A 60,948-nucleotide genomic window follows, 5' to 3' on the forward strand; every position below is an offset into this window, starting at 1 on the left:
TTTGCGACCAAGGTCGATTGCCCGAGCCCACTGGCGGTAAACCCACTGTGTATTTTTTGTATTTTATTTAAATTTCTATTTTTGCAGAAATCCACGCATTATTTTCTTTCTCTTGGTTCCTCGTCTGACATGCTCATCCGTGCCCAATGCCTCATGCAGATTGCCATGAAGAGGCTAGAGAAGGAATTTTATCAGATTCTTGTTAGAAAGTTATGCCTTTAGCTCCAATCAGATTGATGTATCTTTTGACATTTATTGTAAATGAATAAAGTGCATAATTGATTCATGTCATTATGGTGTATTTCTGTGTAATACCCTTAAACTGGACACATATGAGACTCGTGTTAGTTTAGAATCTTCACAGTCATTGGATAGATCTGGGGAGATTTATCTTGCCAAGGTTGACATTAATGTGCCGCTAAGTTGGTTGGGGTGGCTTGTCTCAACTACTAGGGTGAGACCTGAGGTACATGCAGTGTAGGTTTTCTTGAAACCCTGAACCAGACCAAAATTCCAGTATTGCCCTGGACCTTGGAGATAGATGGGCAAAACTGGAATGTTACACCTGACCCCTAGACTCGATTATGATACTACACTAGGTGCCGGACTGGGTTGTTTTTGATGTGCCAATCAGTGAGATCCTTAGAGGGAGTCAAAACTTGGGTATGTTGGGACAGTCCAAGAATTCATCTGAGTGGGTGATCATAGTGACAGGATCAGCCCCTTTGTCGGACAAAGTGAATGATCGGGGAAGCACTCTCTCTGATGGAAACCTAAACTGCCAGGAGTTGATTTCAACCGTTGAAATTTGTTTTTACAAAATATATTTATATAAAGATATACATATATATTATGATTTCAAAATGTTTGCAAAAAGTTTTAATTCATGGGATCCATGTGAGTAGAGAGTGTAGAACTATTCCTTGCAGCCAAGGGAGATGTCCTCTCTTGTCGGGTAGTGTTTGATCATTATGGGCTGAGAGGTTAAGTGTAAAACCATTGAGGGTAATACCTGATGGGCTAATCTTGTATCTTCCCACATTCCTTGAATTTTCATAAGGTGGCTAGACCCAAGCATCATTTAGTGTAAATGTTGGGCCCATTAAGAGCCCATGGTGATGGACTCAGGGGTTCACTGTCTTCTACAATGAATTCGGACAGGCCTTGTAGCAGAGGTTGGGTTGAACCCATGTGGCTAATGTGTAGATTAATGTTTGGGTCCCATGCCATACAAGGATAACCAACTAGGCAGCAGATTAAGAGGTTAAGTGAGCACATAGACTTAATGGGACTAAAGCCCAATTTGAACTGGCTTAATAAGATTAATTAAATGGGAGTGGCTCTGGGTTTTGGATCAGTTGATAGGAGAAGGGATTATCCCTATCCACTCAAAGAGTCTAAATCCAAATAAAAATTTGGATCAGGAAACTCCTAATTTGATTAGGAAGGCTGATCTTCATCTATAGATAAGATAAGGGATTATCCTTATCTATTAAAGAGAGTACAGATCCAAATATGAGATTTGGATTTGGAAACTCCTAATAGGATTATGAGAACCTCTCTTTAAGGCTATAAATAGAAGAGCAGGGTGAACCTCCATATCATCTAACAGTATGCTGAATTATGGAGAGAGGCAACACAGTTTGGCTGTTTTGCCGCCTTATTCGATCTTATTCTTTCTTGTTCTTGCCACCTTACCTAGTTCGATCTCCACCAGTGGGAGTGATCAAGAACGGTTCTTGATATTGCCTTTTGTTGGAAAAGGCAATCTGAAGTCGTGCTCACCAGCCCTTCATCATATTCTTGTTGAAGAATTCGGTTCTTGTTGAAGAACCATTCTGTTGATTCTACTTCACCTCACACCATGTCATTTTCGATGGAAGCAGTCTTTGGTCTTCTCCTTGGGTGTGAACACCTTCATTGGGGGTTTACTATTACTCCGTATCAGGTATATCCCTCTACTCCTTTTTGGTTCAAGATCTGGTCTATTTTGGTTTCAAGATTGATCATTGAAAATGCAGTTTTCTAAAATAGGGAATGCGATTCCCACATGGGAGAGAGAGAAATTTTTGAAATTTCGCCCAACCTTCCTGCAGGGTTCGGCCATCCATATGATGGATCCCTCATCCCTTCAATTCTCTTCGCCAATTGTGATCATCTCGATCCCAAATCCATCTCCGGTCGTTCCTCCCTCGTCTCCGCCTCCGCAAGATCGATCCAACACGTCCGACTACGATGACACTTATGAAGACGACGTCCATGTTGTCGCTCACTCTATCTCCGAGGTCGAGCAAGCTTCCATGCTCGCAATGTCAGATCTCAAGTCCATCGCTGATTGCTTGATTTCCTCAGGCTACGGTAAAGAGTGTGTGAAGATCTATAAGATCATCAGAAAATCAATCATCGACGAAGGTCTCTACCGTCTCGGAATCGAGAAGCTCACCTCCTCTCGCATCCAAAAGATGGATTGGGATGTCTTAGACCTTAAGATCAAAACTTGGCTCAACACCGCCAAGGTCGCAATCATGACTCTTTTTAAAGGGGAGAGAGTTCTTTGCTATTTTTTATTATATATAAATATTTTTTATTTATTTATAACATCATGGGTCAAACCATTTAACCCAAACGATTGAACCGCCAAACCAGAAAACAGTGCCCTCATGGATTCGTTCTCCGGATCAGTTTTAAAAACTTTGGTTGCTGCGACTGAAATAAAGAAGAGAGGAATTGAGCTATGAATCGTTGGTATTCTCCATACAAAAACGTGACACTACCTTTATATCAATCTTCCAAACGTACTAGACTGTAATTAAGTATAAAAGCCGGTTCGCTTTTTACACTCACAAAGCTGACCGTTGTTAAAGTCAGTATAAATCTTTATTTACACCGCTTCCAAATGCAGCCTGGCGCAAATAAAACTAAGAGGCCAAGACAAGTTATTAATATTTACAGAACAATCACAAAGTTCTATACACGCCAGTCTTGTGCACCTTGATTGGCCTCCTGATAAGAATGTTGATAGACAATTCCATGATCCAGCAAAGAATTCACTCACAATCACAGACACTCATCAATGAGCAATGATGTTCTTCAGCCTCCAAGCATAAACAGTTAACGCCAAGCTTCAAATCACCTTAGAAGATAATTGGATTTTCTCTAAAGTTGAGAGCAATATTTTGAGTTTCCTGTGCAGCCTAGTCTTTAGCGAGATTATAGAAGAGAAGCTGATACTAGATCTGTTTATGGGCCGGGTAGCCCAAAGGCCCGGCCCATTATTTTTTGGGCTTGGACAAAACTTCAGGCCCATGGGATTGGGTTTGGGCTTTAAATACTAGAAACAGTCATTTTTTGGGCCGGGGTTGGGCTTTCTCAAATAAGCCCGGCCAGATACTATTATATATAATAAAAAAGCATTTATGTTATATACAATATATTATATATATGTATATATAATATTTGTTTCTTAAATTATTAATAAATATTAATTCACTATTAAGAAATACAAATTAGTTTATTAATTTATTACTAAATTAATATAATATTAGTTTATAAAAATACACTAAAAATAAGACATTTTGTGTATAGCTCAGGCTTTGGGCTCGAATTTAAGATTACACATTTTCTATTGATAAAGATGCAAAACCCGACCCGGCCCCTGAACAGATCTACTACTATACAACCATCCATCAAGATCAAATTGCAAGATAGCCACATCAAAATTAATGTTAATAGAACCTATATGAAGGCATCTCCAAAAGATAGGCAACCAAGATTTACCCTCAATAGGATCCAAATCAAAATTAATGTTAATATTCATTTCTGTTTTTTCAAAGATACCACAAAATAATTGTACAAATTTCCTTTCTAAGAGAATCATCATCCACCCAATTCAAAATCGATAATCTTTTCCAGCAATCCCTAATGGAAGAATCGTCCTCACTGGGCCCAAAATGTCAGGCCCAACAGCAAGCCAAACTTGTTTTGCAAAATCACAATTGATCCTCTTCAAGTCTTCATAACCAAACATTCTACAAGTGTCGTCAATGTCCAAACCCCTATTAATAAGCAATTTCTTAGTAGGCAATTCATAACTAAGCACCGAAAAGAGAAAAATGTTGTAATTTTGGAGGAACCCAATTTTTCCAAACACTATTTAACAACCTATCAGGTAAGGGATTACCCAAATTAACCTAGCATTCCTCATTATATGCAATCTTAATAGAAAAACTACCATTTGGGGTGAGCCTCCATACCATGGTTTTTAAAACCTAACTGGTGACTGAACCGGCCAGGGGTCTGGTTATTGGTTCGAATGGTTCGATCGTTCAACTTGAACGGCCAGTCTGTTCTGACAAAAAAATATAAAAATTTGAAAAAATTAAAAAACGGTTAAAACCGTTCAAACGGTTCGAACAGTTAATCAGCTGGTCAGTGATTTACTGACCAAAATCAACAATTTTGGGGAAAAACAGAACCAATCAGATGACCAGTTCCTGATTTTCCGGTCCAACCGTCCAGTTCTAAAAACCATGCTCCATACCATCTTATCCTCAACAAAGATTAAAGAAAGTAAAATAGGTTCAATTTTATGCCAAGACAAAATAGCAACGAAGGATCAAATCTGATTTTCCTTCCACATATTGCTTTCTTCAATGACATTACAAACAAGAATTTTATTATCAATCAGATCTTGATCAATAATGTCATCAATGAGTGGAAATTTTCTTGCCCAGCTATCAATCCAGAATTTTACACTTTTCCCATTACCAATGTTGCATCCAATACCGCTCTTAATTGTTCATGAGAAGAAAGAATACCTACCCAAGCCCAGGAGATACTCTTAATTGCTTTAGCTTTCCAAAAGGCAATTTCGCTTAAGTATTTGCAAGTGACAACTTTGACCCACAAATTATCATCATCAATAAGAACCTTCAACCTAGCTTTGCAAGACAACCCTTATTAATTCATCAAAGATTTTTAACGTCAAAGAAGAGCAAACACTCTTCCAATTTAAAAGATGAAGTTCTTTCATTTGGATTGCAACAAATAAAATCCCTTTGAACCTTATCAATCTCATTGATCTCATTATTTGGAATTTTGAAATATCTTATAATGAAATTAGGCATTATACAATTGGTGGAATTAATTTACCTTCTAAAGAAATAAAGTTCTTCCACCTCGAGAGTTTGCTAACAATCCGCTCCTTTAGACATTCAAAAACATCCTGTTGTCAATTATTGACACACCAAGATAAGTATTTTTCTTCAGCTCTAAAGGAATTTTAAAGATCTTAGACATAAATTTTAGAAGTCTGAAGAATATTCTGAGAGATTGAGCATGGACATTGAGATATTTGGGCACTGGTCCGATGTTTTAGCAAGTTTATCGATGAATTTTTCAATTTTAAGGAAAGCATTAATAGAGGTTTTTGCAAAAAAAAAAAAAAAAATTAAGCAATCATCTACAAATCGTTGGATCAAAGTGATAGGGCCACCTGTACAAACTTTACACCCAGTCAATCTCTCGTCGCAATTAACCTCCTTTCCAAACTTCTTTGTCAGTGCCTCAACACACAAAACAAAAATTTATGGAGAAAGAGAATCACCTTGTCTTACACCTCTATATGTACAAAATTCCATCAAAAGATGGAATGAAATAATCTTAATACATTCCATAACCCAAATCTATGCATGACTTTCTCAATAAATTCCCATTCTGAACTATTATATGTCTTTCCATGTCAATCTTACAAGTCATGATGTTGGATTTACCTCTTTTCTTTTTTCATGAGCAATAAGAATATTGCCAGTGATTTGTTTATTTAGAACAAAGGCGCTTTAAAAAGAAGAAAGGATATTATGTAGAAGAGGTTTAATGCAATTAATAAGATTGTTTTAAATGATTTTGCAAATAATATTGTAGAGACTAATAAGTGAAAGTTCTATTCAACACTATTTATAAGCCTAATTCTTTTTTTGTATTTTCCTCTCCACAAGGGAGTGTTTCCACTTTGGTTGTCTAATGTGGCACATAGTAGTGACACAATTGTGCATAGTTCATGTGCAAAACACAAACTTTCTCCATTTCCAAGACTATAATTCAGGTAAGAATATTAAGGAAACTTTGGGGTGAAGCTAAGATTTTTAGGGTGGACTGAATCCTACCCGTGGATTGATGCCAAATTCATGGACAGGATGCGGTTTATAGGGGGGGGAGGGGGGCTATTAATACACTAGCAGGGGCTGCCATTTCAGATTACTTATCCCCTTTAATAAGTACACTGTACTTGGTTTTGGATAGATTGTCTGACCTATCTTTCCCATGTGTGCAATCCTATAAAAAGTTTTGGGGTGGGGCAATCAATAAAATGGCCAAATTTTGATACTTTAAACACCACAGTAAGGGCTTAAGAAAAAAACAAGACACCACAGTACAGTAGGAAGACCCACCCAACAAAAGGTAGAAGTAACTTAACATAAATTAACTACAGCATGACATTAGAGCTAGCAATGGGGCAACTCTTCACTGCATCTCATTTGTGCCATGGGTGCGAAGTCCAAGATAAATCTCCCTGATTAACTGTAATTCTTTGACTGCTTCTCGTGCATCCATTCGTTCCCTTGGTGATGGCATGGAGCATGACACCCCAACTTTAACTACTGAAATGAGGCACTGTTCTGTTGCATTTGTTACTTCTGTTTCCTCTTCCCCGTCTTTCCCTTGAGAGAAAAGTAATGATGGATCGAGTATTTCCCACACTTTATCAGGCGAAGCCATCTTTGCTATGTTATGAAGATCTAAGCCATCTTTAAACATTTCATTGGTGGGTCTCTTCCCTGTGAACATCTCCAGAAGGAGAATACCATAGCTGTACATGTCTGCATGGGTTGACACAGCAGCACCCACACCATACTCTGTAATTCAAACAAATTTCGTTAAGCTTTCATGGAGAAAATCCATGATTAAGAAAAGTAGCTTTGAAACTATAACCATGCATGTATGTTATGATCATTTCAAGTCAATGAGAACTTAATTTTTACCTGGAGCAGCATATCCAATAGATCCTTTTATTCCAACAGAGCTACTTTGACTCAGAGATGATCTTTTACTCATTTCCAAAAGGAATCTAGATAGACCAAAGTCACCTACATGTGCGGTCAAATTGTCATCTAGAAGAATGTTGCTTGGCTTTAGATCACAATGAATGACTGCCACTTGACAATGGTGATGAAGATAATCCAGTGCAGATGCAACATCAATGGCAATATTTAATCTTTGAAGAATGTTCAAATGCCTCCTTGGTTCAACTTGGTCATGGTTTATTTCTTCTTGATGCAACCATTTGTCTAAGTTCCCATTGGACATGAATTCGTAAACTACAGCTTTGAAATCATTGCCTTTAAAATCAGCGCTTGAGCAGGATGTTATGATCTTCACAAGATTTCGATGTCGAATGTTTCTCCATGCTTCACACTCTGCTAAGAAACTTTTGGAAGCTCCTCGTTGTTGAAGGTTTATTACCTTGACTGCAACAATTGTTTGACATTGTTCCAGAGTTCCTTTGTACACAGAGCCAAAGCTACCCACACCAATCAAATTACTGGAATTGAATCCTCCAGTTGCTTTCAGAAGTTCTTCATAGGAGATCATTAAATGATGATTCCCTACTGAAGATTCAGAAGAATGCTCCTTTTTTTGCCTTTTTTTCAGGAAAAGGATAAGAAGAATTGAGATCGAAATGAGGCATAGTGTTACACCAACTATTGTAATGCAAAGCACTAGCTTGAAAGAATGATGAGTTGTTCCTTTTCTCTCTGATGTCTGGATGGAACATGCTGGTAATTTTAAGGAAGAAACTCCTCCACAAAGCTTATTATTTCCAACAATTGAAATTGCGCTTGCATTTCCAAATACTCCATTTGTTGGTACCTCACCCTCAAGATTGTTGAAAGAAAGATTTAAATTCAGTAAGAAGCGAAGTTCCTGCAAATATTTTGGAATTGGACCAGATAGGTTGTTGCGTGAAAGATCCAAGTATTCAAGACCTCTTAATGAATTCAAGGACGTAGGAATGGATCCAGAAAAGTGGTTACCCTGCATTAACATGTTCTCTAAGCTTGTGCAACTACTCAGAGTATTGGGAATTTCACCAGACAACCTGTTCTCAGAAACATCTAGCACTCCAAGAGATGTTAATTTGCCAATTTCTGAAGGTAGAGAACCTACCAAACGATTTTGAGATAGATCTAGCGTAATTAAACTGGAGGAAAGATCAAAAAGTTCTCGAGGAATGGACCCAGTAAGAGTATTTTGAGAAAGCCCCAAGCTTAGCAGATAATGGCATTTTCCCAGCAATGGAGGTATGCTACCACTGAAGTTGTTCATTTCTAAACCAAGTATAGACAGCCGTGTTAAGTTTCCCAATGATGATGGCAACTGTCCAGAAAACATGTTCCCACCAAGTGAAAGGGTGCTTAACTGTTGGAGCTTTCCAATGGAAGAAGGAAGTTCACCTGTGAAAATGTTTTGCTCTAATCCAAGCGTAACTAAGTTTACGTAGTTTTCAATCCCTGATGGGAAGCTTCCAGAAATCTGATTTGATCCTAGAGTTAATTCACTGAATTGGGTTGAGAGGTTTCCTAGAGAACTGGGCAAGAACCCCCCAAATTGATTCATTTCCAGGCCAATTCCCTCTAAAATACTACAGTTGGTCATGGTGTTGATAAAACTTAAGTCATCCATTTCTCCACTTCCCAGATAATTCAAACCCAAAGTTAACACTCTAAGCCGGTGTAAGCCTCGAAAATCAATAGACACCCTCCCAATAAAACTGTTATTTCTCAATTGCAACCATTCGAGTTTAGAAGCATTGGATAATGAAACTGGAATGGTCCCAGTAAACTGGTTTTCTCCAAGAGTAATTTCATGGATATTAGGAAGAGTAAGGCCTATGTTATGTGGAAGATTACCCTTCAATCGGTTACCTTCAACATAAAAATTAATGAGGGAAGAAAGATTAAACAAAGAGGGAGGAACCATGCCACTGAGTCTGTTTTCACCCAGCAAAAGCATTTGTAATCTCTGTAAACGGCCTATGGTACCTGGGATACCTCCCTCCAAACTATTATATTGAGCAGTGAGGTTGACAAGGGATGAAAGATTGCCCAAAGAAGGTGGGATCTCTCCCATGAGATTGTTGTTTTGAACTCTAAGAACTTCAAGCTTCAGTAAAGTGCCAAGTTCAGTTGGTATCTTACCTGTAAGATTGTTCCAACTTAAACTGAGAATTTTGAGGTTGGAGCAACGAGACAAATTGCCTGGGATTTGTCCCTCTAGTGAATTACTGCTGAGCACCAAAACTTGTATCCTAAACAAACGACCGATTTGTTGAGGGATTTCGCCGTGGAAGCTATTGTTTCGAAGCCAAATTTGCCTGATGAAACTGAGGTTTCCTATTTCTGGTGCAATTGACCCCACCAAGCCACTTGATTGTAAATCCAAGGTTACAACCCTTGGTGAATGCTGGGGATTGATGCATGAAACACCTTCCCAGAAGCAGAAATGGAGAGAATCATTCCATGAGGCCATGACCCCAAAAGGATCTTGAGTTATCTTAGCCTTGAAGGCTTGCAGTGCCAGATGATCTGTTTCACTTCCACCCAATGGGGTGTTGGTGGTGACAGCAGCAGTGTTGATGATGAAAGACCCAGAAAGCAGTGAGCTGATCCATGCAGACCATAGAAGAAGAGCATTCAATTGGAATGATAAACATACCATGGAATGCATATCTAAGAGGCAAATCATTGCATCTGGTCGATTGGGAATTTGGGGTACTGTAATATTATAGCTCTACAAGAAAGTAGCTAGCAAAGGGATTTATAGAGAACTTTAATTTGAGGTAGATGCTGATGGGAAAGAATATTTCAAATTGAACCTTCTTTTTTTTTTTAATTTTATTTATGGCCAAATTCATGGCCGCGCCCATGTAGCAGACGAGAACAGTTCAAATTGAAGTTCCTTCTCTAGCTAGGCCATGAAATCAAAGTTATTACATCATCAAAACTTGGTGATGTTTGCTTTTACAGTAAATTTTGTCAAAAGGACAAAGTCCCAAACAAATTCTACAACTACACAAGCATATCATAAATAAATTTCACAAACCCAGACTCTTTGTCGACCCAACAGTGATTGATAAGACAATACTGTTGTTGACACGGTTTAATTTATTTGATGCGATCAGACTGTTGACTGACTGCCGAGTCGCCACTAGTAGAAAATTATTAATTTGCCAAATCAATCAATGGAACAAGCTTGACCAAAGACCCTTTCATATGTTATTTACCATATATATATATATATATATATATTATATATAACTTGGGAAAATCTAAGTTGTATTTTCGATATCATATCCTTTCCATATTATAGTAGAACCCATAAAACTTTATGTCCATATCTCAATTTGACTTATATTGATGAGTTCACTATCTTTTACGATTTAAGTGCGGTTATATTCCTGAAGGGCGGCAGATGGTGAAATCCAGTCCCGTTGGCCTTGGCTTTTTCTTCTTGCCCTTGACTTTGACGAAAATCTAGTCCACTAGAAACTAATTCAGTGTTCCTTTCATGTTGATTGGACCCAGTAATATAGCATTGATCTCACGTCTTTTTTATGATTTTATCTTTGACCTTGATTGTTTTTCTTTTTATTTTGATAATTGACCTTGACTTCATTGATAGAATTGGGATCTGCTCCCACACCGATGTCACAGCGTCCGAACAACGAACTGGTTAGGGGTTCGGTTCTTGGATCGAATGATCTGATCATTTAAATTGAATAGACGGTTCGTTCTAACAAAAAATAAAAGATTAAAAAAAATAAAATCATCTAAATCATTGAATGGTTTGAATGCCGGCCCGGGTCAGCGGTTTGCTGACCAAATCAATGATTTTGGGGAAATAAAGGTTTTGGGCTAAAATAGAATTGGTCACCTGACCAGTTCTCGGTTTTTCCAGTTTAACCATCCGGTCCGGTCTGATTTTGAAAACCATGCAGCCATATCCTACTGTGTATAAAGGAATATCTCCATGAGTAAGGAAATGTTCCCAATGTATGGCTAGAACATATTGTGAGGTTGGTTGGTACAAAGAGTTAGGGTATCAATTGGACTAGATTTTTGGTACAATCCAATCCAGTTCAATGTGAATCCATTACAAATGGACCATATCCAATCCAATCTAATTAATAATTATTTTGGATCAATCCAATTCAATGTCTAAACCGTTCAATCTGTTCAAATTTATTTTAGTTTAGATTGGTTTTAACCCAAACCTGATCCATTGAGTCTGGACTGGTCCGGTTCAATATATCTTATTGGTCCATCCAATCCATCAAAATTGATTTTGGTTTGGATGGATTCAATCTAAAACCGGTCCATTGACACTCTTACAAGGAGCGCTCTGTGAGGAGCAGATCTAGACGGAAAGGTCGAAGCTGAACTAGTCGGGCTATCCCATTCCACACGCACATCTAATATATATATATATATATATTATATATACATATTCAGGCCAAAGCTCCCTATAGTAAGACATGGGCTTATTTACATTCAAACACCTGTCATTCCAAAGATTTAAACAAAGATGGACACGTGTCAAATTTTAATTAGTGGTAGTTCAAGAAAAGAGCCTACTAACATGGAGAGTGGAGCCTACCACCATGCAAAGTTGTGAGAAGTGGGAAACTCCCGCTTTCAATCATTTTCCTAAAAAAAAGGAAACTATGTTATTAATTAATGTTAACTACTAAACTAATTTATTAATTCCAGCTATTAACTACTTTTAATTAATTAATTACAACTATTAATTACTAATAACAATTATTGTTAATTACTAATTAATTACTGTTAACTACCTAAAATCAATTAATCCCAACTATTATTTACTAATAATAATACTAATTACTATTAAAAAATGTTAATAGAAAAATTTATTTACTTAAAATTATTTGCTGAAATTATCTATTTTAATTCAGATAGATAATTAATTAATAATTTTAACTTATTATAATTATTATTTACTGAGTAATTTTAAAACATTTTTATTAACAACCTTATTTTTGAATAATTGGTTTTTTAGGTTCAATATATTTTTTTTTTGCAAAAATACAAATAATATTGCATTCGCAATGCTAACCATTCTTTTCTCTTATTCAGTTTTTCTAAAGATAAAAAAAATAAATTAATGATATTTACCTATTTTTATCAAATTATGTATTTATCAAGTTGTTGTCAATGATGATGACGATGATGATGAGTCAACTTTTTGAAAGAGAGGAATACTAATAATAATTAATGACTTCTAATTAATTAATTTCAGCTATTAATTACTAATAATAATAACTCACTGATAATAATTAATTAATAATAATTTCTTATAATAATAATTGCTAATACTGAATTACTGATAATATTTCTCATTATTAATTCGAAATGATTATTAATAACGATTTTCATAATGGTAATTAATAATTTGAAAATAATCATTTTATATTTATATTAACTCATATTAATTATTTTAAAAATAAATATTTAATGTTAATTATTTATATTAGAATTATTATCAGAAATTATAATTCATGCATTTATATGAAATAAATAATTATATGATTATCATCAGTAATAATAATTAATATAATTATATATTTATATTATTATTATCAATAATTATAATTATTTATTACTAATAATAATGATTTATAATAAAATTTAATTACTGATAATTAATTCCTTAATTATAACAATGATAATTATTACTTTGGAATATTAATTAATAAGTATTTTAATAATGTTAATTATTAATCAGGATAAAATCATTTTATATTTATATTAATTCATATTAATTATTTTATAAATATATAATTAGTGCTACTTATTTACAGCATTACTATTATAAGTAATTATAACTAATACTATTATTATTCTCCACTAAATATTTCATTTGGTTAAAGTTAAATTATAAACTTTCAATTATCCATTATTGTTAAACTAAAAGAAATATAAAAGCTATTGTTATTTCAGGAATTAACTAAAAATCATAATTATAACAAATTAATTATTTCATAATAATAATAATAATAATAATAATAATAATAATAATAATAATAATAATAATAATAATAATTTAATATTAATGATTTCAAAATCAATACACACATAATAAGAATATATTATTAGTAGATAATAGTAATAATAATATACTTATTATTATTACTGATTTCATAATTATTAATCTATCTATCTATCTTTCTATCTATCTATCTATCTATCTATCTATCTATCTATCTATCTATATATATATATATTAAAACAAAGAGGTCAAGAAATTTTCTCCTTTTTTGAATTTTTTGTTTTTTTTTATTCCATGTCATTTTTGAAACAATCAATGAGAGCTTCTCTCCTAAATTATCTCTAATTCCTATTTATCTTCTCCCCTACTTTTTATCTATATCTATCTAAAGAAAGTTTGGATTAAAAAATTTAATAATTATTTAAATATTTTAATAAAATTATATAATAACTTTAAAATAATCTTTAAAAACACAAAAAATAGTTTTATATTTTTGAAATATATATCATGAAATTATGTACTAACGATTTAAATTATGTATTTTTGGATTATCAATTTAAATGATTTTCAAATATTTTCAAATATTTAATAGCTTTAAATAAATAAAATTCAAATAACAAAAAATTAAATATTTTATCGATTATTTAAATATTTAAATAACTAAATATTTATCATAACTATATTTTAAATAGTCAGAATAACAAAATTACCGAATAAATACTTTTATATTTTTACAAAATATAACACGAAATTATGTACTAACAATTTAAATTATGTTTCTCCAAATCATCAATTTAAATGTTTTTCAAATATTTAATAATATGTAATATCTTTAAAAAAATAAAATTCAAATAACAAAAAATTTTAAATATTTTATAGAAGATTTAAATATTTAAATAACTAGATTTTAAATAGTTAAAAAAACAAAATTATGTAACAAATTTCAAATTTTCATTTAAGTAAAAAAATAATTATAACATAATATTGAAATTAATAATAATTTAATATATTACTAAATAAAAAATGAAATTATGTAATAATAGTATGAATTATGATTTTATGGATAATTAAATTCCATAAATAACTAGTATTTTAAAATATAAATATTTTACAAATTATTTATGTATTTAAATAAATAACTGGGTATTTTAAATAACAAAATATTTAACATAACTAGATTTTGAATAGTGAAAATAAAGAAATCATGTAATAAATTTAAAAAATATCTAAAAAGTAGAAAAATAATTATAGCATAATATTCAAATTAATAATAACTTAGTATTTTTACATAATATTGTAAATAAATAATTTCACTTATATCAAGTAATAATTTGAGAAAATAACTTTCAAAAAAATTAATGTTTATTAATAGTTGTTTTAAACTCTTAACCTATATTTATTATATAATTATATATACTAAAATTTATATTTATTGTATTTCAGTAATTATTTATTGTTTTTGTTATAAATGTATTTTCAATGATTATGTATAAATTTATTTTGTTTTGTTATTTAATAGAAAACTTTCAATAATTATTGGAAATTAAACTACTATTAATGAAATTTTTAAATTTAATTTATTGTACTTATTGTATTTATTGTATTTTTGTTATAACTTATTGATTAATACTTATTAGAGATTAAACTATTATTTGAGATTATACTATTTATTGACTAAGTTAATATATTTTTAGTAGTTATTGTATTTTTGTCATTATCAATATATTTTCAATAATTATGTATTTTTTCTTTAAATTTTTAATAATTATTGGAGATTAAACTATTGTTATTTATAAGAGATGAGACTATTAATTTAGTTGAAATTATGAGGGTTCATGAGTTGGTTCGGTTCGGTCGCAAGCTATTTGGCCAACCAAACTGACCTGGTCAAGTTGGGGAGTTGGTCAGCTGAAACCGATTAACCTTTTGTGAAAACTGACCTACTCAAGTTGTATCGGTTTGGGTCAATTTTTTGGTTTGGTAAATCTGTTCAAAAGATTTAAACTTAAAAATTAAATTAAATTTTAAAAACTATAGTGCAATTATTAAAAATAAATTTAAAAATTAGATTTATGATGTAAAACATTTTAGACTAAAAAATATAGGAAATTACCCACCTTTTTATATTAAAAATTATATTTAAAATATAAAATATTAATATATATCTATGGTTAGGTCGTTCAATTTTGGTTGGTTTACAAATGGCCAAAGTGAAATTGATCCAATTTGAACCAAAGTCAACCTAAAATACTAGAAAACCGACCAACTCGGGTCAAGTTTATTGGGTTGGTCGGTTTCACCAGTTTGATGAATAAACCTAACTGAAATTAATTATTTTTATTTTTGTATTATAAAAAATTATTAAAAATAGTATATAAAATATGAATAATTATTAATTATTTAAAATTTTGAAAATATCAAACAAATGTATACTCTTATGTGATTCTATTAGGGTCATTTACTAGAGCACATCTTATAGTTTTACATATTTACTTAAACCTACCTTATAGTTTTCATTATATTATAACATCCCATATATTTTACAACTTATTTACTTAATCAACCTTTCATTAAGGAGTGTTTGTTTTGCTATTAGGCCTATATTTTTTATTCCAAAAATACCTGTAACACTTTTTTTTATACAGAAAACAAAATTAACCAAATATAACCAATAGAGTGGTTGCCCGTGTCTTATAAAGGGCAAAAATGGTATTTTTATTTTTATTTTCTTTTGATTAAATTTATTTAAATGAACATTAGGGTCAACATTGTCATTTTCCACCGTCCTCTAATGGAAGATTGATTAAATCCATTGGAAATTAAAAGTGGTGTTTTAGTAAAATTTTAGTAAATCCATGAAACTATAAGGGGTATTTTAGTAAATGACCTTTTCTATTATTTAGCTTTCGCTTAATAAATCCCGTGCGCTGCACGGGTCACCACTAGTATATTATTAATCTATAATACTCAATAAAGACATGGAATAAAAAAAAATATTCAAATTGCTACTAAATGAATGAACTAAAAATCTATGAGTATTCTAATTGACTTGAATTTGACACATCAACATGCCCAAAATTATAATTTCAACCTACATTTCCTATTTCTATCTCCTAATTCCCATAATTCAAACAAAGCATTATGTTATGTACATGTTTCCCTACATTTTTCCTAAAGATAAGTTCTAGCCAATCTACATGCACTGTGGGGAGCTTAAACTTAAAATCCGTAACCATGATCGATCAAAAGAAGCGTTGCCACCTAACTTGGAGGTGACTTCCATACTTATGATGGTTCCATTATTCTCCTTTCTTTCATGTTTCCTTTGTTGGATGGGCTTTCGAGTTCTAATTAAATTATCAGTTGATTGTAGCCATACATGATGATTTGATTGTAGTCATATATTTTTCATCTCTTACTTCAGAGGATGGATGCATTTGAAAATATTGTTTGGCATGGATTGTTTTTCTTAGCAACTCTTTGAATGATTTTCTTCCATCTTTGCCTCTTTGAAAGGATATCATTTAAATGATTTTTATCCATTTATATGTCCCTAAATATTAAGCATTATTGGTGATATTGTTGTAAACATCCATCTAATTTTACTATTTTATAAATAGATTAATGATTTCAAAGTTATTGATACTTTTTAGGGGTGGGTTTCTCAATAGGGCATTGATTTTTTATTGTTAAATAGTAAATTTCAAATTAAATGATAATGTAGTTGCCCCTTAGTATGGGGTCATTGTCTAGATAAAACATGGTAAGTCTCTTAAATCGAATAAATAGACTACCCTAAATGTCTATTATAAATAATTAAAAAATGAAAAATTCAAATTAAATCAAATAATTACTTGTTGAAAATTACTGAATTAAGTAAATAATAATAACAATCAATTATTTATAGAAATAATTAATAATAATAATAATAATAATAATAATAATAATAATAATAATAATAATAATAATAATAATAATAATCACCATCAAGTACTTAATTAAGTAAATAATAAAAAATGAAATAATAATCATCAAATATCATTAATGTTTATTCAAAGCATGCCCCATAATAATTACCGAATACAGTAATTAAAATAAGAATCAATATTTATTAACAATCACTAAAATAGTTAAGCCAAATCATTAATGTTTATTCTTAAATTCAAAAGTCGATTGGAAGAAAATATTTTAAGTAAATATTTAAATATTACCGATTTAGTTAATATTATTACTATATAACAAAAAATTTAAATTAAATATTAAAATAAATTAACAACAACAACAACAACAACAACAACAACAACAACAACAACAACAACAACAACAATAACAACAACAACAACAACAACAACAATAATAATAATAATAATAATAATGGTTAAATTAAAGTAATAAATGGTTCAAGTTAAATTTAGTGACCCGTATAATTTTACAGGTTTGACATATAAGGGTCAATTTATGTGGACCTGTAGACTGTATAAGTGTCTTAAAAAATGACAGTTTATAAACAATAATAAAAATGGTAATAAAAATCATTAATGTTTATTCATATAATAACTTCCCCACACTTAGTATGGGGTCATTCACTAGTTAGGCAATATATTAGTTCTATCCTGTGATTCCATATCTTTTAACTTATTCTTATTATCTAATCAGACATCTTTTACATAAAAAAATATTGTTGTCCAACATATAATTAGAACTAAGTTCAAACATTATTATTGGGCTGGGATTATTTAAAAAGTCCAAGTCCAACCCAAAAAATTAATTGGGCCTGATATATATATATATAAAGGAAGGTCTTTAGGCTAAGCATCTCAGAAGTTGGTTGTTCAGATTTTTGGGTTTGACTATGATATCTGAAAAACAACTGACCAATAAACTGGAATCATAAACATGGTAGCGAATCAAGTGTGACTTATCAAAATTCATGGGTGGATTTTGATTGGTCAAAACTCTCCCTATAATATATTTTCGGTATCATAAGTTTTACCCCCATTTTCAAAGAGAAAAGCTACTCTTTATATACATAAATTGCTTTTAACCACGTTTAAAATTTTGAACTCAGACATGTGGCACTCCAAGATAGGTGTCATACATTCAATAGTAGTTCTTTTGAAATACATGAGAACTAGGAAGCTCCCATTCTCATCCACTCATAAAAAAAAAATGCAGGAGATGTAGAAGTGGTTACTACAACCACTTCACTCTGCGGTCTTCAATTTCAATAGTTAGTTGTATTTGAATTTCAAATATAAATATAATTATTAAACAAATAGTGAAGCTCAAATAAAATCTTCTAAAATAAAAACTCAAATAAAATAATATTAGTATAAAAAACAAAAAAAGAGTACAAACCAAAATAATACATATGTGTGACTGCCCCATAATGGGGTCACATACTAGATAAAATATGGTAAGTCTCTTAAATCAAATAAAAATCTATCAAAACAATAAATGAAAAACCTAACCTAAATTTTTAATATAAATGATTTAAAAAATTGAAAATTTAAAATAGTTCATATTAGTGGCCCTATATTGAGTACGGGAGTCATGCCTAGTGTGTGTGTGTGTGTGTGTGTATATATATATGAAGGTTTTTAGGCTATAACTCTTACCATTCAGACACGTGCCTTCTTCAAATTTAGACACACGACATTTTCTGAGAAGTTGCTGTTAAAGCCCATAATCCACTACCACGATTCAAACAATTGTGGCCTTCTCATTTTCTAGAATGCTAGACATGTTGTTCATAGAAATTCCTATTAAAGCTCACAACCCACTACTAGGCTATAGCTCGACACATGGCCTTCTCATTTTTATGGAAAGCTAGGCATGTGGCATTTTTTGAGAAGTCGTTGCTAAAGCCCACAACCCACTATCACCATTTTCAATCCATTCCTAAAAAAATGTAGAAAATGCAAAAGTGGTTATCCACAACCACTTCTAACTACATTCTATCAATCTCAGTTGATCATTAACCCTTGCGTATCATAACAAAAGAAAACTATCCATATTCTAATAATTATGAAAAGCTATTTTCTGAAATAAATATTTCTTGAAATTTTAATAATTATTTAAAATATTAATAAATATAAATTTTACAGTATTGATTCTATAATGTAAATTTAACATTCCCTGTAGTTAGTACAGGTCATTCACTAGTTTACAGGTTACAGCCAAAGCTCGATCCTACAAGCCTCAAAATGGGCTTAAATCGAGCCAGTCTGTGTAAGCCCATCAGGCTACCCGGCCCATGAACAAGTGTAGATGAAACTCAGATCTAGTGTAGTTAGATTCCTAAAATGTTGTTAATGTCATACTCAGAAGTGAGAACTGTTGTTTAGCTTCTATTCCATGGACCACGATCATGTTTTAGAATTTTAGATAATAGTAAACGTATGTGTAGGAATATGAACTAAGTTGGTTTTGTCTATATTGGTAGTTCCAGAAGACTGCTCATAGGGTTGCTAGTTATGCGTATGCCACGAACTAGAACTTTGTGTCTAAAATTAGATTGTTGCAAGCTCCTCTTGTGTGTGGCTATTGGATGTTCGGAATAATAAGGGTATTGTGGTTTAATAGTAGGCAGTTTATCTATAAAAAAAAATTGAAGTTGTAACCTGTTCTATTTAATATCACAAGATAAACCCTGGCTTGATGGTTTAGTGTGTGGCAAAAGATGTAGCAAGTGTGGCAAAAGATAGTGCGTCTGAATGACTTGGGCTTGAATTGGCATAGGTGCATTTTTTATAGTAATATTATTTTATTTAATTATTAGACACATGTTCATTTTGGTGTATATCGGTCGATACGATACGATACATGCCAATATGCACATATCGATGCGGTACGAATGACTTACGGAATACATTTTTATTCCTAGTATATTTTGTACCGTTGTCAACCGATACCAATATGATATGCCCAATCAAGGGTAGAGCCAGGAAATTGTTATAAGGGGGGTCAAAACATAAATGAAATATGGAGGGGCCAATCATTTAGATGGAGAGTGGGGGGAGGGGAAAATTTACATGGAAAGTTGTATTATAGTAGGGATTTTTTGAACCATAGGGAGGCCATGGCTCCCCTGAGTCCGCTCTAACTCCGCCCCTATGCCTTGTATTGGACATATTGTATCGATATTTAAATCCTTACAAAACCTAAGTATAATGTCGGATGAATAAGATGATACTTAAATCCTTGCAAAACCTAAGTATAATGTCAGGTGAATAAGACGACTTAAATATGAGTCGATTTTAACCAGTTTGGAAAGAACCCATATTATATATGGTATTTGACCCACTAGGTGCTTGACCTATTTAAATTGATAAAGGGGTCTGATACATGGTACCATGCAAGTTCCGACTAACTCAACAAACTGCATAAGTGTAAAATTTGTATAAAAATCTATTTAGTGGTAACTTTCATTGTTAATTTAGCAAGAAATTCATAATTTGCAAAACAATGATAAGATTATGTTCATAATCCATAAAATGAAAGTAAAACAAATTATTCACTGAATTTTATTTTTAATTAATAATTTATTAGTTAAATAGATATATAAAATTAATGCACTAAAATAATAGTTATATAATTTATTTATGAATTATTACAAGTATATTAAACTGAACTTATATAATAACAACTAACAAAAGCCATTTAAATTCATAATTTAGACATAAAAATAACCATGGAAAGCTTGTAGTTATGCGGGTTTGATCCCACGCCTCCCCCTTTTCAAGGGATGCCAAGTGAGTTTAGTATTTAAAAAAGAAAAAACAAAATCCAAGTCAAAAAGGGTTATATTATCTCATAAAATACTATGAAGTAGTTTAGGATTTAAAAAACTGTTTAAATAAATATTCCATGAAATTAACCAACAGAATGCTAACAAAGGCAAAGTGCTGAAATCTAAAGTTATGGTTCAGATGGTTTTTTAAAAAAAAATTATGGTTCAGTTGATCATCTAGCAACCTAGGTAGTTGAACCTTTGATCTACTTGACCCAACCAATAGGTCATAGATTATAAATTACAAACCATTTGTGTTGTAGGCCGACCCAGATGGTTGAACCACTAACCTATGACCTAGACGAAAAATGATCGTCTCCAAGACAATTGTTTTGGGCGGAAGTATAATTAAGAATATAGAATTCAATTAATATATTTACATTAATTTTAAATTTTAAAAATGATGAATTTGAAGATTTTAAAGTTTTCAAATCAGAAAATTACACTTTTTATTGGAATCACATTGGCTGGGCTTGTTCTCCGGCATTTTGGTACTATGCAGATATATGTATATTATAAAATGTTGAGTAGGCGCATATTAGGTTGGGTTAGGATCAGGCTACCTAAGGCCTCAACCCAAAGAACCTAAGTTTGGTTTTAGCCTGAGTGTTTTGGCCCAAGCCCAGCTAAAAGTCTAAAAACTCAAACCCAATTGGTGCATAAGCTCTGGTTGGGCCAGATTAAACTTGGGTTGGGTCCACTCAAATTACACCCCTAATTCCTTTTGACTCAAATTCTTTTTAATAAAGCTCATGCATCACTTAGGTCCCCGCTAATAAACAATATGAGCGTAGAAGACCCGGTAAGATAGTCTTTGTTATGACAGCAAATAAGAGAGAAAAAGTTGAGGAAAGTTAAAAGAATTTTGTCTGATTTCCTGTCAAACCAAATACACTCTAAATTCATCGAAATGATTCAGTAAGCAATTAAATTATTGAGGAGTTTTCAATTGACCAAGGGAAAAACAGATCGAAACTAATACAAACTTGATTTTTCTTATTAGTTTTTCAGTTTTACTTTTTTTTTTAATTTATTTGATTCATAATTATTGAAATGCTTCTTTCATATATTTTGAACTATAAAAATACATATTTCTTTGCATTAAACCGTTAAATAATCACTGATCGATACTTGAGGCTTATGCATTTTTACGCCTCAAGATATGACCTAGCACCTTGAGACTTGAGGCTTATACCTCATTTTAACAAAGATAGGCTTTAAGCCTCACATTAAAGTTGTAAGGCTTAAGCCTTGAGACAAAATTTGTGTGCCATGAGCCTTTTAAAACAGTATCTCCAACTTTCTTCCTTTACTCTATCAAAAGAAATTTACTATGAAAATAACACTTTTCTATCACGCTTGGCTGAACTGATGGTTATCTTGGGAAAACTCCTGATTATTACCCTTTACTTTGGGCCTAGTGTCACTTTGGTTCCCCAGACTTTAAAATGTGACAATTCAGTACCCAATCTTTCAAAACATGTCAATTCAGTACCTACCATTAACTAGTTGTTAACCAGCCGTTAAATGACATTTTTGTCTTCGAGTGTCATCTAATTTTCTCTATCAACCATCACATCGTTGACAAAAAATTAACAATCCCAAGTTCTTGCTTCTTCTATTCAAGAAAGTTGGGGGCACGTCTCCGTGGGCAATTTGGACCCCAATTTTCTTGAATAAAAGAGACAAGATTTAAGACTATTAATTTTTTGTCAATGTTTGGATGGTTGATAAAGAAAATTAGATGACACTCAAAGGGCATTTGTGTCATTTTCAAAGGCATTTAACGGCTGGTTAACAGTTGGTCAACAGTAGGTTTTGGATTGACACATTTTGAAAGTTCGGATACCAAATTGTTGCAATTTAAAGTTCGGGTACCAAAGTGGCACTAGGCCCAAAGTACAGGGTACTAATAGGGAATTTCTCCAATCTTTTTCAGTGTTACATTCCCCATCCTCAACCCCGATTTTCAAATCATCCTCCATCCCCATCCCCGATCTCCGTCGGGGAAAGAAATGCTCCTCCATCCCCGACCCCATTGAGGATGAGTTCCCCGTCAAAGACCCAGATCCCCGATTGCTTTTGAGGTCTCCACTAGAGAAAGGAAAGATCCTCCACCTCAGATCTGCGATTGAGATTCACATTGATTAGGTGATGGCCACGAGTTGCAAAGTTTCATATTGATTCATATTGATTAGGTGATGGCCACGACTGAGATTCACATTGATTCACACCTGAGAGAGAGAGAGAGAGCACCGGCAATAACTATTGATACTGAAGATGATAGGATAGACGATGAACGAAAAAAGAAAAACTAAAGAAGGGTAGGGTTTTGAGTTTCAGGCGCCACCCTTTGTTCTTTCTTCTTTGTTTGTTGAATGTCTAGGACCTAGGTAGTAGAAGAGAGACAAAAGACTCGAGAGTTGAGAGTTTTAAGTTTCTGTCTTTTACTCTTTTTTAGTTTTTGTTATTTGTGTAATTATAATATATATATATATATATATATATTAATCAGGGTCGGGGCGGGATGGGGCGTCCTTGAACCCGATCAAGGATTCAGTTTTAGCCTCATCCCTAACCTCGACCCCACCAAAGCACTCCCCATACCCGATCCCACCGTGTCGGGGAGCCCGATTACCCGTCGGGGATAGGGAAAATTGCCATCCCTGTAGATAATAATGAAATCAAAAGAAATAACAAAAAAAATGGTGGAAGACTTACCACCCACGAGAGAGAGGAACCAAAGAAGGGAATAGCATTGGCAAGTCAAGCAAATGGAAAAGAAACCCTACACCTATTAGGGTTTAACGCAATATTTTTGTATACTATGATGCACAATATCATTCATTATGAATGATACATCATCTTTGGAGGCAATGAAGGAGCGATGTGGGAATACGTTGTACGTGTTTGGTATAGTTTTTGTTTATTCAAACGTTTGTACTTAATTTGTTTATAAAACCGAGAAAAATAATAATGAAATCGCTTATTGGCAACTAGGTGCCATTAGGCACCACATCAGCATAACTATGAATAAATGCCCTAACTGTTGGGGGAAGCGTTAAGATGAAGCTTCCCCCAACAATAGGGCATGCATATAAATCAAGACCAGCTTTTGCAAGTCTCTATGCATAAGATCAATATGATTGGCGTAATGCCGAAGTGGTGCCTATGTGGCAGCGTTTATTGAAAAAATGCTCGTTGTTCCAAGCATAACTACCATCTATTTAGGGTGTTTGGTTCCATGTGTGTTTATTCAATAAATGCTGTTAGCTAGGCACCACTTCACCAGTTCTTCATTCTTCCGTATGCACCGAGAATGGCAAAAGTGGACTTCGGTTTTTGTGCATGCCTAATGTTTGAATAAGTTATTTTTTAAAGCTTCTACAAACGGTTAGACGCTTTCACTGTTATGCTGATGTGGAACCTAGTGACGCCTAATTGTCATTAACAGTTATAATTATTACCTTTCTTGATTTTACGAACAAATAAAATCCACGGAACCAAACACATATTGTTTAACTAGTTTTATTTCGCTCCATACTGAAATTACATACTTCCACTTTTTTTCACCATGGATGTTGAAGCCACCTCATTTAATGTTCAAATTGTATGGCTTTGGCACGTTTTAGGTAAAAATAACAATAATACCAAACGCAACCATCAACCCAAGATGACAATTTACAAGCATTCCCCAAAGCTTTGGCACATAAAAAATACCCAAGTCTGAAAGCATAAATTGAAAAAAAAATAAAAATTTAAGCAATAAAAGAGAAAACTCTTTTATTTCTTTTATTATTAATACTCTTTTATTTCATGGAACGCCTTTTATTCTCTCCTAACATGGAGAGAACTACTGTAACGAGTTCACTTGACTGAAACGACAATACATTCATATAAACCACAAACTAAACGAGTTCACGAGTTCACTTGACTGTAACTTTCCAGTTTTGCCCATCAATCTCCAAGGTCCAGGGCAATACTGGAAATCTGGTCTGGTTCAGGGTTTCAAGTAAACCTACACTGCATGTGCTTTGGGTCTCACCCTGGCAGCTGAGACAGGCCACCCCAACATTTGGTAGCACACCAGTGTCAGCCTTGGCAGGATAAATCTCCCCAGACTTATCCAACGACTGTGAACATTCTAAACTATCACGAGTCTCATAAGTGTCCATTTTAAGGGTATTACACAGAAACACACCACAAGAACATGAATCAAATATGTACTTTATTCATTTACAATAAATTCATAATGTACATCATTCTGATTGAAGCTAAGGGCATACAACTGTCTAACATGGAGTCGTAGTGCTTAGCCGTCTAGTGCTGTTGCACAGCCATCCTGGGGCATGCCCGGTCATGTGCTTCTTTTACTAGGTTGAGCTTTGCGTGAAGGTCTTCGTTATTCTGCTTGTTGTCGTAGATCGCAGTTCGAAGAGTTGGGGAGCCTATCTCTATGGGGATCATGGTCTCAACCCTGTATGCTATCTCTCTGGTAGCTATTCGTGGTGTGTTTTTAGCTCGTCTCTCTAGTCTATGATCTCCATGCTTAGAGTCTCCGCGGCATGAGGCCTTCCTCGATAGGCCATCAGGTAACATTTCCACGCAGATCTCTAGTCTCCACGTGCCACACCTACTCCGTATGGGGTGGGGAACTTAATCACCAAGTGGTATGTGGAAACCGAGGCCCACAGTGCACTTAGGGTCGGCCGACTAAGTATGGCGTTGTAGGATGAGAGAACTCGAACGACGATGAAGTCCACCATCGTCGTGGTGGTGATGCCACCATCTCTGATCAGAAGAGGCAGGGTGATCTTCCCTTTGGGCATAAGGGACTCTCCGGAGAAGCCCACTAAGGGAGTGTTAACTGGGGTGAAACGATCCTTGCCGATGTCGAGCTGTTCGAAGGTTTCCTAGAAGAGAATATCGGCTGAGCTTACTGTATCTACCAAGATGGGCCGAACTTCAAAGTTAGCCACTTCGGTAGTTACCATGAGGGCGTCGTCGTGCAAGGTTTGGACCCCCCTGAGGTGGTCTTCGGTGAAGGTGATCGGGTCATCCTAGTGCCTTCTCCCCTATTCCCTGTCATCGAGCTCGAGCAGTCGTGCATACGCCTTGCATTCTGAGCTACTCCCCCCGGAGGCCATTCCTCCTGAGATCACTATGATGGCTCTGGCCTGGGGAGCTCGGGCTAGAAGTCTATGTATCCGGTGTGGTTCTTCCTTTGGCTTGTGCTCATTGATGTTGATGAATCCCCTTGGTATCCGTGCCTGATCATGCCCTCGAGGTGGTGGTGCATATCTGCTGATCCAAACCCAGATTCGCCCCTATTTAATTAATCTAATTAACCCTATTTGAAATTGGGTTTTTAGGCCCATTAAGTTTATGTGCTCACATAACCTCTTAACATGTTGCCTAGTTGGCTCTCTTTGTATGGCGTAGCACCCAAACATTGATCTACACCTCAGCCACATGAGCTTAGCCCAGCTTTGTTACAAGGCCTGGTCGAATTCACTGTAGGAGACAATGAACCCCTGTGTCCATCACTATGGACTGTTTATGGGCTCAACATTTACACTAAATGGTCCTTGGGTCCTGCCACCTTATGAAAACCCAAGGACTATGGGCAGATGCAAGATTAGCCCATCAGGTATTACCCTCAATGGTCTTACACTTAACCTCTCAACCCATAATGATCAAACACTGCCCGACAAGAGAGGACCTCTCCCTCGGTTGCAAGGAATAGTGTTGCACTCTCTACTCACATGGATCCCGGGAATTAAAACCTTTTGCAAACATTTTGAAACCATAATATACATACATATATATATATATATATGTATGTATATATTTATATAAATATATTTTGCAAAAACAAATTTCAACGGTTGAAATCAATTGCTAGCAGTTTAGGTTTCCATCAGAGAGAGTGCATCCCCCGATCGTTCACTTTGTCCAACAAAGGGGCTGATCTTGTCACTGTGATCACCCTCTCAGATGAATTCTCGGACTGTCCCAACATACCTAGGTTTTGACCCCTCTAAGTATCTGACTGATTGGCATATCAAAGACAGCCCAATCTGACACCTAGTGTAGTACCATAATTGAGTTTAGGGGTTAGGCGTAACATTCCAGTTTTTCTAATCTATATCCAAGGTCCAAGGTAGTACTGGAATTTTGGTCTGGTTCAGGGCTTCAAAAGACCCACGCTGCATGCACCTCAAGTCTCACCCTGGCAGCTGAGACAAGCCACCCCAACCAACTTGGCGGCACATCAGTGTCAGGCTTGGCAGAATAAATCTCCCCAAATCTATCTAACGACTGTAAAGATTCTAAACTAACACGAGTCTCATAAGTGTCCAGTTTAAGGGTATTACACAGAAACACACCACAATGACATGAATTACTTATGTACTTTATTCATTTACAATAAATGTTGAAAGATACATCAATCTGATTGGAGCTAAGGGCATAACAGTCTAACTGCTCCCACTTACACTTAGGTCCAATCGGGTACAAGCCAAAGTCCCATACTTTCCACGTGTTTCTCAAACACTTTCTGTGTCAGTGGCTTAGTTAATGGGTCTGCTACATTTTCCACTGATGCTACCTTCTGAATTAGGGCATCCCCTTTTCTAATTATCTCTTGTAGTACATGGTACTTCCTCTTAATGTGCTTCGACTTCGAGTGGGATCGTGGCTCCTTAGCTGGAGCAATGGCTCTAGTGTTGTCACACAACAATGGAGTGACTCCAGTGTTGTCAAACGGCTTCCATGGTAGCTTCACTTGCGGCAATGTACTTGGCCTCGGTTGTGGGATTTGCGATGGACCCCTATTTGTTGTTTTTCCAACAAACCACACACAATCCTATCATGAAGATATAACCAGATGTAGAGTTTCTATCATTTGGATCTGACTGGAAATCGGCATCAGTATACCCTTGGATCTGTAGTGAACTACAATCGAATACTAAACAAAAATCTTTTGTCCTCCAAAGGTATTTAAGTATGTTTTTCATAGCGGTCCAATACTCCTGCCCTGGGTTAGATTGATATCTGCTCACCACACTCACTGCCTGAGAAATGTCAGGACGAGTGCACAACATGGCATACATGATACTCCCTACGGTTGAGGCATAGGGAAACTCTTGCATGCCCTCAATCTCTTTGGGAGTCTTGTGAGACATACCCTTAGTGAGAGTGACCCCGTGTCTGAAAGGAACATTTCCTTTCTTAGAGTTCTCCATGCTGTATCTCTTGACTATCTTGTCAATATAAGCAGACTGGGATAATCCTATTATCCTCTTCGATCTATCTCTATAGAGTCGAAGACCCAATATGTAGGAGGTTTCTCCAAGATCTTTCATGGAGAATTGCTGTGAAAGCCACACTTTCACTATAGTTAACATTCCTACATCATTCCCAATGAGTAGAATGCCATCTACATACAGAACCAAGAACATAACCTTATCCCCATTGGTCTTCCCGTAAACACAGGGCTCATCCAGATTTTGCTCAAAGTCAAACTGTTTGACGGTAGAGTCAAACCAGATGTTCCAATTCCCAGAAGATTGCTTATGTCCATATATGGGTTGGTTGAGTTTGCATACCATGTGTTCCTGACCTGCAGCTATGAAACCTTGCGCTTGCTGCATATAGATATCTTCAGTAAGATCTCCATTCAGGAACGCGGTTTTGACATCCATTTGTCAAATCTCATAATCATGATATGCTGCTATAGCTATCAGAATCCTAATGGATTTAAGCATGACCACAAGCAAAAATGTTTCCTCATAATCGACTCCCTCTTTCTTAATGTATCCTTTCGCCACAAGATGACCCTTGTAGGTCTCAACTTTACTGTTGGGGCCCTTCTTCCTCTTATAGATCCATTTGCAACCAATTGTATTTACCCCATGGGGCGGATCTACTAGAGTCCAAACTCCATTGGTCTCCATTGAATCCATCTTAACTCTCATGGCATCTACCCACTTCAAGGAATCTATGTCCAACATAGCTTATGAATAAGTCACGAGATCCTCCTCACTGGTTGTGGCTTCCACCAAGTAACTTTCTTGGTCATAGCCGTAATGAAATGGAGGCATGGAAACCCGAGTAGATCTTATAGGTTGGTTATTTTTTCTAGAGCTGGTGGGACATCTCCCACTACCCCTGGGCTCTCCTCATCAAGAGCAACTTCTTGATGATGATTATCTAGGATGTAATCTTCTTCTAGGAAGTGGGCATTTCAACTGCAAAACACCTTTTCCTCTTTTGGATCATAGAATAAGTAACCTACAGAGCCTTTGGGGTAACTTACAAATAGGTAACGGCTGGTCTTAGATTCCAATTTGTCAGCACTAGTTCTTTTAACATGTGTCGGACAACCCCAAATTTTCAAGTGTCTCACACTTGGTTTCTTACCGGTCCATTACTCATATGGAGTTTTTGGAAAGGATTTAGTTGGAACCCGGTTCAACACATAAATTGTAGTCTCTAATGCGAAACCCCAAAAGGATGTGGGTAACTCTGAGTGGATGAGAAGTGATAGAGTCTGATTTCTCCTCTTTAACACATTGTTTAATTGCGGTGTAGCAGGAGGAGCCAGTTGTGATACAATCCCATTTTCCTTTAAGTAGTCCCTAAATTCGTCGGAGAGATACTCGCCACCTCGATCTGATCGAAGGGTCTCAATTTCTCTGCCAAACTGTTTCTCGACTTCTTGTCTGAATTCTTTGAACTTTTCAAAAGATTCAGACTTATGTCTCATTAGGTACACATAACCATACTGTGAGTAATCATCAGTAAATGTTATGAAAGAAACGTGCTGGTTACGTGTCCTAACATTCAGGGGGCCACATACATCAGTATGTATCAGGTTAAGTGTGCCTGTATATCTTTCAGGCTTACCGGTAAATGGTCGCTTCATCAACTTACCCTGAAGAAAAAGTTCACAGGTTAGAAGATCTTCTACAGTTAGAAAATCCAAATGACCATCCTTTACCAACCTTGTGATACGATCTATATTAATGTGGCCAAGTTGGTAATGCCACAAGTCCTCTTCTTGGGGATTATATCTGACGTCTGTATCACGAGTCCTCTTCTTGGGGATTATATCTGACGTAGTTTCAGTAATGTTTGTTTCCAAAGAAGGATGGAGAGCATACAGATCGTTCTCAAGTTCTCCGTATGTGAGGAATTTGTTATTCTGTTTAATAGTAATCACATTATTGAATAAGATAGAATAACCATCCATGCACAATTTTGAGACAGAAATCAAATTTCTTCTTAAATTAGGTATGAAAAGACAATCTTTAAGTACAATTGTTCCTTCTCTGAAAACTAGTTCTATAGTTCCTATGACTGTAGCTGCAACTGTTATAGAAGTCCCCAAGTAGATCGTCACTTCTCTATCACTTAGTCTTTTGCTTATTTTAAACCCCTATAGTGAGTTACACGCATGAGTTGAAGCCCCAGAGTCAATACACCAAGAAGTAGAAGTGACCAATAAATTGGTCTCTATGATAAAAGATTTGAAATTGCCTTGCTTCTTAGTCTCCAAATATTGAGGACAATTCCTCTTCTAGTGGCCGGTCTGTTTGTCAAGTAGAACGGTTCTGTTCTTCATACATTGTCTTCAAACCATCCAATATATCCTTGGACACTTTGATCTTATCGAATTGTCGCTTTATCAGATTGTCCAAAGAGGCTATAATATAACACCGGGCACGAAAGTTTTTCTCTTCCCATTCTTGATACTCTCTTCTTCGGGCATCATAAGCTTTGTCACCCGGACAATCCAGAGCAGGGTTCTTAGCAATTTTGTCCAATTTCTCGGACGTCAGAACTAGCATAAGGTTTCGGAACCAGACAGCATAATTAGGGTCCTTGAGTTTGTTATCATCCAACAGTTTGGTGAAGTTTCCGTTTTCCATTTCTGGTAAAGGCAAGGAAAATTTGTAAGTCTACAACCTAATTGATTCATGTCATCACATAGAAAGGGTTTTTAATCTATGTTCCATTTTCATTTTGGGAATCTCCGAGATTCCCTCCAATCTCAGTGACGATGACAGTTGTCTTTGGAAATATGGAAAACCACAAGGGGTGCATGGAGCCAATTGTTTCAACTGCAAAACCCCACCACTTTCTGTGAAGGATCTTATCCACTCATCTTATGAGCTTTCCCTTTGGCCTTTACTAGACAAGGTTCATAGCCATTTTAGGTTAAACCTTTCTATCCAGTAAGTGCTCACCCATCATGTTCGTGAACGCCAAGATACCGTGAGAGAGTCTTCCATTTTAGGATAGGCCCCTCCCACATCGGTCTATGACGCCCCTATCATCCTATGAAGCAATCCAACCAAATGCATTAGCAGACAGATAGCCCAATTTTATGGTGCATCTCCACCCACCAATACAATCAACCTTCATACTAATGATGGAAGGCCTTTAGAGAGTTTCAGCATATGAATCTCCCTATCACATGCACTTATATTTTTAGGAGGGAACGAATAATTATGCCCTAGTTTAATTTAGGTCAAACCAAAGTGGCTCCCACTAACTTTCATAAAGCCAATTTTAGATCGGCCCTAAACGACTAGGGTTCCGCACGGTTTCTCTTGGGGAGGAAACTAGTGTGGGGCCCACCACGCAGGGAGATCATCCAATGATCTTAAGGACACCCTGAATTAACATGGGCGAAAGAGCCACTATCGAATTAACATGGGCCAAGTGCTTATGGCCCATGAACGTAGCACATCACACATCCATACATCACATGCATGAAATCCAAAATTGATCCAATCAATTAAATAACTGTAAAACCCATATATAAAGCCCAAGGGAGATCATCCAATGAACTGCAAAGAGCAGTTCAGCCCATATAGCATTTATGTTGAAGCCTCCGACAGGTTTACGAGCTCGGTCACTTCAGGGGTCGGTGAACCGAAGGTGCACTCGACAATAAAGTCTACCAGAACATGCGCTTTTATCACTAGTCACGGCTCATAACGGTTATCGTATTTGCTGAGCTCTATTGCCCACTTTGTAGTCTCCCCGAGACTCGGGCTTTTATAGAATCTACCTCAGAGGTCAATCAGTCAGGACTACGATGGTATGGGCCTGGAAGTAGGACCTTGTTTTCAGGCTGCTAGCACCTGTGCGATGGCGAGCTTCTCTATGTTTGGATACCTTGTCTCAGCAAGCACCCTGAAGTTCTTTAGCATTGGAGCTTGGAGAATTTTCGACGCCAGCAAGATTCCCGAGTCAGGTGCGGTTGTTCAAATAGGGCATCCACCCTGCTTGTTGCCTTACTGTCCTCCTTCTGAATTATGCTCCCTGCTGGAGCGAGCTGGCTTTTCTTCCCAACGTGGTGTGCACGTCTCTTGCGCCTCTTCTTAGATCCCTCAGACGAGCTGGTGGCGCCTGTCCCAATGGGAGTCGTAGCTTGGCTTTCCATAGGGAATTGGTTGTTGTGGGCCGCATCGTTGACACAATGCTGGTTGTCGCCGTGCCCAAATGCTCTGTTGGAGACCTAGATCTACTTGGCGTTCTGTCGAGGTACCTGCTAAAGGGGGACCTATAGATTATGTCGAGGTTCATGCTGATGAGGCACCTGTTGAAGAGGTACTTGTTGTTGCTGCTATTGTTGTTGCCCCCACCCACCCCCCACCACTGTAGAGGCAAATTTGCTTTCCTAGGACTTAAGTTGGTCACTTATCCCTTGTACACACCGTACCAGATCATAGAACTGGCGTGCATCAACCGTTGCTAGAGCCACTATGGGCTTGACCGTAGGGAGAGGCGCATTCACATTCTCTAGTTGGGCATAAGGGGATGTCGATTTGGCCAATGGTAATAGTGGGCATCTGGCCATTCTTGTTGTTATTGGTTTGCTAACATCTTGAAGAGGCCATTTCTTAACTTTTAAAGACAGTAATAGAGAACTTAGCTTTTGTAGCATGATCCCACAGGGTGTGCCAATTGATGATGCGTGATCTGGCAGCTTCCTTGCTAGCTGATGACTCAGAAGCTAATTTGGATGGTTCCCTTGTCTAGGCTGAGCTGCGTGGGGCCGAGATGGAGATGTCCAAGCTATATAACAAAGAGCTATGTAATTTTCTGAGAGACCTGTATGAGAACAATATCAACCAAGCTGGATATGGCTGAGTTGATTTGTTCTACAAGAGAGATAGAGTTAGAGTGCCTGGGTGTGTTTACCCGGGGAGGGCACTCTGATGCTTAAGCCAGAGAGTGTTTTGAAAGTATTTTAGAAAGTGAGAGAGCTTGAGAGCTTGTAATCATGCATACCTTCTCTCAGGAAATAAGTGCCTTTTATAAGCCTTAGTGCTAAGGGTTTCCTTGAAAATGGGCTAGAGCACTTTGAGGAGCCATTTCCATCTTTTCTAGCACATTAATGTGTCAATTGTGAGATCCTCATGGGGGTTACGGTCTGTCCAAGTAAAGTTGAGGCGCGCAACATGATGACCCGTTCTAACGGTCGTGCTATCAATGCCTTTGGTAGCGAACTGCTGGGGACGATTAGCAAGTTCTTCCTTGTAGGTCACCTTAGGTCCTCTCAGCTCGGCCGGCTCTGAGAACAAGTCGTCGCAATCTTACGGGTCTTCTAGCTCAGCCTTGCCGATGTGGAACTGTAGGGGGTGGTTAGCAAGCTCTCCTTAGCAGGTCGCCTTAAGTCCCTACAAATCAATCGACTCCTAGGACAGCTCGCCGTAATCCTACGGGGTCAGCTAGTTCGGTCTCGCCAAGGTAGAGATCGGCATGGGTGAGATGCTCCAAGCTAATTTTACTGAGCTAGCTCACTGACTTGGCATCGAGGTGTCATCCAAAAGCCACGTATCGCTATACGATTGGGAGGACCAAATTACCCCTCATCACATTCCAGTCTCCATGGAGGAGTGACTCTACCATTGAGACAGTTTATGACAATCTTTAAATCTCCTTTATGAATTTATCCTTGAAACAACAATTCTGGTTACCTAAACTAGACCACCACTGCTTTAAAGTTACATCATAGGATTCCAAATTTGTTTCGATGATTCACACTTAACAAATAGGTGATCAATATTCTCCCCTTCCCAACAATGAACACATGCGGAGTCTATTCTATAATCCCTTGCAATAAGTTTATTTTTAGGGTGAAGTTTGTCATTTAAGAGAAGTGTTACAACCACTATTTATCAATGCTAACTGATGATGCGCAATTTGGCAGCTCCCTGCTAGCTGATGACTCAAATCCCAAGATGGAGAATTCCTTGCTGGAAGGTGACTCGGATGCCGAGTTTAGTAAGGTCGAGCCAGGAGATAGCTTGGATGTCGAGCTATATGACAGAGAGCTGTGTAATTTTCTAGGAGACCTGCAATGAATCAATATTAGAGTTCCCGAATTTCTTTACCCAGGGTGGGCACTCTGATGCTTAAGTCAGCGAATTGGAGATTTTTAAGAGAGCTAAAAGTAAGAGAGCAAGAGTGCTACAAGAACTAAATTGCGCATGTACCTTATTTGGCATGGGCTTCATGCACGGTGTTTGAGATTTTCGGGAGTCGTGGCTGGCCGGGCCGAAGTCTTCAGAGGTACTGGCGCATGTAGAGTAGGTTTTGTGCCTCTGAAACATTCGGTGCAGGAGCTGAATTCCAAAAGACCTAGGAGTGACGGGATTCACACACGAAGGAGGTCGGCGAGCATGTCTCATAGGTCACCACCTGGACCTTAGTCGAGTCGACAAGTCCTCATGAGAGGTCGTTCCTTGCACCGAGGTCACTTGGACAAGTAAAAACGAGGTGCCACAGATTGGCCCAAGACAAGGTGTTCCAAGCCGCCTTATCGAGGTGCCCAAGTTGTAAATGAAGTCGCCAGCTAGGACTCCAGTAGTCGGTAGAGGTAGGTCACCGGGTCGGTGGAAGTAGGTTGCCAAGTCGGATTTCAACTAAGGCAAATCATTGCCTACGTGGTGCCAGGGTGTCGTCCAACTATTCTGTTTGTGGTTCCAAGGATCATAGCATTAACTAAACTTTTTATCTTCCTTTTTTCTTTGAAAATTATTTCTACACGGAAGTTGCTTTTCTTCCTCACTTTCGCAAACAAGTGTGGTTTTTGATTATCGGATGCCATGTAAGTTGAGGCGACCTGCTAAGTAAAGTTGAGGCATGCAACACGGTGAGCCGTTCTAATGGTCGCGCTATGAATGCCTTTGGTAGCAAACTGTTGAGGACGGTTAGCAACCTCTTCCTCATAGGTTGCCTTAGGTCCTCTCAGCTCCGGCGGCTCCTAGAACAGGTCGTCATAATCTTACGGGTCTACCAGCTCAGCCTTACCGAGGTGAAACTATTGGGGTGGTTAGGGAGCTCTCCTTAGTAGGTCACCTTAAGTTCGTATAGCTCGACCTACTCCTAGGACAGCTCATCGTAATCCTATGGGGTCAGCTAGTTCGGTCTCACCAAGGTAGAGGTCAGCCTGAGTGAGATGCTCCAAGATAATTTTATTGAGCTAGCTCACCGACTTGGCATCGAGGTGTCATCCAAAAGCCACGTGTCACTATATGATTGGGAGGACCAAATTACCCCTCATCACATTCCAATCTCCATGGAGGAGTGACTCTACCATTGAGATAGTCTATGACAATCTTTGAATCTCCTTCGATGTTGATCTGTTGCTTCCTGTAGTTGCTCGCTATGTTTATAGCTTCCCATGCCGCCCACGCTTCAGCAAGGTTAATCATCATTGATCCAATCCTAAGGGCCTTGGTTTCAATAACTTTACCCCGATGGTTCCTAGCAATGCATCCAATGGCACGATTTCCATTATTAGAACATGTAGCATCAAAGTTTATTTTAATGTAGTTGGCTGAGTTAGGTTTAGGTTTGAGCCATTCAACTTGCTTCCAAGACTGACTCATTAATTGAAGTGGTTTCTTTAATTTCATTCCACTAACTTAAAGCTCTATTGATGATAATTTGGGGATTACTAGACTTACCACCAAAACATTTTTCAGTCCTGTTCTTCCATATGACCCAGTAAAAACAAGCTATTTTCTCTTTTATGAATTTATCCTTGAAACAACAATTCTGGTTATCTAAACTATACCACCGCTGCTTTAAAGTTACATCATAGGATCTCGGCACTGGTAACACTTCAACCATCCTATTCCAAATTTGTTTCGATGATTCACACTTAACAAATAGGTGATCAATATTCTCCCCTTCCCCACAATGAACACATGTGGAGTCTACTCTACAATCCCTTGCAATAAGTTTATTTTTAGTGGGAAGTTTGTCATTTAAGAGAAGTGTTACAACCACTATTTATCAATGCTAACTGATGATGCGCGATCTGGCAGCTCCCTGCTAGCTGATGACTCAGAAGCTGAGCAAGAGAATTCCTTGCTGGAAGGTGACTCGGATGCCGAGCTTAGTAAATCCGAGCTAGGAGATAGCTCGGATGTCGAGCTATATAACGGAAAGTTGTGTACTTTTTTGGGAGACCTGTAGTGAAACAATATTAGAGTTCTCGAGTTTCTTTACCAAGGGTGGGCACTCCGATGCTTAAGTCAGCGAATTGGAGATTTTTGAGAGAGCTAAAAGTAAGAGAGCTAGAGAGCTACAAGAACTAAATTGCGCATGTACCTTGTTTGGCATGGGCTTCACGCACGGTGTCCGAGATCTCCGGGAGGTCATGGTTGGCCAGGCCGAAGTCTTTGGAGGTAGTGATGCACATAGACCAAGCTTTGTGCCACTAAAACATTCGGTGCAGGAGCTGACTTCCGAAAGACCCGAGAGTGACGGGATTCACACATGGAGGAGGTCGGCGAGCACCTCTCGCAGGTCACCACCTGCACCTCAGTCGAGTCAACAAGTTCTCAAGGGAGGTCGCTCCTCGTGTCGAGGTCACTTGGACTAGTAACGACAAGGTACCACAGGTCGGCCCTAGACAAGGTGTTCCTAGCCACCTTATCAAGGTGTCCAAGTTGTAAATGAGGTTGCCATCTAAGACTCCAGTTAGTCGGCGGAGGTAGGTCACCGGATCGGCGGAGGTAGGTTGCCAGTCAGATTTCAGCTAAGTTAAATCATCACATACATGGTGTCGGGGTGTCATCCAGCTATTCTGTTTGTGGTTCCAAGGATCATAGCATTAACCAAACTTTTTATCTTCCTATTTTCTTCGAAAATTATTTCTACATGAAAGTTGCTTTTCTTCCTCACTTTCTCAAACAAGTGCTGTTTCTAATTCTCAAACGCCCCATGTTTCAACTCTTCATAAGGGATATTTGTAGTAGCAGGAGCATGTTGTTTCTGAATCCCTTGTAGTGTAGTAATGGGTTGAATGCTAGAAAGCAAACAAGGATCATATGGAGCATGAAGAACTGATGGGCCCATGGTTTGCCTCTGTTGTGTTTGCTTGCACTAAAACAACGTGGGAAGATTTGTTCCATAGTATTGTTCTTTAGGAGGAAATAGAGCAGCCATGTTCATACCAATTTGTTGATACATAATCGGCTGATTTGGCATTTTTTAGGAGACACCATGAAGGGTTGGAAATAATTTAGGAGCAAAATTAGAGATAGAAGAGGGCAAAAATCCGGAAGGTTGTTGGGAAAATTGAAGGTGGGATGCAGATGAAGTACGATGGTTTTCCTTGCATTGAACCATGGTAACATAGAGAGACCTCCCTTCAAACAATTTTCCATTAAGTGTATCCAATGCCTTCTTTGCTTCATTAGGAGTGGAGAAGCTTGCAAAGCCAAACCCTTTGCTCCTCTTGATGTCGTGCAATCTAGACGCTCCCTTGTGTACTGTGATTTAGACTCCGACTGGGTGTCAACGGGCTGGTCGAGTTGAACCAAAGGACAACTGAGATGACACCGAGATGTGCAAGCTAAAATGTGTTGCAAACAATAGAGAGAGATGAGAGTGCCCAAGTATCTTTTATCCGGGGAGGCACTCCGATGCTTAAGTCAGTAAGTGTATGAAGGTTTCTCTAAGAGTGTGAGGGAGCTTGAGAGTATCAATAAGTGTACCTTTCTGGGTGGATCTGGACGCCTTATATAGATGCCTGGACTCAGGGGGATCAAGGTAACAGTATTGAGCTCTTTGAGGAGTTGTTTCCCTATTTTTAGGCGCATTAAGATGTCAGTTGAGAGATATTCGCGGGGGTTGGGGTTCGTCTAAGTGAAGTCAAGGCGAACAACTCGGGGAGTTGTTATAACAGTCATGTTATTGGCGCCTTTGGTGGCGAATAGTAGGGGACGATTAGTGAGCTCTTCTTCGCAGGTCACCTTGGATCCTCTCAGCTCAGCCAACCTCTAGGGCAAGTTGCCGTAATCTTTCGGTCTTACCAGCTCGGCCACACCGAGGTGGAGGTTGGCCTTGGCGAGGTGCTCCAAGCTAACTTACTGAGCTGGACTGCTACTTCAGCGTCGAGGTGTCATCGGGTGCCATGTGTTGCTAAGTGATTGGGAGGACCAAATTACCCCTCATCAATTGCCCCCACTCTCGAGTCAGCATTAGTCTGGTGAAGAGAGTAGGTCTTATTAGGGTGTTTGGTCCGGTCACTTTGCGGGTCGCCTAACCCGCTCAAGCTCGGCCCGGGGCTTCTTGAACCGTGCCCTTCAAAATTCTAAATCTAAAAAAGGAGGGAAACTGACGTGCGTGCGGGAGAACATTGAGGGGAAGCTGTAACCCAATTGTTAACACGGCTGCGACATTGATTTCCTAGTCTTTGCGCCCTACCAATTGTGGCCTGCATCTACACCATTGATTTCCTCTCTTGGCGAGTTATAAATATGGGGTCCCCCACTAAGGGGAAGCTGTAACCCAATTGTCAACGCGGCTGCAACATTGATTTCCTAGTCTTTGCGCCCTACCAATTGTGGCCTGCATCTGCACCATTGATTTCCTCTCTTGGCGAGTTATAAATATGGGGTCCCTCACTGAGGTTCCCACACACACTATTGCTTCTTTGGAGTTTTCTAGAAGGAACCTATACAAGAGGTCTGCAAGATGAGCTAGTCCGCGAGCCGAGCTCCATTTTCTCTTAGTTCAAGTTTTGTCACTGTCATCTCTGGTCTTCCATTCTTCCGGTGACTATTCCAGTTTTCACCATGTTAGGTAGTCCGTTGGAGGGTAGATCATCTGATCAGGGATCGGATGGTGAAGCGAGATCCTTGATAAGCCTATATTTGTACATATTTTCATACCTCTAACTTGATGACTTTGGGTAAGAATGTTTTTGGAATTAGCATGGTATTGCATTAATTATGATGAAATTGCCTTGCAAGATGATTTGGAGCTTAATTGCGCAATTTTAAGGAGTTCGATTTAATTGATCAAAATAATCATAAAGGAAGAACCATGCAGAAATGATGCTCCATGATATAGCCATGAAGGAGAGAATCCATTGAAATCGGATTTGATATGTATGCACAAAAATTGGGAAATTTCCTGGTTTGATATAGTTCTCGTATTTTGGGTAACTTTCTGCCTACAACTCTGATTGAGGTGATTCAAATGGATAATTAAAGCTAAGAGATAGGGCTACAACTCTTGTGTATATCACTCAACCTAATTCCACTTCCAACCAAGTGAAATTCAAGATTCAAGTTTCGGGTCTAGCAGTTGGCAGTGCAGAAGAGATAGGAATTCAACTGAGATAAAGACTAAGAGACCTAATTTGTGTTGAATTAGGAGTCTGCATTGAGAAGCAATTGAGGGAAGGCTGCACTATAAAAAGGACCATAGATTCAAGGGAAAGGGGCACATGCTTAAAGAGAATTCAGTAGAGAAGAGAAGAGGAAGCAGTCTCAGCACATCAGAAGAGAAGAGGAAGCAATTTTAGCACACCAGAGAAGGAGAGGAAGAATCCGAATTCAAGAGGGAGGAAGGCTTAGTTGCTGCACTTGTCTTCGACCTCCAAAGGCTAAAATTTTCTTGTTATTCTATTCATTCTTTGATGTATTCTTGTTGTGTTTCCCCTTTAATTTTCTTGAATATGTTGAATTTAATGATGTCTAACTAAATTCTCTTAGCTAGGGTTTAGATGGATTTTGATCTTAAGATTATATAGTTATTTGTTTAATTTAATTCAAGATCTTTATTATTTGCATGAGGAATTTTTATTGCTATGCTTAATGCTTTAAAAGAATTGGCCAATCTTTTAATGATTTGATGATTCATGCATGACTGACCAAAGGATTGTTATGAATTAGATCCCTAGGCAATAAAAATTGCATGATAGACTATGATATCGAAAGATGATTAGCTCATGTGTGGGAATCAATGAAGCTTAGTGAGTCAAATCCCCTTCTACAATTAGAGGTTTCCAAAGAAATTAATGTTTATTTTTCCTTTCGACAACCACTTATAAATTTGATAGTAGAATTGGATTAATAAAGGATTAATATGACTTGAGAAAGCTTATTAATTAATTTAGGGAAATCCACCATCACATGCAAGTAACTTTAATATACCTTAGGGTAATTTTGGTCTTGAGTTGGATTAAATAGGTAATTATGTAGCCTTGATTCAATGAAATCTAAACCCTAGCTGCATTCATCCATCAATTCAGTTTTTATTATGTTCTTGGATTTGCATTAATTCTTTCAGTTTTTTTCTTTCTTCAATTGATTCACGAGTTCAACTTAGGTTAGTTTAAAATTGATTTGGTACTGATCTAGTCTCTGTGGGAGCGAAACTTTTCTCATCATTATACACACATTTGACTAAGGTACACTTGCCTGAATTAACTATGCATAAATCACACAACACTCCTCAAGGGAGGGCTCATATAGAGTATACTATGAAGGTGCCTTGGTGAGGAAGAGGCATGAAGTCGGGGAAGTGGTAAACTCTTCCGGCCCAACCGAGCTATCTGGGGAGTAGATAGTCGAGTTGTGCCATAGAGATGAGATCCCCAGTGAGTTCAATTGGATTGAGGCACGGGTCGATTACTACCCCTGGGATCATGGCCAAGATGCTATGTATATATAAGGAAACGTTGGTTGCTGGTCTCAGTTTTCCCCTTCATCCCTTCATAATCGTTGTCTTGCGGCATTACCACATATCCTTAGGTCAGCTCATGCCGAACATGGTCTGGACTAGGGTGGGGTTAATCAGTGATGATGCGCTTTTTGTCAGCTCCTAGCTAGCAGGTGACTCAGATGCCTATCTGAATGGTTCCTACCTAGAAGGTGGCTCTGACGCCTAGCTGAATGGTGACGAGTTGGGAGGTGGCTCTAACACCTAGCTGAATGGTGATGAGTTGGGAGGTGGCTCTAATGCCTAGCTGAATGGTGACAAGCTGGGAGGAGGCTCTGACACCTAGCTAAATGGTGACAAGCTAGGAGGTGTCTCTGACGCCTAGCTGAATGGTGATGAGCTACAAGGAAACAGTGTAAGAGTGCCCGAGTTGCTTTACCCGGGGTGGGCACTCCGATGCTAAAGTTAGCAAATCAAAGATTTTTTAAGAGAGCTAAATATGAGAGACCTAGAGAGCTGTGAGAACTAAATTGCGCATGTACCTTCTAAGGTTGGAGGTAAGGCCTTTATATAGGCATTGTTTGGCACGGACATCACACACAACGTTTGTGATCTCTGGGAAGACGTGCCTAATTGGTACAAAGTCCTCAGAGGTAGTCATGCACATAGATCGGTCTTTGCGCCTTATTCAGTTTCCTTCGGAACATTCGGTGTGAGCTGACTTCCGAGAGACCCGAGAGTAACGAGATACGTGTAGAATAGGTTGGCGAGCATGTCTTGCAAGTCACCACCTGGACCTCAATCAGGTCGGCAAGCCTTCGAAGGAGGTCGCTCCTCATGTCGATGTCACTTTGGTTGGTACTGATGAGGTACCACAGGTTGGCCATGGATGAGGTGCTACTAGCCTCCTTGAGTTATGGACGAGGTCGCCAGGTAGACTTCCACCAGGTCGGCGGCAGAGGAAGGTCGCCAGGTCGGCAGTGGAGGCAGGTCGCCAGTTGGGACTCCATAATTTTGGCTAAGGCAAGTTGTCACTTAGGTGATGCTGGGATGTCATCTAGTTATTCTGAGATGCCATGTGTCATGATGTCAATGGAGGGCCAAATCTGCCCTCATCAATTAGCTTATTCCACCATCATAATTTCCCATTGAGCCTTGAGGCTTTTGCTACCTTGGTGCATATGAAGAGGGTCTCTAGCCCCTTCTGCTTCTACCTTCCCTTTCACAATGGGAGGAAGGTGTTAGTTGATTTTCCAAACAAGGTCAAGGGATGGAAGAAAAGGTTCTTCTTTCTAGCTAGGGGCGGTGGCTAGGGTTTGGACACCGTCTGGTATAGTAACTGTCAAAAAATTGCCAAGAGTAGAGATGGTGAGTTGTGTGCTGCTCTTCAGGAGTTTATCTATGAGGAGGTCCAAGTTGAGAGAGTTTTAGCTGAGGACATGCTCGCGCAGGCTGGATTGAGTCGTATAGGTAGGTTAGTTTTTGGAACATGCATCTACATCTTGTGTTTCTTCTATTATCAGCTCGGTTAACTATTCTACTCTTTCCGTAGGTATGGCGAGCTTGACTTCCATGATGTCAGTCGACAAGGAGAAGAGGTCTTCCCGGAAGAAGCGGGAAGGATAGCTCCTGATGTCGCACAGTCTAGACACTCCCTCATGTACTATGATTTAGACTCTGATTGGATGTCAACCGGGCTGACCAAGCTGAACCAAAGGATAGCCGAGATGACGCTGAGATGTGCGAGCTAAAATGTGCTGCAAACAACAGAGAGAGATGAGAGTGTCTGGGTATCTTTTACTCGGGGAGGGCACTCCGATGCTTAAGTCAGTAAGTGTATGAGGGTTTCTCTAAGAGTGTGAGGAAGCTTGAGAGTATCAGTGCATGTACCTTTCTGGGTGGATCTGGACGCCTTATATAGATCCCTAGACTCAGGGGGCTCAAAGTAACAGTCTTGAGCTCTTTGAGGAGTTGTTTCCCTATTTTTAGGCACATTAAGATGTTAGTTGAGAGATATTCGTGGGGGTTATGGTTCATTCAAGTGAAGTCAAGGCGAACTACTCGGGGAGCCTATCGCTTGAGAGAACCTGTCATAGAGATCATTTGGTGGCGAACAGCGGGGACAGTTAGCGAGCTCTTCTTCGTAGGTTGCCCTGGATCCTCTCAGCTCAACCGGCTTCTAGGGCAGGTTGTCGTAATCTTACGATCCTACCAACTCGGCCACGCCGAGGTGGAGATCGGCCTTGGCGAGGTGCTCCAAGCTTACTTACCGAGTTGGACTGTTGATTCAGCACCGAGGTGTCATTAGGAGCCACATGTTGCTAAGTGATTGAGAGGAATCAAACCCGGAAATCTAAAATCAACAAAAAATAAATGAATTTCACACATATCCACCATCAACGATTACCACACAGCAAAGCTAATTTGACATGACCAACAAAAACGTTAAACTGGAATAATAGTCCCCTCTATAAACTACTAAAATAAGTTGATAATCCGGTTTATCCAGTCTTCAACAGTCATCAATTGCTAGCGATGACCCAAAATTCTCAGTTTAACATGAGTAATCACCAGAGCACATTAGGGAATTTCTCCAAACAACTGGCAGGTTGGATTTAGGTTTGAAATAACTTTAACCGGACGCCACTAGGACACGATGCAAAATCCTCTACACAATTGCCAAATCCAGGAATAGTGCGAGTTAACAATTCTCCACATCAGTAAACATAAATTAATTTGGTACAAAGTTAATCATGAGTTAATTACCTCCTGAAGGAAATCCTTGTCCAGCTTATTAGACATTCGTATGGACGAGAAGATAATGAAGGCCACAAGAGAGTGGAAACATGAACACAAAGATGAGAATGTTCGTGCATGGCTGATGAGTGAAGAATAGAGAATGAGAGAGAGATCTCTGAGTGAGAGAGAGAGAGAGAGAGTCTCGTACTAGATGTTCAACGGAGGCGCAGCGGCACCGATAAGAGTGAAAAACAGTGGTTGAAACGGAGCAGACGGAGAATGGAGGAGAGTAATGTCAGGGTGAGAGGAGTTTTATTTCGATGATAGAAGCCGATGGTTTTACATCAATAATTTTGATGTATATGTAAAGAGAAATCAAAATGAAGTTTTATACCAATTTATGGTGTACAATTACAGTCCTTCCAAATGAATGTAAAATCAAATCGGGGTATAAAATTTATCCAATTTAATTTAATTTCCACCTCAAACAAACGCGGCCTATAATCTTTTTCTTATTTCAATCACGAAAAAAATTATTGTTTTTTTGTTGTTTTCTTGGATAACCGGCGAAAAGTATTGGGTTTCTAGCATATGAAAGCAACTTTTGGGGTTTAATATCAATATAATATATTTAAAAAATTTTCAAAAATAAGTTAACTTTTTAAAAATAATATCAATAAAGGATAAAAATACTGTTCATCTTCTTTTTCTTGCCATTTGTTCACCAAAGCCGTCGTCCGCCGCTATCCACCATCGCCCGCCACCACCGCCTTTGCCTCTGGCAACGTTGCTAGAGGTGGTCGGAGGCAAAGGTGGCGACAATGGTGCTGGTGGTTTCTCTGCCCAATGCCGCCACTTTCGCCCACCTCCTTCTCCGCCTCCAGCAACGTTGCCAGAGATGGGTGGAGATAGAGGTGGCGGCAGCGGCGAGTAGAAGAATGACCACCAACACCGTTGTCGCCACTGTTGCCTCTGGCCACCTCCAGCAACGTTGCCGGAGGCGGAGGCAGAGGCAAGCGGCAGTAGACGGCAGTGGTGGGTGGTGGTGGGCGGTGGCAGACAGCAGCTCTAGTGAACAAATGGCAAGAAGAAGATGAATAGTATTTTTGTCCTTTATTGATATTATTTTTTAAAAGTAAACCTGTTTTTGAAATTTTTTTAAATATATTACTTTTATTGATATTAATCCTCAAAATTGCCCTTATATACTATTAACCCAAAAGTATTTTATCGCCATGATGACTGTTAGGCAATAAATATTTAGGCCGTGATCAAAAGAAGAAAAAGAAAATCCAACTTTTCTCGAGTCTTCAACTAGAGCACGGCACGTCAATGGAGAAAGAGGAGACGGCACGTCCATGTTGATATAAATTGTCAAATAAGCAATGGAAATGTTAATGTAGTAATGGTGATGAACGAATCAACGGAAGTCACTTTTCCATTTGAGTCTTTCTTCTACAAATTTCCACATAGTATGTCTCTCTATATATTGACTATTGACCATTGACTAAGTAACTCCAACTATAAGTTCTGCACTTACCTGATTGTGTTGCTCCACCCAAAACCACACATCTTCTCATCAGTTTCTTTTACTTCATTCTCCTTACGTCCATGGCCACTCTCAAAACCACAGCCCTTACTTTTCTCGTGGCCGCAATTCTAGCCGGACTTTTGCCGGAATCCACTGTGGGTCAGAACTGTGGCTGTGCCCCAGACAAGTGCTGCAGCAAGCATGGGTACTGTGGCTTAGGCGACGATTACTGTGGCTCTGGATGCCAAGAGGGTCCATGTACTCCGGTAACTAGCAACGGTGTTTCGGTTGGTGATCTTGTGACACCTGATTTCTTTAACGGGATAATCGGTCAGGCAGCCGCTAACTGCGAGGGAAAAAATTTCTATACCCGGGATGCATTCCTCAACGCCCTTGCTCCGTATCCCGGCTTCGGCCAGACGGGGACGCCCGACGACTCCAAGCGTGAAATTGCAGCCTTCTTTGCTCATGCCACCCATGAGACTGGATGTGAGTTTTCTCTTCTCACTGTCTGTTCTTTTTCTGTTCAACTGAGTAACTCAGGGAGTTTTGCATGTTAATTAGTAGTAAATTGAAGTTTTCAGTAACCTAAGTTTAATCTTTTGGGTCGTCTGCAGATTTCTGTTTCATAAACGAGAAAGAAGAAACCAGAAAGGACTACTGCGACCCGAGCTACACGCAGTACCCGTGCGCTCCAGGGAAACAGTACTTCGGCCGCGGACCACTTCAGCTATCTTGGAATTACAACTACGGAGGTGCCGGAAAGAGCATCAAATTCGATGGTTTGGGTTCTCCGGAGACGGTGGCGACTGACGTGGTGGTGTCTTTCAAGGCAGCACTTTGGTTTTGGATGGAAAATGTGCATTCAATCATTACTTCCGGCCAAGGATTTGGGGCGACGATCAAGAAAATCAATAGCGGTGAATGTAGTGGAGGAGCTTCGGATAAAGTTCAGTCTCGCATTGGGTTTTACACAGGTTACTGTAATCAATTTGGTGTGTCACCGGGTGACAATCTCTCTTGCTAGAATTACAGTAATTCTTCTTCCCAGGTTTGCTTTGAGGTTTATATGAATGTATTTATTGTCGATCATTTCAGGTTGGAAAACTCGTTACATTTTCGAGATGATAAAAAAAACGTTCCCTGATATAAGAGAGAATAATTGCCAAAATAGAAAATAAAAAGTAAAAGAGTATTTTCTCTTATTGCTTTATTCTTCGTTTTTCTTTTTCCTGCAGTTTGTATTTGCACACTTGGAAGTGCCAAGGTATAGAATAAAAATAATCTTCGGAGCCACAAGCTTTGAAAAGATTTTTGTGAATTACCATCTTGTAGTCTTGTACCGAAAGCTGAACCATAAGTCATCTTTGTACCATTGCAGCTCTGAGTTAGCAATGGTACACATCAAGAGAATTCCATCTCAATATAGTAATAATATAATGCCTTTGGATGAACCTTACCAATAATGTGTTGGTAAATAGATCTACAGATACTTGGGTGCCATTTGGTAATTTCTAAGAGTCTAGATGGTCAAAATATGTAAGTAGATTCTTTAAGTTGTAGACTGGTTGGTAGGTATCTTAGTCTATTATGGTCCACAAAATCAATGTTTTAAAAATGATATGGAATTAGAACCACTTTGGCCACCATATTTTGAGACAGTCTAGTTTGAATGGATGGTTTGTTTCAAATTTAAAAAATAAAAAAAAAAAGGTAAAAAACTGTTGTTCAAGTCGAACGGATCAATGGTTTGATCACCTCGATCAATAGAATGCGAAAGGGGCACATTGACCTGTATCAAAACTTACCTTCTTTTTTTTTATTATTATTTTTTTCAATCTGGTTCAAGAAGGTGAATTTAAGGCCCATCTAGCCCCTGAAATTGGTGGGACCGAAACATTGTGTATGAGAGCGTATTGGAAGGGTCCCGAGATACGATATGCATCAGCCAATATGCCCCAAAGATTGGGGAATTTAAATCCTTGCCCTTATCCAATCTGATATAGTCAGACTCAATTCATTTATAATGTACTAATGAGGACCCACGTTACGTGATGTACAAGTTTTGTTAAGCGAGATTAAAAGAATCAAAAAGAAGCCTACCAGAGGGTGTGTCATTGTACTACCTCAACTATTAAAAGTTGAATAAATGTTCAGTTCACCTCAGAATTGGGAAATTACATCCCAGGCCTAGTCTACATATAGCATCCCCCGTGTATTTGGCATCGTTCCTTCACCCAGATTCACTTCAACTGTACGATGGGGCTGTACGTCGGGCCGGGTTAGGTTAAGTTGAGGCCAACCCTAGTCTTATCCTAAGTTCTAAACCCTAATGCTAACCCTAATTTAACCTGACCAACCCAACTCTAACTAAATTCCTTCAACCCTAATCTAACCCAACTCAATCCGAAGTCAATTTCGGATTAGGGTTGGACCCAACCCAACCTTCTTCTCATCCCTTAAAACCTCATAGAATTTATCGATTTTAGATCTTAATTCAACTTTCACTACATATATTAATCTTATATTTTATTAATATTTGTTTATTGACATTTTTTTTTGTTCTTTTAGTACAAAATTCAGAAAAACAAGTGTTAGAAATGACTATAGTTTATTATGAATTATGACTTTTCTTGGGCAGCAAACAACATAGAGAAGATGAAGAATAAAATTTTCAAAAAAACATAAAATAATGTTATTAAGGTTTTAGTCTTTCTGATTAGGATTAAGTGAAGTGATTATTTTAAAAGAAATACATGATAATATGTGGTGGGGGCTATACAAATATCATTCATCTAAACAAATCAATGTATATTATATATTACATATTACATGTACTATAGAGTTGGGTTCGAATTGGCTCGGGTTGGCTAAGGGGTCAACCCTAACCCAATCCGAAGTAAAGTCGGGTTCATAAATTTCAACCCTAACCCTAACTCGAACATCAACCCGACCCAACCCAACCCAACTTTTATGGGTTGGGTTAAGATTGGATTCAGGCCAACCCGACCCAAGTTGCAGACTTAGTACAAATGCAAATATGTACAATATAAATACAAGTAAAATTATACAAAATACAAAATTTTGCACTCTACATATTTAAATTTGTACTCTTTGGACTCAGTTTGGAAGGAGTACAAATGCAAATATATAAAGTGTAAAACGTTATATTTTGTGTTATTTTATATGTATTTATACTGTACATATTTGTATTTATACTCTTTTCAAATTGAGCCCAAGTTGCAAATACCTCACAAGTGTATCAGAAAAAGTTCCTCCATTGGCTTTCATGTGCACATCATATGACTTATTAAATTTTTCAAAATGCCTATGTTACCATTATAGACGTATTTGCCCTTAGTTTTCTAATTTGACATTTTAGGAGAAATGGGCTTGTTTTCTACTCTTTGCCGGTGAATATGCCGGGCTCCAAAAGTCCAATACCGAATTTGTCCTTTTTATCTGATTATCTTAGACTTGAATGATTTGTCTACAAGATCCGATTTACAATTTGCATCCAATAAGATGCAAATTTAACCCCATCCAATTTGATTAAATTTGAGTTTGACCATTATATATATTTAATTTAATATATCAAATTTATATGGTTACATATAAACATAAAAATATATAATTTAAATTCATATAGTTACACATAAACATAAAAATTTATAATTATATATCATATTATATGTATGTATATAATAAATTCAATATTTCATATTTATATTAATTTATTATATATTTTTATTTAAAAGTGATTAATTTTTATTTTTTATATATTTTAAAAATATAAAGAGGAAGAGGATTAAATTCGACTCTGATCTAAGTCCTATAATATTTGATCAATATGAATATATGATATATATATATATATGAAATTTAAAATTCAATTAGATTGCCAATTAGATTCATATTTAAGACTTAAGTAGTTAGATTTGATTAATATATATTGCTTAATCCGACCCAAATCCAACCCGATCATGGCACTAGTGATGAAAGGCTTATATGTTGGTCTAATTCAGTCATTTTCTTTTGTAGTTAAAGTTTTTAGTTATATGTTAGGCTAATTTAGGTTGTAAAAGTAACGCACTCTAATAGTAAGGGGGTTTTCGTAATTTACCCATTGAAATTTTCGAAATTTACCCAAACAAAATTAGGGGGCCAAGAATGAAGAAACCCTTTTATTTCTTTTTTTTTTAATTCATTTTTCTTAATACAACAAAAACCAGCCAGCAGATAGTCAGATACAACTCTGTCAATTGTATCCTTTTATTTCATGAAGAGAATTACAGTGATTCTAGCAAGAAAGGTTGTCACCCGTTGACACACCAAATTGATTACAGTAGTCTGTGTAATACCCAACGCGAGCCTGAACAGCATCTGGGTTTCCGCCATCACATTCCATTCCATTGATGGCTCGGATCGTTGCGCCGAACCCTTGTCCGGAAGTCATAATCGAATGGACATTGTTCATCCAAAACCAGAAGGCTGTCTTGAAAGACACCACGACGTCATTGGCCACCGTCTCCGGATAATTCAGCCCGTCGAATCCGATATCGTTTCCGGCAGCCCCGTAGTTGTAATTCCACGATAGTTGAATCGGCCCACGGCCGTAATACCCTTTTCCTGGAACGCATGGGTACTGTGTATTCGTCTCGTCGCAGTAATCCTTCGACGCACCATCAATCTCTTCTATGTAGCAGAAGTCTGTACACACAGAAAAGTCTCCACGTTACTGAAGCATTCTATATAGTCTGCTAGTTAGTCACACGCAATAAAATTCACAATCCAGTTCATTTCTGATTAGTTATTAATCAATCTCCGAGCTGTTCGATAAATTTACCGAGTGAGTTGAATAGAGAACTTACGTCCAGTCTCATGCGTGACATGGGCAAAGAAGGCTGCGATTTCACGCTTCGAGACATCGGAGGTCCCATCTTGGCCAAAGCTAGGATAGGAATTAAGAGCGTTAAGGAAAGCATCCCTGGTGTAAAAACTCTTGCCAGCGCAACCGGAGTCTGCCTGATTAATTATCCCGTCAAAGAAGCTCTGTGTCACGACGTCAGCCACTGAAACACCGCCACTACCACTGTCGCAAGGACCCGCTTGGCATCCAGCACCACAGTAATCGGACCCTGTACCACAATATCCCCATTGGCTACAGCAGAGGTTTGGGTCACAACCACAGTTCTGACCCACTACAGCTTCCGGCGGAAGCCCGGCCAGAATTCCGGCCACAAGGACAATGAAGGCTATCCTTCTGTGAGTAGCCATAGATGAAAAAGAATTAACGAAAGAAGAAAATTGGTGTGGAGAGTCTGGTGCAAAGGGGAAGTATTTATAGAGATAGTTCCCTGGCCGCCTTCCCGGGTTCTCTGGGTTTAGTGAAGATAATAACGACTTTGCAACATGAACACGCTTCGTTCCAACTTGTCCAAACAAGAAATGTGATTTCAAAGCTCAGTGCAGCAAGGTGTAATTTATTGTCTCAAAAGTCTAAAGTCAATGTCAATTCCAGAATTCATTAATTAATTGTCCTGATTGTTCTTGCAGTTCAAATCAACAAGCAACTGGGTAATGGATTTTCTCCCTTAGATATGTGGGTAGATCCAAATTTGATTCAAGGCTAGGTTTGGAGGGAAATACAGAAATATATAGATTGCAAAACCTTGTATGTATTTGCACTGTCCATATTCCCAAATCAGCTCAGATTTGAAAATAGGGAGCATTTCCTTTTCTTGTATGCTATTATACACGGGAGATATTCCAATGCACGGCTGTAATGCTTTGTGGGTAGGAGATTTGGAGACCTTCCAATCGGAGCCTTATATTTGAGCTTGAAAAATCAAATTGATTTCAAGTTGCGATAAGATATTGAATGGCATTAATAAGATAAATTGAGAAGCAGTAAAATATTATATATTATTAATAGAGCCATTTACTAAAGCACCTTCTATTGATTTCCATCAAAGGTTTCCATCTGAAAATGGTCACATGACCATTTAAACTGAGCGAAACATGTTCAAGGGTGTATATAGGCTCTTGGTTTACCTTAAAAGTATATTTAATATTGTTTGTGCTTTGAATTCTTTGCGGCGATCCGTTTCATGAATACACTTCGAATTAATTTTTTTTGGGTACATAGAGTCTGAGTTTGTGGCAACCCGCTTCTCTCTTGTACATAGAGTTTGAGTCTTGTGAGAAACAAGTGGGACATTATGTGTATTTGGGGCTTAGGGTTTTCTGTGAGAGCACAATTCTGTATTTCTTCTCCATTATCAACTTCATAGTGGATTTCTGTTCCTCCTTCACCCGTGGATGTAGACTATAAGCCGAACCACACAAATCTATGTATTCTCTGTGCTTATTTCTCTTTATCTGTGTTTTACTTTCATTTTGAGTGCCATTCGAATATGTTATCGTGGATTTCCCCCGCAACAGTACTTCATATCAAGCTTTTAAGAAGAAAACCTCCCCAAACAGAATTTGGTTGGAGAATACCTTTATTGGTGAGGTTTCACGTTTTAAGTTGGTGCTATTATTTAAGCTCCATATTTTGTCTAACAATAATAGACATCTCTTGTGATCCATGTTTTCATGGCGATTTTCTCCTTCAGGTGATCCATGTTTTCAAACTATAATTGGCTTGCATCAATTAGAATTTTAACCTCATTTTGCCATCTCTTGTTCACTTTTTTTTTAATGTGGTAAGAGAGTTTGTCCACATTTTACCAGGGACAAGAATGGCATTTCCATATTTTATTTTCTCATGTTTTCATCAAATTTGTCCAAACGGACATGAAGATTAAAACCCTCATTTTTCCACTTATTAATCTAAGATGAATTAGAAGTAACTTTGATATTGTATTATCATAAACAAAATGAACTAAAAATAGAATCATCTACTAAAACAATCCCTATAATTTCATGTATATATTTACTAAAACTTATGGTTTGCATTTTAGTAAATAATGGTTTTAATCCTTATGGCCATTTGAAGAAATTTAAACAAAAGAATATAAAAAACAAATATCAATCTTGCTCATGGTAAAGTGCGGACCAACTCTCTTACCAGATTAATACAAAGCTGAACATGAGAAGCCACAATGATGCTAAAGTTCTAATTAATGGATGCAAGCCAATTATAGTTACTTTGCAAACATGGATCATGTGAATCGAAGGAGTAAATCACTATGATTGACGTCTCTTCTTCATCTCTAGTTTGGTATACGTTTTTTACATTTACCTGAAACGTGAAGCCTCAATATAATCACAAGGACTCTACATTTTCTCCAACCAAAACTCTGGTGTGGATGCAGGATTAATTTTCTTTCTAAAACCTTGATATGAAGTGAGGATACTTTGATAGAAATACTTTCTCAACAAACAAATAACAACCATGAGCCCATACCCTTGAACATTTTTCATTGAGTTCAGATGGGTGATCATTTCTAGACGATGATACAAACAGTTCTTAAGATTCAGTTTGGAAAGAGTACAAGTATAAATATGTAGAATGCAAAACCTTATATTTTGTATTACTTAATTTGTATATATTTGCATTGTACATATTTATATTTGTGTTCGACTATATGATATCTGAAAATTTTTTGATCAATCAATTAGAATCGTAAACGTGATAACCAATCAGATGTTATTTATCAAAATTCATGAGTGGATTTTGATTGGTTAAAGCTTTTCTCATACCATATCTTTTCTGCATCATAGATTTTCCCTTCAATAAAACAAGATTATGCAAATTAATAAACTATATAAGGTAAATTTTAGTATAAATGCAAAAAAACTAGGAGGTATTTTAGTAACAACTTGAAAAATATAAATATAGCATTCAAACGAATTTTGTTTAAAAAAATAAAATATTTGGTGAATCCGTATTCGATCCAACTCCAATTATAAACAAACTCGGATCACTCTTAACCGAATTATATTTGAATTCTAATTTGGACAAACGGATACATTTGGAGCCTTAAATATAACGCAACTTATTTTGAAAAAAAAAAATCATCAGATCATAAGAAACTTCTATAGACTGTCGATTTTGGAATATGGAATGACAAAGTAGATTTGGGTGGATTGAAAGTCAATGTGTTTTTTGTTTTTTTTTTTTATTTTTCTCTTTTTCTTTTATGAAATGTGCAAAGATGAGTCCCTTTCATCATAACGTGTTTCTACATATATTAATTATATGCACATGTTTCTACATATATATTTCTGACTATTTGATCAGCTGACTTTCTTTAGATGATATCCAAATAGACCTCGATTGCTTGGATATGTGTGAAGGAGCTCCGACCGTTTTTTCCTTTTTTCTTTATTTTTAATTGCTATTAAAATTAATTGAAAAATCAAGAGACTGAAAGAGGTACATGCACTTAAAACAAAAGGAATGGAGGTGTATTTCCTGTGGGCTATCTCTACCGAGATTGATTGAACCAAGTTTTATCTGCAATAAGAATAGATGGAATCCAATAGGGGTGTCAGGTCCAATCTTAATAATTGGGCCTAAAACGTGGGTCTGGATGTACTAAGAACGTTAGGTAAGCAATGAGTGAATACCTAATAGCTGTGTGATACATGTCCCAGTTAATGTGTTTTCTATCCAAACATTAGATAAAAATTATCTATTATTTTATTATTTTTGTCAAAATAATTAAAAATATAAACAATGAAAAAAGGAAACCAAAACGTGTTGGGAGTTGGGAACCATTTACGTTTTTCTTTTTCATTGTTTCTTATTTTTAATTATTTTGACGGATAATAAAATAATGAATAATTTCTGTCTAATGGAATAAAAACATTTGAATGGAAGGCAATGTGTCACACAGCTATTATGTGCTCACTCATTGTGCTTACCTAACATGTCTACTACATCCAAACCTCTAAAATGTGTGAACTGTCCAATCTGAACCGAGTCCATATTAAAATATTATTAAAATATGATGTATTAAGATTGAACTTGGTTAATCAATCAGCCTATGTATAGGAAAAGTTGATATACATGTATATGTAGATATATATATATATATATATATATATATGTATGATTTATTAAAAAAACTTATACTATATTATAAAGCGATTTGGACCCACATCAGCAGCCCTCTCCTCTCATTCCCCCCTCTCTCTTCTCTCCATAAGGCTATGTTTGGTTTGAAGGAAAAAGTAGGGAAAGGAAGGGAAAGATAGGGGAACCTGTACAAACCAAACATAGTCTAAACCTCTCTTCTTTCTCTCTTACCCCTTCCCAGCCCTCTCCTTAATGCCATATCAATAATTCAGCACCCCTATTTCCTCTATCTCTACCCCCTTTAGGTTTTTATCAAAGAAAATTCTATTTTATCCTATTTTTCTTCATTATTTGCCTAAAAGTCATCTTAAAATATCTTCCACTCCTAAAACCTCCCCTTAACCATTGCTCTCATAACCCCATCTCTCTCTCTCTCTCTTACACACACACACATTCCCAAGTCCCCAATTCATATATTTCTAACAAAGAAATTCTAATAAATGATGGCTCTTTATTAGATGATATTTCTCTCACCCTTGCCCTCCACATCCCTACAATCTCTCCCTCATTTATTGCTTCTTTTTCTCTCCTCTATTTATTGTGGTTTTTTAATTATTAAAAAAGGGTAAATTGGTAAAACCTTACCTGAAGTTTCTGGTTGTTGCTGAAACCTCCACTGAAGTTTGGTACTTGCAATTACCTCCCTTTGAGTTTCTCTTCATTTGAATTGCTAGCCCAAACCCTTCAAATCTCTTTTTTGAAAATTGATTTATTTTCCAAATTTGCCCTTCATATCAATCGCTCAAATGTAAAGTTACAACTTTATTAAATTCTCTATTTTTTATTTTTATAATGTTTGTATTATTTTTCGGTATAAACCAACCTTGACAGTAATTACATGGGTACTTTGGAAATTTTTGTGCATCTTTCTACTAGAAAGGGTCTGCTTGCAACTATGTCAGAAAGCTCAAGGGAAGTAAATGCAATTACCAAAGTTTAGGGGAGGCTTCAGCAATAATGAGAAACTTTGGGGGAGGTTTCAGAAATTTACCCTTAGGCTATGTATGGTTTGAAGGAAAAGGTAGAATTTTTTGCTCTACTTTGGGGGAGGAAAACGCCCTTCCTTTCCCTACTTTTTCCTTCAAACCAAACACAACCTTAAAAAACATTTAGTAGAATTTTTGTCAACCAGGTTCTCATGGTCGTCTATGTCTCCTCTCCCTAAACCTCTCAAAATTCCTAATTTTTTGCTCTTAAATTCTCATTTTCCCACTCTTATTCTCTCTCCTCTTATACTTAAATTTTAAAATTACTTAATAAACGTCTCTCCTAATTCCCAAAACCTTTCCTCATTCCTAAAATGTTGCTAATAACTAAGTTTTATTTTTTAGACTCTTAACTAATCTCCACTTCCCTACTTCTAATTAAGACACATATTATATATGGTTGACTACTTTCTCCTCTAAGTTGCGGGTCACTAGTTCGACCATCTAGGTTGAATGGGTTAGACCATTCTGTGTGTGTGTATGTGTGTGCAAATACACATTTTATCAATAAATATTATATAATTATGTTTTATATATAATGCATGTATTGTTTTATATTTAATTGATGTTTTTAATTTATTTTTTATTTGTAAAATATGAAAAATTGCAATTCAAGGCCAAAAAAGGGGTTTTTCATGAAAATAGTGAGGCAAGGAGTCCATAGCACCTTGGAAAGCATAGAGGTCTTAAAAGGTTACCCAAAATCCAAAAAAATATCACCTCAAGCGAACGAACACTAGAGTGTCACGGGGGTAGTTCTCCCTTAAAGTAAGTCCACCAAGCGTAGACAAGGCTAAGCCTGTGTCAGACCGTGACAACAGTGCAACGTTATGGCCTCCATAAGTTTGCACATACATTAAGTGTGTAATTGTAACTCGGTGACTAGGTCAAATGGGTCAATAGTTGAACCTTTTGGATCAAACAATTTTTTACTGAATGGTGGGTTTCAACAGAACTAAACCTAGAATCAAGGTCAAGTGATGGTTTGAATGGTTCAACCAGTCAAGTCAACGGTGGGTTGAAAACATTAGTATCAGTTTGGATTAGTTTTTGGTTTGGTCAGTCAATTCAAAATATTTAAACTTAAAAAATTACAACGATATTTTTTAAAAGGAAATTAAAAAAAAATTAAATTTACAATATAAAATATTTTAGACTAAAAAAATTAAATTGAACAAAATATGTGCATTGTGTATGCAAATATATGTCTATATATGCATATGCATATATACTTGTTTATAGTCAGACTACAATCAGGTCGAGCTTGAGCTATCTAAGAACTAAATCCTATCCCAACTTAAAAAAATTAAAAAGTTCAAACTTTTAAACTCAGACTTAGCTTGAAGACCAAAAATCCAAACTCAACCCATATAAAATTGCCGGCTGAATCAATCCAAACTTGGATTGGCCCCGCCGAAGTTGCACCCCTAAGAACCAGTTACACAAATGAGTGTACTATTAAATTGCTAATCAGTTCACTATGACCTATATTTATTAAACATTTGTAAGTTGTTTTGCCTCTTTGATTCAAATTGACCCTTAGGTTGAGTTTGGAAGTAGTACAAAATGCAAAACCTTATATTTTGTATGTATTTACGCTGAACATATTTGCATTTGTACTCTTTCCAAACTGAATCTTAACAACTTTTCGATTGTAAGTGCATAGCTATGCACAAGAATATTGTTGACAGTATTCCATGATGTTAAGACTTTTTTCAGGTAGTGAATTATAATTTTAGAATTTCTTCAATGTTGTAATACTCGGATTGGATGAAAAACGAGAATGCTTAACAGATCATGGTTTCACTGAGTAATTGGATGTTTAAGCCCATTTAACCTATAAAAACTGTCATTTAAACAGGACCCAGAAAGGTCACTGGTTCCTGATTTTCAGAGTCCGATCATTCGATCTGCTAAGAGCCTTACAAGTTAGAACACTGATTAGCACCAATATCATCATGGCATGCCTAGGATAGACTGACGCGGTGCCAAAAGCCCAAAATGGTGAATTCACATCTGCGCCCCACAACGTTTCACAGTACATTCCCGTCATGTATTAAGAACATCTGATGATAATATAATCAGTTTTGGTATTATCATCGGGAGATGTTTTTAATACACGGTAAGGATGTGCTGTGGGATATTGTGGAGATGTTTTTACCCTAATTCATCGTTCTAAAATCCTAAATATAGGTTAATCGACTGTCTCCTTTCACAATTCCACATATTTCTGCCCAGATGGTGAAACTTTAGATTAGACCACCCATTAGGTAGGAGACCTTAATTTTGAACTGGCCATGTCTTCTGCTATCTCATCAACCCTATTTTCATCAACCGGAAGTTTGATGTATTTTTAAGTTCAACGCATCAATTCCTTCGATCCATCACTTCACCGTGCTCTTCGTCCTGTGACCCAACAGCTGCGAGACCTGTGTGTAAAGGACCAGAAATGGCTAAAACTCTGTTAACTTTCAAAGCTATCTTGCCCAGTCTCAAGTACTCTTCAATGTCCTTCCTCTTCAAAACCGCAACTATCTGCTTCATTTCCTCTTTCCAGCTTTCTGTTCCATCCATTTCCTTCTCTTCTTCCACCCAAGTCTTGTTCTCGTAATTTACTTTGTTGTGGCCACCACACGGCAAGCTCCACGGCTTTAGGGAACTTGTCAAGCATCACTCCAAGCAAGGGCAATGAGTAAGCCCTGCCAAGAGCAAACACCTTGTCCATGGCGTCCTTAACAATTTTACATCCATAGGACTAGGACTACCAAGTGTAAGAGTTGTTCGGATTTGCCCGTGAAGTTGCTTGAATAGCCTTGCCGCATTGCGTTGTTCTTCTACGAGTTGCGATGGCTGAATCTTGCTCATCACCGGCAACATCCCAATAGCTGCCGTATATAATAGAGTAGATGAGAGCTTTAGTGCGGCAAGTGGCGCTCCCGTTCCAGCTGTTTCTGCCGGCCCGACCATCGTTGCAGCGGTTATGGTGATTGTATTGATGGAGGTGAGAAGGAGGTGGTTCCAGTTATTCCGCTGCTCCTGGATGTTGGCATGCATCTCCGCCCTGTCTGCAGCAGCTACCATGATTGCATAAAGCTCCACAATGACCGTAGACTTGGAGTTAACATCAAGATCATCTCTCGTGATTTTGGTAGCAACTTAGTGTCAAAAGTCTTCGTTTCTGTCTGGGTAATGGTTGTGGCTGTTGTGTATCCACTTCTCAACTTCAATTCTTCAACAAAGTCCGTAGTCCGGATCTTTGGAAAAGAAAGAGAACTCGGTTGGAGTTTTGGGGTATTAAGAGTAGCCGATACTCTTCTTCGTCGTGAAGATGATGACGCGGAGGAAGAGCACAGGAGACTGGTAGTTCAAAGAGTTGCCATGCTTTGCTGACGGCCTGATGCTCACAGTTAGCCATTTTTTTTGGCTTCCGATGTTATGGTTGTTGTTCTGCAATTGGGTTTGAGAGGATTTTTGGTTGTCAGCAGTGAGATGAGATGCTGGAGAAGATTTTTGGTTGAGAGGATTTTTGGTTGATCAAAACAGACCACTGTTTCTTGGAAACTACCGGCACAATAAGTAGATCGACGAAGACCCGTTTGAATTTGGAATGCAAGCATCCAGAGTCCGGCGAGATTCCAAAACAGCCTAAATGGCTGGCAAATCATTGGTCGCATGCGCATGAAATAAAAAATGAAGAATGGGAACTAAGAGTGATTACAAAGCGAAATCGATGAAATGGTCCGTACAGTTTTTCGTTAAATCCGCACAGTGAACAGGCATACCTTCCCACGGTCACCCACTTCAATCGTCCTCTCCTAGAGCGTCATCAAAAGTCACGCTTTCAAGCCTTCATCTCAGACCTCCCCCTCTGCCTCTGGTCTCTCTCTCCTTTCTCTGTTCTCAGACCTCCTCCTCCGCCTCTGTCTCTCTCTCTCTCCCAACTTTCGTTCTCCGGTCCCTCTCAACCTCCCTTATCAGACCTCCCTCTCTGTTCTCGGGTCTTTCAGTAAATTATTCTGTAATTTTAGTTTTGATTCGACTCCATCGAAACACAATATGGGATTCCTTTGCATGGTTAAGTTGTTTTGTTTTGAAAATCTGAAGAAATATAAAAGGTAAAATAGTCTTTTTAGTGTTTCTGTTAATGGATTAACACTAAGGGAAGAATTAGTGAATTGTCAGGGGTAGCCTTAGTCAATTTTCAACTCAGTAACCGTTCGACCCGGTAAGAGAAGTATTAGTCAATTGTTGGACCGTTTAACCCGATAACCGGACCCCTAATCGGTTCGGTCGCTGGGTCGGTTTAAAAAACCACGATCCTTGATCAATTGCTTAGGTCCCGTTCAATTCACAAGAATAGGGTTTGGAGTCAGAATCAGAATGAAACATTCTAATTCTATTTATTTGACAGAGCGGAAACAGAATCTTATTCTCATTCTTAATGAAATGACATTTCCCCATTTGAAGAAATGGACATTCCCTCCCCTCCCTTTGGAAATGAAATACCACTCCGGCTAATTCTAATTGTTATTACATTTCCTTTTTGAACCAGATAAATTATAGGAAATGACCATTCAGATTCCAATTCGGATTACACACCAAATATACCCTTACATAATTAGCACGATTAAATGCATAAGGCTGCCGGTTTTTTAAAATTTGGACGAGGACACAGTAATGTGGAGGTATACAGCTCATGACAAATTCACTTGTAACTCAGGCTAAAGTCGTTTTCCAATATATCTCAGAATGGTCGCTGGCTATGTAGGTTATGTGGGTGTGTGTCAAGGCCTTTGGGAATATAAAGAATAGGATAAAATATAAAATCCTCCTCTTAAGTTTCTGACAATCATAAAATCTTCCCCTGAGGTTTCACTTTTATATAATTCTTTTCTGTGTATTTACCTCCCTTCCATCATCGTTCCAGTAATGAAGACTTCAAATTTATAAAATTACCCTTATAACTTTGGGCATCTAACTTCATTAAACCTAACGTTTATATAGAATAAAATTACTTTATTCTTTTCAATCTGACTCAAAATCTTTTTCAACTAAAAATGAAAAATTCTTTTGGGAGTACTTTATTAAATTTTCATCTAAATTGATAGATACAAGAGTAAAATAGGTACTTTTGAAAAACTAATGCATTGCGCCTATGTTTTCCATCCGTGAGAAAAGGAAAGTATCTGCAAGTTTTTTTCAATACTACAGGGAGGTTTTTGAGAGAGTGAAAACTCATGGGAGGTCCCAAAGAATATTATACTTCATAGAAGATGTTTGTTTGAAATGCCTTATGAGTGCAATTCTGGTTAGTGCAAAAATAGCTAAATGATTCCAAAATGTGGACCAACTTGCAGGCTATGCAACGGTGCAATGGTGAGCCGAAAACTATTGATTATCTCTTTTACCACTACCCCATAGTGGTTGGAAGAATGGTTGCAAATAGACCAAGACTAAATGGGGCTCAACAAGGTCATCTTTGAACGGGCCTAGTTCTCACCCAGGGGTTCCTTGTCTATTTTAACCATGGTTTTCAAATTCGGACCAGACCGGAAAAACCGAAAATCGGTCAGGTGATCAATTCCGTTTTACCCTAGAACTGTTATTTTATCAAAAACCATTGACTTGATCCCAGAAGATCAAACTGTTTGAATCGTCTAATAGTTTTGGCTGTATTTTATTTTATTTTTTT

General features: G+C 37.3%; 3 protein-coding genes and 1 pseudogene across 3 annotated transcripts; 1 reads left to right on the plus strand and 3 right to left on the minus strand.

Annotated features, from left to right (window-relative positions):
• Positions 1–5,996: 5,996 nt before the first annotated feature.
• Positions 5,997–9,866, minus strand: LOC104605248 (uncharacterized). Its single transcript, XM_010269933.2, has 2 exons — positions 7,041–9,866; positions 5,997–6,914 (listed from the first exon to the last, which is right to left on the minus strand). The coding sequence occupies exons 1-2, from the start codon at positions 9,802–9,804 to the stop codon at positions 6,523–6,525; spliced, it is 3,156 nt and encodes a 1,051-aa protein (XP_010268235.1). The 5' UTR covers positions 9,805–9,866; the 3' UTR covers positions 5,997–6,522.
• A 35,185-nt stretch (positions 9,867–45,051) lies between these two features.
• On the plus strand, positions 45,052–46,500 carry LOC104605247 (endochitinase PR4-like). Its single transcript, XM_010269932.3, has 2 exons — positions 45,052–45,668; positions 45,797–46,500. Exons 1-2 carry the CDS (start codon positions 45,260–45,262, stop codon positions 46,204–46,206), a joined length of 819 nt encoding a protein of 272 aa, XP_010268234.1. The 5' UTR covers positions 45,052–45,259; the 3' UTR covers positions 46,207–46,500.
• A 2,840-nt stretch (positions 46,501–49,340) lies between these two features.
• Positions 49,341–50,600, minus strand: LOC104605246 (endochitinase PR4-like). The gene is made up of 2 exons (XM_010269931.3): positions 50,051–50,600; positions 49,341–49,889 (listed from the first exon to the last, which is right to left on the minus strand). The coding sequence occupies exons 1-2, from the start codon at positions 50,454–50,456 to the stop codon at positions 49,480–49,482; spliced, it is 816 nt and encodes a 271-aa protein (XP_010268233.1). The 5' UTR covers positions 50,457–50,600; the 3' UTR covers positions 49,341–49,479.
• A 7,023-nt stretch (positions 50,601–57,623) lies between these two features.
• LOC104605322 (putative F-box protein At4g22030 pseudogene) lies at positions 57,624–60,175 on the minus strand (annotated as a pseudogene).
• Positions 60,176–60,948: the final 773 nt, after the last annotated feature.

The sequence above is a fragment of the Nelumbo nucifera genome, chromosome 1, assembly GCF_055504915.1.
Source record: "Nelumbo nucifera cultivar China Antique chromosome 1, China Antique-T2T, whole genome shotgun sequence".
Taxonomy (NCBI): Eukaryota; Viridiplantae; Streptophyta; class Magnoliopsida; order Proteales; family Nelumbonaceae; genus Nelumbo; species Nelumbo nucifera.

What these genes read in the sequence shown, in the direction of transcription:
- LOC104605247 (XM_010269932.3), top strand. Translation starts at nt 45,260, where the DNA reads ATGGCCACTCTCAAAACCACAGCCCTTACTTTTCTCGTGGCCGCAATT. An exon ending in TGCCACCCATGAGACTGGAT is followed by an intron (nt 45,669 to 45,796) that starts GTGAGTTTTCTC and finishes GGTCGTCTGCAG; the next exon opens with ATTTCTGTTTCATAAACGAG.
- LOC104605248 (XM_010269933.2), bottom strand. Translation starts at nt 9,804, where the DNA reads ATGATTTGCCTCTTAGATATGCATTCCATGGTATGTTTATCATTCCAA. An exon ending in TATTGGATATGCTGCTCCAG is followed by an intron (nt 6,915 to 7,040) that starts GTAAAAATTAAG and finishes TTTGAATTACAG; the next exon opens with AGTATGGTGTGGGTGCTGCT.
- LOC104605246 (XM_010269931.3), bottom strand. Translation starts at nt 50,456, where the DNA reads ATGGCTACTCACAGAAGGATAGCCTTCATTGTCCTTGTGGCCGGAATT. An exon ending in TGTCACGCATGAGACTGGAC is followed by an intron (nt 49,890 to 50,050) that starts GTAAGTTCTCTA and finishes CTGTGTGTACAG; the next exon opens with ACTTCTGCTACATAGAAGAG.